Here is a 60,948-nt window from a genome sequence, read left to right as displayed (position 1 = left end):
GATTGATGTTTTATGAAATAGTTATATTATAGCTATATAGATATGGTTCAATTCGGAGTTTTGGCTTTTCAGGACCTCTTATAATTTGATTCATAAGAATGATGATTTTATGAGCAATTTGCTTTTTATTTTAACATCTCATCTCATGAATGAGATTGAAAGGATTTGAAATGAATTTCATACTATTCCTGATTTTTTTTTTGTATTAGTGTAGGAATCCTCACTCACACACTTTTTTTAAATTAATATTTATTAAATATCGATTTTTTAATTTCTCATGATACCTCAAGAGTTCGTCCATTAAGAGGCTATTAACCTCTTCTTATCTTGTGTTATCTGGCAATAGATGAAAACTTTTTTTTTCATGTTTTGACTTGATTCTTTCCATGATTTGGTTCTGGATGGTCCTGATGACTTATATATCTAAAAGTTGGAAAGTAAATTATTCCTGTTATAATAATAATGATGCTTTCGTTGACATCGAAGACCCGCTATAGAACAAAAAAGGAGAAAGAAATGGTCTGTGAAGAAACCTTGTTCTTGACGCCTAGTAATTCTTGTGGGAACAAGAAAATGAATACACAAAGCCGCTATCTTAAGAGTGCAATTTATGCTGCACCACTCGTCGCTGCCTCATCTCTCTCTCTCTTTTGCGTGTACCTTCCCAATTATGGTGGTTTGTTTTTAAAATTAGCTTCCTATTTTAGTATCTCGCATTCGCACATTTGTTTGGTTTTCGCTTCCCACTTTAACGCACACACAAAAAAAAAGAAAAGAATCCCAAATGAAATTCCTGCATTTCAACGAACTTGAGACATGAATTGTTTACTAAGTGTCTTTCTCTATCCTTAGAAGCCAATAAGAAAATCTGCAGGAAAGGCTTATGACATCATCGTACTTATATGCCAATCACAATTATATTTTATTTCCTGTATGGCGGTCAGATATTTTGAAATAAGAACAGTAGTACTGTTAGCGGATTTATATGTATATGATCTTTTAAGGATCGCTTCAAATTAATTCCTTATGAGTTAATAAATGGGTTTCTTATTTCAGAGAGATCAATATTGTTTTTATTAAAAGGTCACAGTTCAAATTAAATTAATTTTATTGAAGTAGCTGAATTGTATTAACAGTTCATCCATCAGAATTGATTATAATGGAATGCTAAATGACAAAGTGGACATATATGTGAAAATAAAAAATATAGAGCTATGAAAATTGGGAGAGAGATAATTTTAATAAAATCATTGGACACCTGTATCAGCATTTTTTTCAAAAATTTTTAGAAATGCTAGAGAAACCCAATAAAGTTTTGAAAAAAAAAAATTTTTTTTGAGTCAGCTGACGTTATGCAAAATTTATATGATCAAATCTTTAATTTAATTAATGAAATGAATGAAATGAATGAAATGAATGAAATGAATGAAATGAATGAAATGAATGAAATGAATGAAATGAATGAAATGAATGAAATGAATGAAATGAATGAAATGAATGAAATGAATGAAATGAATGAAATGAATGAAATGAACGAAATGAATGAAATGAAAGTGATTGGTTTATCTATCAAAACTGATTTTAATGGAATTTTATGACGATGGATGAGTGGCTGTTTAAAACAAAACATTTAATTTTTCATATTTGGAGTCTTCTAAGGACAAAACGCTCGTTTCTTTAATATAGAGTTTTGAATATTCGGGACAATTCTGATGTGGCTCACAATTTCTCTAATCATTAAAATTGCAATTTATATTTCCAAAACCTTGGATGCCATTACTGAATAAATCTCTGGATAAGAGCAAACCCCAAATTGCCATTACTTCTTTCCTTTTTTTTTAATTTGGAAAAAATACAAATACTTTGGACACTAAAAGAAGAACCAAAGGTCTCAATTATCGATGACAATAATATTGAATTGATACTTCTCGTATACGGCTCTGGCAAACTCAGGCTTTGGGTGCGGCCATCAATGTATTCACTTCTAATAAAAATCATAAATTAAAAAGAGACCAATAGTGCATCTGTGTATACTAACTAACTAGAGTTCTACCCAAAATTAAACGTATAGTAAGCCGAGGACTGAGGGATTACCTTCAAATTTCTAAAAGAGCCTTAAAAATATTTAAAAGATACTTCCAGGATGTCAAAGTGACTGAGAATCCTGTAATAAGTCCTTAAATTACTTTTAAATGCTTAAAATAACTTTATAACTACTTATAGGACTCTTATAGGCAGTCAAACTGACTCAAACTCCTGGAATAAACCCTTAAATCATCTTTAAGTGCCTCGAACAAGTTTATGAGAACTTAGCGGACTTTTATGGGGAGTCAAGCTGACTCAAACTCCTAAAATAAACCCTCAAATTACCTTTAAGTGCCTGAAACAAATTTATAAGTACTTAAGAGACATTTGTAGGCAATGAAGCTGATTCAAACTCATGGAATAGACCTTCAAATTATTATCAATTGCCTGAAATAAGTTTATAAGAACTTAGGAAACACTTATAGGCAGTCAAGCTGACTCAAACTCCTAAAATAAACCCTCAAATTACCTTTAAGTGCCTGGAATAATTTTATTAGTACTTAGGAGATACTTATAGGCAGTCAAGCTGACTCAAACTCCTTCAATATACCCTCAAATTACCTTTAAGTGCCTAAAAGAAGTCTATGAGTACTTAGGAGACACTTATAGGCAGTCAAGCTGACTCAAACTCCTGGAATAAACCCTCAAATTACTTTTAAGTGCCTGGAATAATTTTATGAGTACTTAGAAAACACTTATCGGCAGTCAAGCTGACTCAAACTCCTGGAATAAACCCTCAAATTACCTTTAAGTGCCAGGAACAAGTTTATGAGTACTTAGGAGACACTTATAGGCAGTCAAGCCGATTCAAACTCTTGAAATAATGCCTCAAATTACCTTCAAGTGCCTGAAAGAAGTTTATGAGTACTAAGGAGACACTTATAGGCAGTCAATCTGACTCAAACTCCTGGAATAAACACTCAAATTACCTTTAAGTGCGTCGAATAATTTTATTAGTACTTAGGAAACACTTATAGGCAGTCAAGCTGACTCCAACTCCAGCAATATACGCTCAAAAAAACCTTTAAGTGCCTGGAAGAATCTATGAGTACTTAGGAGACACTTATAGGCAGTCAAGCTGACTCAGACTGATGGAATAGACCCTCAAATTATTATCAATTGCCTGGAATAAGTTTATGAGGACTTAGGAGACTCTTACAGCCCACTTGTAATGTAAATTGTCTCGATAATATATTAATAAGTTTTGAGCGATTGAACTGTCAAATAATGCTATTCTACACGGAGTTTTTCATCTCTTTAAAGACGAATGATCCTGACCTGACCAATGTTGTATGTAGACCGATAACGCAAAGAGGAATATCACTATTTTTTTAATAAATTAAGGAGATCAGTTGAAAGTTCATGTATGCACGATCAAGTTTCAGCTGACGCCAAATTTTCTATATTTGTGGATATTTTATTGCAGGCCCCAGTGAACGTCTTTTCAGAGAAATCTAACATTAAACATAAAAGTTAAAATGGTGTTATTCACTGGTTCAATGGCGATTTGAGATCAATGAGAGAAATCTTGAAGTTTTTTAAAGAATATCGTAATCAATATCTATCGGATGACACTGGACAACAGTGCCATGTAATTCAGAAAGCCTTAATTTACCAAGGTATACCGAAACATCAAGGCAGAAATCTAAATCACCCAATATTCCACAAGATCAGCGAAAAAAACTCAACGATCTAGCGAAAAAATAGTTAATTTTTTAATTTTAAGTTTTTTGTGTTGGGCGCCAAAATGTCTATTTTTCCTTAAAAAAACGACCTAATTTATAAGTGAACTATTTTATAAGTGAATTTAGCAGGTAGTTTTTATTGTACTGTTTGTGATTAAAGTCAATAAAAATTTCCCTATTTTTCCTAATTATACAAACTAAAATGGGTTGTACCAAATATTTGCCATCATTTTCCTCACTTAAAATGTGATAAGTCATATTGACTTTAATCACAAACGGTACAATAAAAACTAACTGCTAAATTCACTTATAAAATAGTCACCCCACTTAAAAACTTCAACCCTTAGGTAAACCGCTATTCAAATACATATGCGCACTTCTAAAAAAAAGTCTTCTACTACGAATCGATAGTACCTCGTATAATGCCCGCAGGTTACCGTTAACACGAAGTAAATTCACCCATTACAGTCCTGAGGTACTATTTACGCTCAGCGAGCGTATCGGCGAGTCTTCCATCAGTGTTTCAACAAATAACTACGTTTTGTTGTGTTTATTGGTTTTATGTGTTCTAAGGCCCTTTTTAATGACTTTTCTGACATTGGTGAGTGTTTTTTCAATTTGTTTTTTTGGTGTTTTGTTTAGAGATGTTTGTTTTTTTTTTTAATTCTGGGATGTCTCGTCTAGTAAGTGAGAATTGAAACTTTTAAAAGTTAATGTTGGCATAGGTCAGACGAGTTAGGAAAATATATTTCTAAGCCCCATTGTATGACTCATCTCACCTATTTTCCAAATTGTATTTTTTTTTACTAATATTTCCTGTACAGCATTTTTAAAAACATTTTTGGGACTAATTAACAGTTATTTATAGCATTTCATAAGCGGTTGATTACTGTTTGGGCGCCACTTTTGGGAGTAGAAAATTATACTTTAGTGCTCTTTTAACTCAATATTTTAAATGCAATTGTACCTCTCGAATTTTTTGATTCTGAGGGAAAATTCGTGGTTAAAAAGAAGATATAATAAATTTGAAAACTTCCAGGAATTAAAACGAAGAAACTCACACTTTTTGAGCTTTTAAAAATTAAATTATTCATTGTAATAAGTTATTGTTTAAATGATTTATACGGGTTCACACCGCTTCATGTCTGCCAACTTTCAAATATTTTTTTTTCATTAATATTTTATTGCTCGTGCAAGTTCTATGGGTATAACCTTTGTACTCTTGTTTTAAATCATAATAATTTTTAAAATTTCAAAACTAAAAGTATATTTAGATGTTTATGACTTTTTGTTTCATTTGTGAGAGCTTTAAATTGGTTTGTTTTGACTACCACAGGCAAAGTTTATTTTTATGTAGTGCTTTCTGGGAAGGTGCGTAATTAGTTTAATGTTTTGCATAGTAGACGTGACAATAAATACAAAATATATTATGAAAAAAATTCTATCCCATGTATCAAGCGTTATATAAAACTATTTTTCAATTTTAGTTCCACATGTTGGGCGCCAACATGTTCAGTGATCCTCATTAAAAATTAAGGTTACCTAAATATTTAAATTTAATCTGGACACTCATTTTACTACTTATACACAACAAAACATTACTTTTTTTGTCCTTTACTTGGATACATTTTAATTTTAATATCTTTATTTGGAACTAATTTTCAAAATTTCAGATTCACATGTTTTGCACATGTTGGGCGCCAAGATGTCTACTTTTAAAAAAAATCAATTTTACTCAAAGCTATAAATATTTTGACACTAATTTTACCTACCTAGATAAAAAAATTTGAATATATCAATGTAAATTATTTCTTGAGACTTCAGTTTTCAAGTTTGGTAAATTTTTGCTTTTGTTTGATGTATGTCAAACATCTACTTCAGACGATCAATTAAATGTTTTGTCGACGTTTTGATCTCTATTAGATCATCCTCAGGACTCATTAAATAAAATCATTGAATTAAAATCACATTGAATAAAATTAATTATTATGAAGAATTGGTTATTACAGTGTAAATCACAACTAAAAGAAAAAAAACTCAATATAATTTCTAAATCTTCCTAATTTACCACAAGATTAGAATAGATAACATGAGGAAAATTCAATCAAAATCAAACACTGCAGATACACTGTGATATTGTAGATCTTCCTCGTTAATAATAATAACTGTAATATCATAATTAATATAAAAAATTACATGTTATTAATGTTATTATTATTTTTTAAACTTTCAGCTTCACATGAATGTCCACTACTCCTCACCAAATTTAATTACATCGAAATATATAAATATTTTGTTACATAAATTTACAGATATATTTTAAATCAAATTTTAGCTACCTAGACAATAAAACGTTGACTTTTAGAATTTTTAGGTTCACATGTTGGGCGCCAAAATGTTTTTTAATTTTTCAAAAAAAAAAATCTATCTAAAGGTGTCAATATTTTAAGACTAATTTTAACTGCTTAAAAGGTGATTTTTTTTATTTTAAATTTTACATGTAGATCGCCAAAATTTCTACTTTTAAAAAAAAAAATAATTCAACCTTTATAGAGATCTAAATAAATATTGACACTGTTATTAAATACCGAATATAAGAAAAAAAGGTAATTTTCTAAAGTTTCTGTTTTACATGTTGGGCGCCAAATTGTCTAACTTTCTAAAAAAAAATTAATTCTACCAAAAGATATGATTGTTTTGACAGTCATTTTAACTACGAAGACAAAGATAGGTGATTTTTTAATTTTTAGTTTCACATGTTGGGCGCCAAAATATTATCTATTTTTTCCCCATAATAACTTAATTCCACCTAAAAATATACATGTTCACACTAATTTTAGCTAAAAATCACCATTTTTTGTCTTTAAAATCACTGGTTCTCATATAAATCCACGAAACTGATAACTGCAGTCCCGACAACAAACGGCCCATTGTATAAAACGCACATTTCCACATTATAAATGTTTGAGCACTTAGTCATGTGTCCCTATCTGTAAAGCCTGTGATTCCGTGAATAGTACCGAGTTTGTTATAACAGTCGCATTTAATTCCCAGATATTGGGTCTTTAACGATAACGCGGCTAAATAAAAATCTGTTCGGTATTACGGTATATTTCGAAATTCCGAGAAGGGATGGAGTGCGGCACTTTGAACTGGAGAGGGTACGCTTTAATTAGATTTCGATTTTTAAAGCAGGTATAAAAACCCCTTAAAACGAGGCTAAAATTACCTGTTTGCTCTTGGAGGAGAGAATAGTATAATTAAAAAAAAATAAATTAAAATGCAAACTGTTCATCGTTCTCAATAACTGAAACGAATAAAATATAATAATCTAGTTTATAAAGTGCCCAATTTAAACTGCGGTAACGGTGTTATTAATCCGGTAATCAAGACGATAGGTAATATATTAAAACAATTACTCATACTTTAATAAAGACGAACATAACAGCAATTAAAGCAGCTCATGCATGCAGCTCAGGTTTCATTTAGAATAAAGGGCGGGACCCCAAGCGGTATTCCACTTGCGAAATTTCTAAACTAATTTATTTTACTAATGTGCTACGGATATTGTATCATATTTTACTATTTAAAATCATTTATTATCCGGTTTATTATCATTTAAAATCAATTTTTGTTTTAATTAGGTTGACTTCCAGTTTTATTTAAATTGGTCCTACCAGTCAGGGTATTCAGATTATTTCTATTTTTGTATTTTCTGTCTTGAGATCGGTTGATATGCATAATCAATGGATACATGTCAAAACATGTACCTTAATGAAGTAATTTGAACGATGTTTTTATTTGTTAGAATGTTTTGGCCTACGAATAATTTTGGTCCTTCGAGCCAAGGATTTCGATTTTTTTTCTCCTTCTCAAGGACTAAATTTATGCACAGTAAAATAAAGGTAAAAAATCAACACAAACTCATAGTACAATTAAAATAATACAAGGTGAGTTTAGTACAAGGAAATGTTGGAAATCAAATTTTGTATGTTTATTCAATAATTTTGCAACCAAGAGTTTAAATTATTTCTAGGTTTAAAGAAATGAATTGTCATAAAAAAGGAATGATTTTAGCTTTAGTATCTACAAAAAAATTTTTGGTTCTTCGAGCCATGATTTAACAATTTTTCTGCTTTAGCAACCTATTTCAAAGTATCCAAAATAAAATTAAAAATTTGAATTGCCTAGAAAAAAAAATTGAGTTGAGTCAAAATGTCTCTCTATATGTCGTCAGGCCTCAGACTTAAAGGCTAAAAGTCAGCGTCAAAATATGCGGAAAAGCAAGGGCCCAAACAATGTCCGGAATGGCAATGAGAACTTTCAAAGGTTTTTTACATATTTAATTAAAGAAGTCCGTTTTGGAAGTAAATGGAATGGTTATTAAGGAAGATGCTTTGTTCATAAAATTAAATGCTTATCTTTTTTTAAGATTTTAATGAGATCATGGGACTCAACACTTAATTCTGCTGATTAAAAATAATATTATTTTATTAGATACATATATCAGATAAAGATCACCTTTTTTTATAACCCATTTTAAAACAGAGGAATTTGCAGGGCCCAAACAATGTACGGAATGTCAATCAGTACCTACGAAGATTTAACGATTTATAGAATAATAATCATTTTGACGTTAAGATAATAGAGTTCTTATTCCAGGAGTGCCTGTAAGAAGTAAAAGACTTTGTCTGTTATTAACCAATAATTATCTTGGGAAGTAGTCAAAATTTAAAAATTATTGACTTATGGACTAGTCTGAAGACTTGCAAGAAAATAGAATTTTTTAACATTTTTAGTTTTACATGTTGGGCGCCAAAATCTATTTTTCCCCTGTATATAAAGGATCTAAAGTTAAATTTAAAATGTTCTAAAGCTTAAATAATCTAAAATAACTTAACTACTATTAAAAAAACTACCTAAATAAAGCTAAGATAATCTAAATAAGAAATAATCTAAATAAAGCTAAGATATAAATATTATAAAAATCATTTTAGTAGCCCAGAGTTTAAAAAAATTATTTTTAAATTTTCACATGTTGGGCGCCAAAATGTCTGTTAAAAAAATTAATTCTACCTAAAGAAATAAATATTTTAAAAATAATTTGAACTCTTCAGACCTAAAAGTTAGTTTTTGTAAATTGTTAGTTCTACATGTTGGGTGCCAAAACGTCTATTTTTGCTGAAAAAAAAAATTAATTCTCTTTCAAAATAAATATTTTACAACTAATTTTAAATGCCCAGACAAAAAAAAATAGTTTTTAAATTTTCAGTTTAACATGTTGGGCGCCAAAATATCTATTTTTTCTCAAACAGTTTAATTCTACTTAAAAAAATAAATATTTTCAAAATTATTTTTACTGTCTAGACAAAGGGTTAATTTTTTAATTGTACATGTTAGGTGTTAAAATGTCTTTCCATAAGTAGTCAGGCCTCAGACCTATTTTTAAATTTTCACATGTTGGGCGCCAAAATGTCTATTTTTTTTTTTAATTTAATTGTACCTAAGGAAATAAATATTTTTAAAATAATTTGAACTCTTTAGACCTAAAAGTTAGTTTTTAAAAATGTTTAGCTCTATATGTTGGGTGCCAAAACGTCTACTATTGCCCAAAAAAAATTAATTCTATTCCAAAATAAATATTTTACAACTAATTTTAACTGACGAGACAAAAAAGTTGATTTCTTAAATTTTTAATATTACATGTTGGGTGCCAAATTGTCCATTTTTCGTCAAATAAAACTAATCCTACCTAAAAATATACATATTTTAAAACTAATTTTAGCTGCCTTGTCAAAAACGTTGATTTCCTAAATGTTCAGTTTCACATGTTGGGCGCCAAAATATCTTTATTTCCTCTATACAAAGTATCCAACGTAAAATGAAAAATGGTCTAAAGCTTAAATAATCATAATAGAAAAAGGAATGCATATAATACCACTACACCTCATCCACCTTTACAAACGTGAATTTAATTTAAATACATTAAAACCAATCCTTTCTCGGTATGACTAAACGAGGCAGGTACCAAACCACACAAATATTAAAAATAAAGACGTTCAATTTTAATGGTAATTATAAGTGGCAAGGTTATGGCAGTACTTGAAGCGTCCGAGACTAAATCCATTGTGTTATTTTTTTTTCATATTCCATTTCGTCATGGTTCGGTACAACCAAATGATTTTATTTCAGATTTAAATGGCAGCATATCACAAAAATGGAAACGACTGCGGCAGTGTTGCGCGTCACTACGTGGCCACAGTTCCGAAACATCGAAAAGTGCGTTGCTCGACCCAGCAACCCCTCACATATTAGTTAGCACCCCTCACACCACTTCATCCCTCCGGTTGCCAAGCAATACCAAGAAAAGTAGCGTCCAGGATGTCCTTAGGGCCAAATTTAGCCAAATCCATGTAGGTTTAAGAAGAAGGAGAGCTCTTTCTGTTCAGGAGTTCTTTCATAATGTTGGGAGTAGCGGAAAAGAACAAATTAATCAACCAAAGACTGCTTTTTACGTTCCTCCACCTGAAAATCCACCTTCTGATAAGAAGTCTAGGAGTTTTCAGTCGGCCTCTGAGAGGAAACCCAGACCTAGGCAAAGAGGCTCATTAAATTTTAGGTGAGGGATGTTTTAGTATATATTGTCTCAGTAAACGTCAAAAATTGAGTTTACTGCAATAAATTTATATAACGAAATATTCATGCATTTGCTTGAAATATTCATGCATTGAGCGAACAAATGTGAGGGAAATTTATTATTTTGCCTCTCAATTAATACATGCGATTTTTTTATGAAACATACAGAACGGAAAATAATCCGCTTTTTCTAAGAAAGTCAAACCGAAAAATCTTATTTACTTTAACAACTTTTTAGGGATGGCACTTAAACACTGATAATCTCCGGTTTTTTTCTCGTCTTTTATGACAAAAAACAATTTCATATAAATCTGTTCGGGCTAACAAATTAAATAATCTGAAATCCGTTAATATACGCGTATACCAAATATAAATCTAATAAACGTCATGCAAGTTAGGAACGGAATCAGAAACAAAAATCAAATTCTCACGGTCACCCAGATAAGTTCTGCCCGCAATAATTTTCTTTGAAAGTTCTAAAATAAAATTGATAAAGAGATGATTAGACATCAAAAAAGGGGTATGGATCAGTTATTTCTTTATATTTATCAAAAATCCTTACTAGGAAATTATCACGTAATCCGTAATATTTATTGATGACTTTTTGTAAATCTTTCTATCTATTATCCCTGTGTACAATTTTATGGCTGTTTCAATATTTATGAAAGTTGCTTAATAATCCCATTATATGGGTCATTTGTTTCTCGAAATCCAAGACTTTCGTTATTCGAGTCTCGATATTTATAGATATTACCCAAACAGCACCGTTTGTTCAATGGACATTCAAAATTAGTGCAATATGTCCAAATATAAAAGAATTACTATTTTTTGGACATATAGACAGTGTACTACCGTTTTAGGATATTCATTTGTATTTTGACTATTATCCAATGTAAAAAAACATTCAAATAAGTTTTACAACATTTGATTTATTATAAATTATTTTCGATTAAGGCTTTTTGACACGACTATATTTTTATAAAATTCTCGGGTAGAAAATTAAATAAATTTATAAATTTGACAAATCCTCTATAACTTTTATTTAATCGCGTCACAAGTTTATGTTGTTTTCATTGTGTGTTAGAGCTGAAAATCGAGAAAACTAAAAAAGCAACGATTTCCATTGATTCAATATTATGCTTGTTCTCAGAAATGATTTTTATCCGTCCGGAACTCCTGAATTTAATTGCCTGGACGATATCAAAAATTACCCTAACTACTGAAAGACATTTAATATTCAAAAATTACATAAATAAATTGTAAAAACTATAATAAAATTAAACAAGCAGAGCGAGAAAGCTAAAACATATTTCTAAAAATATTGATAGAACTGGAAAGAAAACGAGTAAAGCGACAATTTTAACGACTGGTCTCAAAAAATATTTTTATTCGTCCAGGAACTCCTGGATTCAACTGCCTGGAAAAAATCACAAATTGCTCAAACTACTGGAAAGAATACTCGTATGTAGTATCCAAAGAATGTTAAAAATGTTCAAAACAACGGTTAATATTGGATGTCACATCCTAGATGTCAATGCTAAATATAAAAAACGCCTTTAGTTATTTCGTCATAAGTGAACCGTCTATTATTTACCAATGGTAAAATAATAGTTACTTGTCATGCCAAAGATCTATTATCAAAAAGCTAAAAAACCTATTTGTTTAGTATGTTTAAAATATTCTCCGAAGCATTTTGCCTTATTTTTCTCTCTTAAAGATACATTAAGCAATTAATATATAATTAGCTATTCATTTGAACGCATGTTTAAAATATATTGCCAATACCCCAATTTTAAAGTGTATTTATATTTTAGTGTATGCCAAAAATCAATAGTTATATTTTAGCCACATAAAATCAAGATATTCAGTTGCCAATAAGTGATGAGTTATTTTATTTCTTCTAGGCACTCCAGTGAGCAAAATGTCAATATCTTGGTCACTAGTGTATGGATTTTAGTAATTTTTTTCAAAATATGCTAAAGTAGCCATTGAAGTATCCCAGAAATTAATAATAACAACATTTTAGCCATTTGAAATTAAGATATTCAGTTGCCAATAGGAGACAAATTATTTTATTTCTTCCAGGCACTCCAGTAAGGAAAATGTCAATATCTTGATTTTTAGTGTATTGATTTTAGTTATTTTTTAACTTGTGCTAAAAGAGCCCTTGGAGTTTCCCAGAAATCAATAATTACAATATTTTAGTCACTAGAAATCAACATATTCAGTTGCCAATAAGAGACAAATTATTTTATTTCTTCCAGGCACTCCAGTAAGGAAAATGTCAATATCTTGATTTTTAGTTATTTTTTAACAAATGCTAAAAGAACCATTGGAGTCTCCCAGAAATCAATAATTACAATAATTTAGTCACTAGAAATCAAAATATTCAGTTGCCAATAATTGATAAATTATTTTATTTCTTCCAGGCACTCCATTAAGGAAAATATTAATCTTAATTTTTATGGTATGAGTTTTATTAATTTTTTCAAAAAATGCTAAAAAAACCATCAGAGTACCCTAGAAATCAATTTATTAATTCAAATATTTTTTGCTTTTAATTTTACGGACATTCTCAGGGTCTAGAATTGATACAACTAACAACGGATTCCAAATATGGACATTCAAAAATGCGTCGTTTGACTCTTCGTTGAATATTTATTGCATATCATTTGGACAATATTTGGATATCCATAGGATAGCCGGTTTACTAAAAAGGGGACAATAGCCTTAAGGGTGCTATCTGGGTAGTCAAAATATTTTTATGAGATTATCCCTTGAAAAAACGTGTGTATCTGAGATATATTTGATATTCTTTTATCCACACACTGAGTTTGAAGGTCTAACAAAATTTTTTAAATTATTTATATTTTATGCACATTTATAGATTTAAAAAAAAATCGTAACACAAAAACTTACACTCTTTTTTTCTATATGTAAAAAAAGCTCTCCTTATACCTTTCTCAACTTTATTTTAAAAGTTTAAAAGCAGATTTAATCCTTAAAACTTATCTTGGCGACTGTAAAATTTGATTCTCGTTTCTGATTCCATGACGTATCTAATATACCCCTCTGTTTCAGTCTTCCAAATACAGAATACTACTACGAACCACCCCCAGATTACGACATCGAACCAGGAAGGCACCGTAGATGGTCAGTGGCGGCCAACCCTGCCCACCATCAAGAAGTAACCGGGCAACCCCCGATCTACACTCACCCAACGAAAACTCACAACCTGAACAACCACATCGAAAACTTCAGCATCAAAATTCCAAAGACGAAATTAAGCAAAAGTCAGCATCTAGACAGGGCAAGGTCGCAATCGCCCAGCTGGAACAAAAGACAATTATCAGAGTGCACCAAGGCGGAAAAACAAACCAGGTTTAAAGTGGCCAACTCGAAGAGCCATTACGAGTTGGGAGGCGTCAGACAAAAAGCGGAAGTACGACCGGACGGTAAATACGAACGTGATCATCAGGTACGAGAATGGTTCTTTTTTTTTTTATTTCCCGTAGTACACGATTAGGTACTTTTAATTCACATGGGTATTCACCTAGAACGGTTGTCGATAATATAGGCACGGGCTTATGGGTGTTATCATTATGAAGTGTTTTTTTTTGTAAAAGTTTTTTAACCCGCATCAACGGATGTCACGAAGCGTACTACGTGGTAGGGTCATTATCAATAAAAAGGCATTATTCAAAAAAATAAATGCCCTGCATAGTGAGAGACAGGGAAAAGAAACTAATAGCTGTCAGTCAAATTAAAATATTCGTCCAGGAAGTTGAGTGCATTTGGTCAGATGACAGAGAAAGAAAAGAGAGTGGTTGTTACCAGTCAACTGTCTGACCAAATATTTTAATTATTCCAGGCAGTTGAGTGCATTAAACCATCTCAGAGAGAGAAAGGGGAATAGGAGAACCTGAAAGATTTATTTTATTTCTTCCATGGAATTGAGTACATTTTTTCACCTATCAGAGAGAGAAAAAAGAATAATAGCTGTCACTCAACTGCCTGGACGAATATTTTTATTTGCAGTTAAGTGCATTTGACAATCTCAAAAAGAGAAAAGGAAATAGGAGAACCTGGAAGACTTTTAATTTCTTCTCGAAAATTGAGTGCATTAAGTCGGAGGAATATTTTAATTATTCCAGGCAGTTGAGTTCAGTTAACCATCTAAGAGAAAAAAAGAAAATAGGAAAGCCTGGAAGATTTCTCTTATTTCTACTAAATAATTGAGTGCATTTGGCCACATGACAGAGAGAAAAAAAAAAGTAGTTGTTGCCACTCAACTGTCTGAACAAATATTTTAATTATTCCAGGCATTTGAATGCATTTAACCATCTCAGAGAGAGAAAAGGGAATGGGAGAACCTGAAAGATTTGTTTTATTTCTTGTCCAGAATTAAGTGCATTTAGTCACATTACAGAGAGAGAGAAGAGAGTGATAGCTGCCATTTAACTGCCTGGACGAAGATTTTAATTCTTGCAGGCAGTTGAATGCATTTTACCATCTCAAAGAGAGAAAGGAGAGAATAGGAGAGCCTGGAAGATTTGTTTTATTTCTTCTTGCGAATTGAGTGCATTTGGCCTCATGACAGAGAGAAAAAATAAGAGAATGATAGATGCTAGTCAACTGCCTGGACGAATCTGGTAATTTTTCTAGGCAGTTAAGTGCATTTAACCATCTCAAAGAGAGCAAAGGAAATAGGAGAGCCGGGAAGATTTGTTTTTTTTCTTCCAGAGAATCGAATCAAGTTTGACGAATCACACGAACATTAACAAAAGCAATGACTTTTATTAATCGGATAAAAAATCTGTATTTTAAACGTTATCCTGAGGTACTAGTACTTCCTGTAGTTCTCTCTTATTCCCTTAATCTTGCCCCTTAAAGGCAAGAATCAGTATCTTCTTTTTCAAATAAAATTTACTTCGCGATCTTTGCTCATCAGAATCGGAAGATATCAGGCAAAGGATCCAGATTGGCGCACCAAGGGCTCCAAGACGTTAGGCACAATTCAAACTCCTGTAACTCCTAAACGGTTGCTCCTATTAAGAAGCTTTTTGGCATTTTTGATAACTATTAATGAGTTTTGCAACTTTGGTTCTCATGGCAATTTTCCTAATACAAATGCAAAGCAAAATATCGCTAGATTTCAGTTCAAACCTGATTTATGACAGACAATTTTCTTATATATCTGGCTTGCTATTGGGTTTAGGACTTTTATACCTTTACTTATTAAAATGATAGGGCAAACGATTGTCTAGCAAATAAAAGTTAATTCATGATCCTATCATATCAGGATCAAAAAATATCGGGAAAAGAATTGGCAAACTCTTGTGCCAAATATAGTGGACCATCGTAATTAATTGACGTGTTTAGTTTATACATCAGAAGAACAATTGATTTGTCCAGTTCATTTTTCATTATTTTTAACATAGATTTGATTTTCAAATTTTCAGTTTTTTCTTATGTCTTCTAAACTGTTGACAAATTTGGAAAAAAAAAACAGTTTTATCAGTTTCCAAGGATCGGAAATTGCTCTTTAGATATTTTAGTAGTTCAAGATCCTTTCCAGCCAACAGAATGCCTGGAAGAAAAAATTTTGTTTAGTTTTCAGACAATTGAAAATATTTTTCATTTATTCCAGATCCTCTATACCGCTTGGTAAATTTATTTAGAATTTTTTGTTTGATAACAAAGATGATGGTAATTTTAAGAGACTAACAAGAATATACAAATAAAATAAAAAAACGGGCCAGGGATGTACAGGGTTAATTTTTGTATTCGCATCTGTACCTACACCGAAAATAAGATCTGGATAATCTCTGTTAAGAACAATTCAATTATTTTACATCGAACTTTTGAGCTATGTCAGGCACACCAAAAACTCAAGCAAACAACATAAATATTTACCGTTTCTAACCGTAGTAGCAAATAAAAATAACGTGCCCTAATCCCTTTCATAATATTTACCAATTACAAAGACATTAGCCACTTAATATGATTTCGGAAGCAAAAGCACTTAAGCCTCTCCTAACATCCACATATTGCTCCTTAAGTGCCTTAAGGGATGCCTTGAAAAGTACATAAAACAGATGGTTTTTCTACTTAAAGGGTTGCTTCAGTCTTCACTTTGACAACCAGATACATAAGCCAAGATTGCTTATTACTTAAGCATCTAATTTTAAGCGTTACAACATTGAATTTTTCACCTTCGAATTTTTTATCCGTGCATCTGATTAAAGCAACATACATGCATAATCAAGTCATAAAAATGACCATCTAAACTTGAAAACATCATAGATCATCCTTGTGGAATTGGTGTTGACCCACACCGTGACAACCCACATGGAAAAAAATATCAAAAGCGTCACACTAACGTTACTGTTATGGTTGTTGTAAGACATCTCACTTACACAATTTCTATGTATGAAGAAAAAGGAAAATGTGTGTAGGTGGTCAAGTTTAAATGCTTTAATCACTTTACTTAAGTGGCTTAAAACCGAGTTGTAGTTTGTCGTTGAACTTTTAACCTTAACGTACCAATTGTAACGTTTCGCTGCAAAAGTTGTAAACAGACAAAAGTAGATTACATTAATGATATAGTATGTTGTGCCATGTAATCTTTATATGGCATGGAAAGACATACGCATACAAGGCTGATCTCAATTAATAGGTTTATTTCATAATATCTTACATATATGCTAATGGGGCTATCTATTCAGGGGTTTCCTTATTTTCATACATTCTAGGTCAGTTAGATCATATATATTGCCCTAAAAACTTTTATAGTATTATTAATAAATCTATTTTGCAGGATTCTATAGAAGAACTTGAAGAAATCGAAGAAGAAGAGGAGGAAAGCAAGTTTTGCACCCTCCCTAGGGGCGGTAACACTTTTACCATCAGACAAGTGATGTTCCAAAAGGGTCCTGACTTTAAACCCTTGGGATTCAGCATTGTAGGAGGAAGAGACTCTCCTAAGGGTAGCATTGGGATTTATGTTAAAACAATATTCCCTAATGGGCAGGCTGCTGAGAATGGAACTTTGAAAGAAGGTCATTTGCATGATTTACTAGTAAATGAGGGTTTTAATTATGAAAATTAATTTTTTTAGGTGATGAAATATTGGCAGTAAATCATAAACCACTTCATGGAGCTTCACACAAAGAGGCGATAAACGTTTTTAAACAAATCAAGTCTGGTGCTGTCTTGTTACATATTGGCAGAAGAATCAACAAGAGACAAAGGGAGAAGCTCGTTACATAATAACCCCACGTTAATATTTATATATTGTTTTAGCTTTAGTCTTATATAGTATATACCAAAGATTAAACGATTTTTGTTTAATAAACATTGAATTTTCATAGTTATATATGTAGCTAAATAAGCTAATTTTTTGTGTTATGTACTTAGTTCTAATATTTAAAATGTGTATCACCCTACTTAAATCCAGCTTGCAAGAGTACAATTAATATTTTAAATTAAGTCCACAATAATCTAAAAGGAAGTAATGTTATATAAATGCTCTATTTTTCTCTAAAAATTGTATAAACAAAATACAGTATTGCTTATATTTAAAAATATATCCGCAGATGTATTTAGAATAGTAATAAGGTTGTCTTCGCCTAAACCATAATATATTTTCTGATATTTAATAATAATCTCTATAGTAACCAAATGTGATACTTTTTTATTATTTTTATTAAAGTATGGACTTCAGACTTGACGTTTTATTCATCAAAAAACCACTTCTTTAAAACAGGAACAACTATCAATTCTAATATTAAAGCTACTAATGAAATGGCTTTTGAATTTGTGATATGAAATAAAAGGCATGAGTACATTTGATAATATATTTCAAAGCCATAATTTTAAAATATAGATTCTATTATGTATAGCATAAAACATGATGAAAAAATAGTAAAATATGATATGTACTTAAAATACAATTTCACAATATAACTGAGGGAATATACAATTTTTATAAATAAGGTACCTTAAGTGTAATTAGTGCCAAATTATAAATAAAATTCAGGCATACATACAATATAACAGTAGAATATTTTCGAAGTGGTTTACGCCACTAACAATATTAGTATTATACAATACAACTTGTTATTAAAGAGGAAGATTAATACAATTTAAATTATGGAAGTTTAGAATCTTAGAGTTTCATCCCACTACAATCTCTTTGCATAATATGAACTCTGATGATCAGTTATTTTACTCAAAATACAGTTTCCTTAATAGACTAGAATAGTATAATTTATTATTGCGCGAAAGCTTTTAATTCATTAAAGCGTGGATATTTCAGATTTTCGAATATTGGCAGCAATATAATTTATATTTAAAATCTAGACCACATGCACCAAAAAAATTAGTAATGTTGATTATTTCAATATATAAAAAAGTTGAATAGTTAGAGAATAAACAATATAATTTTACTACTAAACAATAGATCAGCTACAATAAACACTATTAACAATTTGAAATGGTTAAAACATTAAACTATTTGGTGCTTTATGGTCTGGATTTTTGTAAAAATGATCCTACAACTTACTGTGTATTTTCTATAACAACATTTCTATATAAAAATTGCAAAAATAAAAATGATTTTATATTCAGCCAAGCCTTAAAGCATATAAGACTGAAAGCATATTATCATATTGTCTTTATTATTATTAATTTGATGTAACTTCTCGGGTGTAAGTACATAAAATCGGATTTTTTGACAACTATTATAATCTCACAGTAGTTAAAAATAAAGAATAGAACATAAATAATTGCTAAAATTATAAAACTATCATTAAAAAGCTTAGCATTATACAGAATAGCCCTGTATAATAAATATATACAAAAAGAACCCATAAATATACAAGAACAATTATTTGACTAAGACGCATTGATTTTAAAATTGACTAGCATAATCTGGAGATCAATCAGCTTATGAAATTTAATTATAAATTATTTGAATACCAGAAAAGCTGATAGCATCCCTTAATTATGCCTGACAAAACAAAACTTAACAAAAATACACCAATTAATTTGGCGAAGTAAAATGGAAACAATTTTGGAGGTTAGGGTCACTAACTCCCATTTTCGTCGTCTAAAAATTCCACATGCGTAAAAGGAAAATACCCGGTTTTCCCGTTAAGTTCTCCCTCCCACTGGCCGTTAATGTTGGTTTTCGTGACGATTATTATGTCGCCCACCTCTAGTTTTAGTGCGGTGTCATCATAAGCATTTGGTACCCTTACTTGCTTTACACGGGCCCTTGCTGGAAGTTTTCTCTAGAAAACGATAAATCAAGTTTAGATCTTTCGAGCAGTTCTAATCAATTTTGTTGTTAATCTGGGAAACAATTAAAGGTAGACAGTTAACGAGAGTCAAGTGAAAAAGAGTGTGTTCCTAACCTAAAAGTAAGGCATCAGTGTTTTCCTGAATTCTGTTATAACATGCATTAAGACAACAGTATGAACAGAAATAAGATCGACTGGAAATAGTATTTTTCTGGCGTAAAGTGTCTAATTATACTTGAAAATCATCACTTTATTCCTCTTCTAATTTTTAGACTGAGATATGGATGTATATATGAGAATTCAACATTTTCACCTTTTTCTATATCATCGTTTCATTTTCTTAATAGAGTTTGGATCGACTGGAAATATCGTTTTTCTGACGTAAAGTGTCTAATTATACTCGAGAAACATCACTTTATTTCCATCCTCTACTAATTTTAAACTAAGATAGGGATGTATTTTTATAAAAAGGCTCCTCTTTATCTATCATGTAACTGGTTTAATCAAAAAAATGCAAGTACCAAAACTTGCTTTCAAATCCTATCAAATATTCAAATCCAAAATATATAGCCTTATTGAATATAAATTCTATTTGATTTTTACAGAGGCAGTAGTGTAGAGAGTAAATTCACAATTAAAATAATTTTTTAATGCTATTAAAATTAGGTATATCATTTATAAAATAACAATATCTTAGTTAACTTTAGTATCATTGCTAGTAATTGAAATTTGACTATTGTATTTTGTTAAACTTGTATACATTTTTTTTTGTCTTAATGTAATTTTCCCTATTGAACAATAAATAGAATTTCATAAAAAATGCTGTATGGCTAATGTTTAAATCAAATTAGATGCAGAAAAAAATTATTCAAATAACACCCCCAGAGTGAAATAAATTGATCAGGGGATCATACTTACTCACCATAGATTTATATAGTAAATACTTCCTAAAATAAACTCACCATTTTCATTTTTTGCACTGACTCTCATTAAAATAAGGCAATTTTAAAATACATTAAAAATTAATTAATTACATGAGCCCCACTTACTGTTTTGGGTTTAGGTTTTGACTCTGGTGTACTTGTTACTGGCCCCTCCTGAGGTCTTGCAGCCTCAACTGGCGAAAAATTATCTTCAATCTAAAATAAACATGTTCATAACTGGAAAACAGATACAAAACCTTTATACCTTTTCAACATATGGTACAGGGATGCATCCCTCCCTGCCATTTTTATCCCTTGCCCTCCACCACTGTTCCTCCTCCTTAAATAAAACTGTCAGTATATCCCCTTTCTTAAAACTCAAATCATCCCTCTCGGTACTTTCAAAGTTGAATTTAGCAATAACTTTTTCAGGCTTTTTCTTTGCTGGCCGAATAAGGGGGGTGGTGTCTAGGTAGTGCAGTTTATAAAATGACACTAATTCAGGTAAGGTCCGGAATAGTTGGTCTCCAATTCTGTAGCTTGTTTGGTCATTGATTTGGGTTTTGTTTATTATGTAGTGGCTTACTTTACTATCTTCCCTAAAAAGAGATAAATATAAATATCAACACAGCAATTAAGTTTGTAATAAGTATAATGAATTTTCGGCTATTCAACAATATGTACAAATAAAAAGACCTCATCCTCTCCAAGGTGGTTTACCTTGGAATTACGCATTTTGATAATAGGCAAGAAAAAAAGCTCATAAATAATCAATGGAGTCAGATAATATTTATGATTATGAAACATTTGTTACACTTAGAAACCAAACTAAAAACTAGGATACATGCTATAATTTGCATTTAAATAATATTGAGACTAATATAAATGACCACCCTGGGACCTTTTGAACATTTAGCAATAGAAAAAGAACAATCAGGAGTTGGTAAATTTGGATATTTAAAAAAATAAATTTAATTTTTCAAGTGTATATACAGAACTTATAAAGGATTATTCTAATAAAGAGTTAATTTGAATTTGTATTTTGGTAATAAATCTTCTGTAGAAAATTGTAGAGGAGTATGCATTCAAAGTGATATTATACTATATCTTCACTTAAAAATTAACCAGTGATTGTCTTGGTATACTCAATGGGTAATTGCATGGATTTATTGAAAACAGAAGTCAACTCTGTATATTGATTCCTCCAAGGTTTTTGACGGATTCCATGGGTTAAGGGTCTTAGGGGTCAGTAGTGATTAATATATCATCAGGATTCTCTAATTTATTTTTCAGAAATCTACTTCAATTTATAAAACACAGTTCAATTTTTACCTTAGTATTGCTTTGTATAATAACCTGTCATTTAAAGGATATATGTCAAATATTATTTCTCGCCCTCTTAGGATGCTTGGTTTCCAAATTAGATTTGCTAAAGACATTTCGATTTTCATGATAAAGAAATTGTATTGTGCAGTTGTTCAGAGTATTTTTAAGTAAAATTTTCTGTTCTAATATTTGGAACCCTAGTTATATAACTCATATTGATTTAATAAAATATGTTCAGATTTACTGGATAAATAGTGATGAATTAAGATCATGACTTAATGTCAATACTTTCAAAAGGAGAAGAGTAAACCTTAAGATGACTTTTTTACATAAAATTATAAAAAGAATACTTGAGTGCCCTGATTTTATAAATCTTATATATTTAAATATTTCTAAAAGAAAAAGCCAACATACAAAAGTTTTCCATGTTTCTTAACATTCCACAAATTATATTGAAAATAATTCTATTTCAAAAATGTTAAAAAGTGCAAATACTATAGATTTTTTCAATACTTCGGAGGCTAGTTTTAAGAGGTCAATAAAGCAGTATTGTGATGTAACTTATATAAATTATTGTGATATACATTTAGATGCTCTTAGTAGTTTAAATTTTAATAGTGATTATGCAATTTTCAGTCTATTATAAAATGGCGATACTATAAATAAATAAATAAACTACACTTCACAGGTCTCAAATATATTTTACAATAAATTCATGGGAGTGCTTATATTTGTAATATCTGGTAACTAATCTCTGTCCTATTTGACAAATTTTATCTTTTATTTAATTTTTACCCTTGACTTGGATCATGTGGTGTTGTTTTTTTATATTACTATTAGCAAATAGATCTGATAATGCCTAGTAAAGGCAAAACACCTCTAATCCTTTGACCTTATGTTTATCTACAAGCTCTATAATAAAAAACCAATTACTGAGTAGTAACTTGTAAACATATAACAGATAATAATAAATCGCAGATATATTACAATGTATCTGCAACTGCCTGTATTATTTATGGAATATAGTTGATTTTCGAATAGCAGTATCATAGTAAGTGAGTCTAAGTATAAACTAAAGTATACTTACTTAACACATAAAACAAAGTCTCCTACAGAAGTTGTACTGTCTCTGACCAGAAATACTCCACCTTCTCGCTCACCCATAAGCAATTCTTGGGCTTCTTGCCTACTTATGGCCCCAAAGTACCAACTGAAATGAAAACTGTAATGTACAGTCAGGAATTTGACAGAAAATGTCTATAAGAGGTATTAATTTAAGTTTATTTACCTGCTCTCGTCTTCGTGATCAAATAAATTATTCATCTTTATGTACAATTACTGGAGCAATAGGAATATATACAAAAAAATGAGCTATGAACTGTAATAATTGAGCCAAAGGATCATAATATATTAGCCAAGTTGAGAGCAAACAAAGACACTAAAACCCAAGTGTTCTTGTTGAAATAATTATTTTTAATTAATATTTAATTTTTGACTGGCCTATTATCCAGCATAGACCTGGTCCCTAGATAAGATTTTCCTATGTTCAAGTTCAAGGTACATTTTTCCCCGCATGTTCTTCTGCTAACATTTTCCGGGTTTTCAGGGCGTGCGAGTCTGAAGGAAAAGGTGCACGGGGTGGGATAAATATCGAGAAAAAACCCAAAATACTATTCTAGAAAAACTAAAAAATATCACAACATTCACAACAATGGCGTCTCAAAAATCAACACTCGAGTAAACGTCAAATGTCATTTGAGTATCTGTCACTTGTCTCTTTATAGCATTTTCCACTTGTATGTTTATGGTTAATTGCACATTTGTTTGCGCATGCTTGTCTATATTTGTCTCTGGAAATCAGCAGAATATTTAAAAAAATAAGTTGATTTGAGTTTGGTATGCGCACAACTGAAGATATTAAGGGTTATAAGGGTGGAAACAGGAAGATACTATGTTTTTTAATAAGATTTATAGACGTTGGAAACCAGCTGGTGGGGTAAAAAGGGTTTTTATCAAAATTTACTGTTGTGTGTTAAATCAACTAACTCAGTGTATGCAGAATATCTAAAGAATATCTTATAAAAACTAGTGTTATCAAATTGAAAAATAGCTTTTAATTATTTTTTTCTAGTTTAAATATTTCGTGTTTGAACAAAATTAATATTTTAGTTATATATGTTGCCGTCGAGATGTGTGTATTTATGCTTTTCAGAGGTCTGTACAGATTAATAGTGTATACATTACACACTTTTTCAGGTGTGACTCAGTGCTTTATATTGGCTCTGCTTTCTTTAACTTGTTCCTAAGAGATTTGAGAGATGTAATTGTTTATTTAAAGCATCTTGATTTTGCTGATGATTTTGAACTGTATAATGAATGAAAATGAATGTTAAGAATTGTGTTTGTATTTCGTTAGGTGGTTCTAATAAAATTATTAATTATTAATTGTGTATTAATAATAATAAACTTAGGTCAGTTGATACAGTTAAAGATCTACGTGTTCTTTCCGATCGAAGTTATCTTTCTTATTGCACATTTTGGACATTATTGGAGTATGTGTACTCTTGGATTTATCACTGGAAATAGTATTAATTTTTCACCTTAATGTTTCAAATTATACTTTAATATTGCTCTTCGGTTCGTTCTCTACTTGAACATGCGAATAATATACTATTGGACGCATTGAGGTTATACAGAGAAGGTAATGCTATCTATATTCAGTTTCACATCCCTAATCTTGAAATCAGACAGTATTATTCTGATGCTTTTACACTTTATAAGATTTTTATATGATTATCCTACTATATTGAAAGCAATTGCCTTTAACACCTGTCAAAGAATGGTTAACTCTCCTATGGCTTTCTTTCTTTACTCACTAGGACTTACTGTACAATACATCCAAATGAATGCCGTACATGTGATCACCTTAAATAAATAAAACAAAAACCTTACGTTTTCTGAATTACGTTTATTATTATAAGAAAATTCACTTTATAATAAATTATTTTTGACCCATTCATTCAAAACCCGAATTCTAATCACGACAGAACCCAAGTCTTAACTAAACTGGCCTATACATAATAATATTTTTTTCTTTAATATCAGTACTTACAAAGTTACAAAATTGTGTGATATGTATGTATATAGGTACTTAATACAAAAACTGGTCGTCTAAAAGATGAATAAAGAGGGGCATCCAAACATAACTTTAGCGTAAATAAAAGCCCCCCTTAGGTCTGTCGTAAAAGTTTACGTCAAAAGGGTGTAAAAGGTTCAGAAAGGTCAGGTGTCATGAAGATGGTAAAGGTCGTTATCTTGACAAATGATCAGTCTTAAAAGCAGCTTAAGACACCCCCGTGAAGTAAAAGTACAGACCTAAAGGGTTCTTCTTTAATCAACCTATAATAATGTTATACAAAAGAAAATGATTAGGCACATAATAAAAATTCTGATTAAATGTGTCCAGGCCGATTGTTTTTTTTTAGGTTAATTGAAAAAATATATTTTTAGAGGGTTGCTAAAAGCTCCCTTAAGAATCTTTTAACCTATACAAATAGAATTCAAAATACATATAGATATAATACTTTTACAAAGATAAATAATGTATATTCTTTCAAGACTAATTTCACATTTAGTGCGGTACACATTAGTATGATTGTGCTCTGGTTAAAAATTTCGAGGCAAGCACACCCCATTCGCCATCGGGTGTTAATATATCAGGTCGTTATCTCGGCGAATGACGTGTCTTGACTCAATAATTAAAATATTGACATCGATCACAAAAATACAGAATCTAGCCAGACTATTATAGGAATCTTAGGCCCTAAATATTGGTGCAATACATCCATGTTATTTTTTCTTGGCATCGAATGTTTCTTTGTTCTTTATCAACGGGTCAGAGGGAAAACTAAGGGGAATTGCTGACCTGCACCGTTTTCAACAAATACTTTTTTAGTATTCACTTAACCTATTGATTTAGACGTTTTTTTCTCAGTCGTGAGTGCCTCAAATCCAGGAAGAATCTTGAAATGTTTAGTAGGTTTGCCAAGTTTTAACCATAGATATAACTAAAATCATTTCAGATATATGTTTTCTAGCCAGTGGCAACTTTTTGGCGCCCAACAAGAATCTAAAGCCAAATTAGATTAATCAGTGTAAATCATTTTTTATTACTGGTTTAAAACGTATATAGAGGTTTGGTTTTGAGTAAATATAATTAATTCCAATTAATTGATCAAAATCTATGGTTAAATTGGCTTTTTTATCTTCATAAAATGCGGCACTTTGTATATAATAAGGTCAAAAAATATTACTTGCATAAGCTTTAACGTTAATAAAAGTAATACTATACAGGTTTTTTACAAACTCTTTATGAAGCTTTTGAGAATCTTTATAAAAGTGACCTCAGAATACCCTGTATAGATCTTTGCAGCTTGTTTGACCTTATTTAAGAAAGATTTAGTCATGGACTGTTATTTAATTTATTAATATAGATTTAATTCTAAGGGTGCAATAAAGTGCTTTATTGTGCCACAGTAATTGTATTGGGAGTCAAAGATTAAATGACACATAAATAACATCTATACTTCGATTGATTACCTATAAAGAATCAATAAAATGTAGTCTTCTATTGATCTATATATGCTCGTCGAGCGTCCTGCTACAGTCTAAGTTCGATTCTAAAAAACCTTTTTGTCAAAAATATCTTCTAAGAAAAACCTATCAATAGAAGACAAAAATCCAAAAATACACGAGTAAGTAATAATATATTATATTTTATATTATGTATAAATAAGTGATATGCTTTTTAACACGTACGTATGATATGTTTATCGATACTTGCCGTAAATGTGACATTGGATATTTGCCACATTTGACGTCTGATATGTTTATACCTAAACCTAATTTATGTTATTAACAATTAAGTTACGAGGGGTGAATCCCTTCAAAAATTTCAAAAATAAAGGGACGGAAATCTTAAAACTGACACTGCTGCTGACAAGGAGTTAGGGGGAGAAAGAGAGAGAAAGGTCTGTGACCAATAATATTGTTGCTCCACCAAAGCAGATAATTATAGTGTACAGTTTTCTTTATTTCCTTACCCTGCAATTGGCTCAAAAAATGTACAACAGTCTTAGCCCAAGTTCACTCCAGCTGTCTGTTTTTGGTGCCCAACTAAACTGGTCACTGCCTGAACTGTTACAATTTGCAATAAATCACTTTCATAATCATGAAAACAATTTATTACATTTACTAACGAACCGAAAATTGCTTCTTTTAATAAGGGAGGTAGGAGTAAAAGTGTTTGCTCAAAGGCATGTGAGGTTGGGGATGGGCATAAACAACAACTTCAGCAGCAGGGTCAGGCCAACCTCAATCCAGAAATCCGGTATTAACCAACTTCTCCAGGAAAAACTTCACGTCTCCCAGTTCGGAGTCTTTAATCCCGAGGGATTTCAGCATTCCTAAATCCCCGTTTTCTACTGCCATGAATACGGAGCGCAGATGCTCCAGGTCGGATCGCATTAAGTGAAGTGCTGCTCCGAAGTCTTCAATCGTTTGAGATTCTGAAACGAGATATTAGAATAAGAACACTTGTTTGGTAAACGTGACTCTTTTTTTGACTTTTTTGGTCTTTTGATAGTTGCTGTTGATTTTAAAATTACGGATTTATTTCGTTTTGTGTGCGGTAACTTCTTGAGATAAAAATAGTTGGGTGCTAGTTGATCAAATGATCTTTTGAAAAAAGTTGTTGGCACACATTTCAGGGAGTAACGTGTGCCAGCAATTTGAATATTCTTGCAAGACACATGCCTATAGGCCACATAGATTGCAAATTCACTTATCACCAATAAATATTAGCGACTTATACAATCTTCACCCCTTTGTAAAGCCTATCAAGGGTTTTACCCAATGTTAGAGTTAATATTGATTTTTCACAGTTTGACTATTTAAGATCCTTACAAAGCACATTAGTTAAATACCCTTTATTTAGTGAGTATGTGATGAGTAATGAAAACCTGTTTAAATGAGAATTAAGAAATCACTCTGACGAATATATACAGATAATTCAAAAATTGCTAAAGGTAATGGAGCATAAATTTATATCGCTCCTCTAGATATAAACTACTTATTTGTTGGGTATTACTTCACTTAAAATAAAAATCAATTTAGAAAATACTATCTCAAATAATAAAAAAAGGAGAAAATAGGCTTATTCAAATATTTAAAAGAAATATGAATTTAAATCTTTAACCATCTTTCATTATATTTAATTTAATATAAATTCAATGAATCCTAAATACAATAATTTGCTTGAGGTATAGCAGTTTTGATTTATTGGTCTCTGAGCTCGTTTCTTCTTGTTAATATCTTACCTAATTTTATTATGATTATTGACATTGAAAAGAATGAAAACAACCTATTTAATTAAGAAAAATACCTAATTTGAACTAATGTTTCGGTATTTATATCTACTACCGTTATCAAGGTAAATAAAATAAAATTAAATTAATTTAAAAATATAAGAAGATATACTTATCTTTTCTAATCTGTCATCTGCGTTTAAGACTTGTTCTTAATTCTAAAGTAAGTTACAACAGAATTATTTGTTATCTTTCAAAACAGTTTATGAAACTATCAATCAATCGTCAATTTATAAAAATGTATTGTAACTATTTTACAATTAGGAACAAGTTTCCTTTCGAGAAATAAAATAGGGTTTTTTCACGTTTTACTCAAAAACCTTAAGGTTATATGAGAAAATTATAGATACAAAAACTATAGATTTTTTTGTCACCTATAATTTTCTTAAAAAGCATTTTTTTCTCAGGCAATTATTTTCTTCAAGAAAATCGTTTTTTGATTAACCTCACCCTTACCCCCCCACCCACCCCACACAACTTACCAGTAAGAAATTGTTTTTAAAAATCATTGTTTTACAAAATAATACGCATGAATAACAGCTGGTTTCGTCGTTAATATCTAATCTAATAACACAGTTTGTTTACTTAAATTTAATATAATTATATATATGTATATTAATAAATATTTAATACATAAACAGTGCTATAGATTGGATATTATGGACGAAAAACAGTGATTTTTCAAAAGAATTTCTTATTGGAAAAATGCTTGGGGTGGGTGGGGGGGTAAGGGTTGTGATGATGAAAAACAATATTTTTGCAGAAAAAATATATCTAATATTTCTATTCCAACACTGTTTATTTAAATTTGATATAATTTTATATACAAATATTTAGTATAAAAATAGCGTTATTAGATTGGATAATATGACGAAAAACAGCGATTTTTCAGAAGAATTTTAACAAATCTTTGAGGTGTAGTAATCAAGTTTGAAAACTATATATGCAAATCCTTTTTTCTCTCTTTAGTAAACAGAATCAGTGAACTGGTTCTGTTTCTGTTCTGTTCTGACATCTCTGCATCTTTGAATAAATAAAAACTGTAATGTACATTGAGAAACTTATACAGCGAATACAGCCTTTTGTACTTAGTTCTTTATTAAAACTAAATTGAAGTTGACCTCTAAATTCCTCCAATTCAATAAATATATAAATATTCGTCCATGATCTATCCGAAGAAATCATCTTAGAGTGTTACGCACTAATCTAATAATTCTGTATTCCTCGCATTTTTGGCAACGAATTAAAAATAGATGTCAACTGGTCCTGTATTTTGCTTTTTCAATTTCTTTTTTGATTTTCCAGTGAATTCCTTGTATTAAATATAAGTAAGAAATTATTCCTACCAGTATATGGAGCAGTCGGTAGGATAACCGGAAATATCCGATTAATGCACTGACAATGCATATAAAATGGCTTCAGTTGCCTAAAAGAAATAAAGAAAAAATTCTTCTAGGCACTCAAGTAAAATCTGGATAGAACAACAATCGCCTATAATATGTAAATACTGGCTTGAAGTGCCTGGAAGACATACAATTTTAACTCTTCCAGGTATTTAAGTAAAACCCGGAATAAAATGTAATAATGTGGAATAATGTATATAAGTTTTGTTAGAGCAGTCGGTAGGATGACCGGGAATATCAGAAGGCAATAATCGACCTGCTGTTTCAGCTGACCAGTCTATAAATTTATGTTTAGTTTGTAAAATTGCTCATATGCTAATATCTGGCAAATGAGGAAGAACAAATTTGTATTTAGACTTTAGTAGAAATGAAGAAAAAATTCAATTACTAGATACAGACATAAAAATTACCTTAAATTCCTGGATGATATGCACGATTATTTTGAACTCATGAAAGAATGGAACAGAACAAAAATGCAACAAGCTCTAAAGAAGACAAATTCCTGCATTTTGTAAAATGTAAGAATTAACGCCATTAATTGTCCGGACTAAGGTATAAAAAAAACTTTTAAAAAACTGAAAGAAAAATAATTTGAAATATATAAAAGATGTAAAAAATAACCTCAAAATGCATAAATGTGTTAATTATGCTGGCAATCATTTAAATATTCATATTATGACGCCTGTAGTCGACTTTCAAGAAAACATTAAAACTTTCTCACGAAATCCCGATTTCTCTTCGTGCTGACATACAGCCAGGAACGGAAAAGTTTCTTTAAATGATATTAGGGAAAACTTTGACAGGGCCAAACCAAACTTAATAAATAAGATGACAAAGAAAAAGGGAACTTTTTGAAATCTTTTCTATGTACTTACATACGTTAAATTTATGCTGCTTTAGTCCAAGTAAATCTCCTTAACTATTCATTTATATTAGATTAAGTTAAATAGGTTAAAAAAGAGCCTGAGCAAATTTTCTGGATTTTTACCCCATGTAAGAGCTGAACCGGTGAAGTTCAAATGATAAGCATATTAATAAGCAGCTTCGCTTTTTCATCGATTTTACATATCCCTGGTTCAATCGCAATTAGATTTTCTGGGACTAACGTTCGCTTGTTTCGCAGCCTAGCTTTAATTAATTAATACAGCTAAAGCACAAAGTTTTCATTAATTAACGTTTATCGATTACCTGATGATTATGTGAGAAAAGTATAGATACTAAAACTATAAATTTTTTATCACTTATAATGTTTTTAAAAAGCATTTTTCTCTCAGGCAATTATTTTCTGCAAAACAATAGTTTTTCATTAACTATACCCTTACCCCCCCACCCACCCCATACAACTTACCAGTAAGAAATTGTTTTCAAAAATCATTGTTATCCAAAATAATACGCATGAATAACAGCTGGTTACGTCATAAATATCTAATCTAATAACACAGTTTGTTTATTAAAATTTGATATAATTATTTATATATATATATTAATAATTATTGAATGCAAAAACAGTGCTATTAAATTGGATATTATGGACGAAAAACGGGATTTTTCAAAAGAGTTTCTTACTAGGCAAATATTTGGGGTGGGTGGGGGGGGTAAGGGTTTTTATGATAAAAAACAATGATTTTACAGAAAATATATATTTAATATTCAGTATAAAAACAGCATTATTCGATTGGATAGTATGAATGAAAAACCGTGATTTTTCAAAAGAATTTCTTCAAATATGTGAGGTCTAGTAAGTGACTTTAAATACTAGATATGTAAATCATGTAATCAATCTTTTTTCTTTCTTTTGAAAACAGAATCAGTCAAGTGGTTCTGTTTACAAAACTACCCCTAATTAAATCGCAATTAGATTTTCTGGCACTCTAAAGTTCGCTTGTTTTGCAGCCTATCTTCAATTAATTATTACAGCTAAAGCACAAAGTATTCATTAATTAATCTTTACCGATTACAATAAAAATTTCAAGCTAATATCAATAAAACTCGGCAATTTTATACCTTGTTGGAAAAATCGTAAACAACGATTTATGATCTAAATATATGGCCTTTTAATGGCTGAACTATCAAATAATAATTTGCTACGAGTCATGAAACATTTATAGACAATTATATTATTACCTGATAAAGCGATAGCAACTTTATCAACGCCACCAAGTGGCTTAAGGGCATCTCTTGCCTTACTACCAAATAATTTCTCCAAATAATTCGGTCCATGGCTGGCTAGAAGCGACTTTAGGAAACTTCCAGTTTCTTCTACTGGAGGACGTTTTGCTGCTGTACATAACCTTAAAATGTTAACTACATGTTAAATAAACTACTATTTTTTTTGACTGATTGTAATACACAAAATTAATGTGAACAGGATGCTATCAATTCTATACCCTGCTACACCACAGCAATAAATTACGATCAAATTACAAAATATTAAAATTAATTACTACGCATCAACTAGAAGTTCATCTATATAATTAATCACTTGCCTGGAATCCTCGTCGTATCCATCAAGGCAATCGGGTGCTCCATCACACAAATACTGAATTGATATGCAATTTCCATCTCCAGGACATTTAAAGGGTTCATAAGGGTGACATGCATCACCTAAAATAAAACTTAATAATTAGTTATTTTACGTAATATAATACACATAGGTTCAAAGCGTTTCAATTTTGAAAAGACGCTATTAAATCCTCAACTCAAACAAAAGCGAGCTTATAAGGTTAGGTACTGGCGTGAATAAACTTCTAATTTTCTTTCAGAAGTTTTAATTTCGCTTGCAATTTAGCGACTGAAATTACTTTTAGAATGGCTTGTTTACCTGCAGCAGCTCGTTTATTAGATGGAAGCCAAGAATTCTTCATTATTGCGTATTTTAGGATTTTAACACTTTTAACGGCGTTTTCTTTTAGAAAGTACTTGCGTTTATTTAGGACCCATTTTTATAAAATGTAATAATCAAATATAAATATTAAAAAACTTATAAGGTACTCATCTTTTACCTTTTTAAATGTTTGACTAATGCATAACTTAAATGGATATGATTTGCACCCATCTATTTGATTTCATATATCTCATTTCAAAGGTTTATTTTATTTTATATTATTTACTTTTGAATTTTTTAACTTTCCTATAATAAAATTTGAAATATAAAAAAAAATACGTTTAAATATGTTAAGGAAACCAAAAATTGACCAGTCACTAAATAGCTGTTAATGCATTATTTAATGTTAAATAATTATTTATATTTTCCATTTATTTATTAAGTAGTTTAAATATTAGACTATATAAATCCTATAAACTCACAGATGGACATACCTTAAATGCAATATATTAATTTAATATACCTCAAGATAAAAGGCTTGAAAGCTTAATATCCCTTAAATCTTAAAACATGCTATACGTTTATTCACAATTATATAATATAAACTATATTAACTTACAAAATATATAAAACAAATATATGAGAAAAAAAAGATTATATGAAGAATTTTCTTGTTTGGACATACAAGACCAATCTGTGTACATGATTTGTTATGATTTTTATTTTACTTTAGATTTTCCCCTTAAATGAAAAATATGTCAAACGTCAATGGGATTAGGTAATAATGTGTCAAAAGTAAGTTGGAACTTATAGCACTTGATTTTCCTCTTGAATTTCTCTGAGCTTATCTGGAAGTTTGTTGAAAAGATAAGTGATAAATTGTTGGAAGAAGAAGACGATATAAATGGAACTATGATATTTTCTTGAAGGGAATGATCCATTTTTAAAGTATTATTTAATATGCAGTTGACATATGGATTTCAGAGACAGTTTTCGTACATTTAAAATGCTATTTTCAGAAAACAAATTTTTAAAACAACAGCTTGATAAATATATAGTTTTCTCAGACTAGAATTATATAAAATGCTCCAAATGATAATACAGTATCTAGCTATTTTTATTCCACCAAGGATCCCTATAAATTTAGAAACAATTCAGTTTAATTCAGTCGAATTTTTTCATTTAAGTAAGTAACGTGCTTATCTCATTTTAGATGTTTACCCAGCATAATGTCGAGGTATCTAATGGTATAATTGAAAATATTTTTCACGTTTTTTACTTTTGCTAATGCATAACTTATATGGCTAGGATTTGCACCCATTTATTGGCCTTTAACTGATTCCTTCTAATGTTTAATTTTTGTTTAATATATATTACGGAAATTTTAACGCAAAATGTATATTTTTAAAATAAAAAATAAAAATTGTGTTAAAAATTGCTAACAAATCTTAGTACCGATTATTTATGGATTACTAGTTACAATTTCAGATGTTAGTAAACAGCTTTCAAGAAGTAATTTATTATTTTAGATTTTAGGTTTCTTATAAATGCATAACTTAAACGGATATGACTTTCGGCTATTTAATAAAATATTTTTTGGAAATATGTGCACATATTTTCTTAATTTAGATACCTTTTTAAGCTTCTATTATTGTTTATATTTGCCAATAAATAATTTAAATATTTCAATTCGTAATGAGTTTGATTTTTTAAATTTAAATTTTTTTCTTGAAAAATCAATTTAATAATAATAATAATAATAATAATAATAGTAAACGCTTTTTCAATTAAAAAATTACATAGAATGACTTAATCTAACGACGAGATCTAGCACAGCTACTCCATCTAAAAGTTCAACATAAAATAATATTTATAATTTAAAATAAAATGATGAAGATCTAATCTAAAAAACAGTACAAGGCGAAGATAAATATTAGAAAAAAAAAATAAAGATGTCAAGTAAATATCCAGATTCACTATTACAAACCCTTTAGAAAGTCCTTAGAAAGCACTAAAAGTTTTACCGCATTATAGCTAAACGATTTTGGAAACTTAGAAGTCTTGTTTTTACGAATGTCAATGCTATTGCAGTTTGCAAATATAATTTGGTAAAAAGATGCACTAGATACTTTTCTTTTAGATTTAATCACATGGTTAAATTTCCTACCATTGTAGCAAAATTTAAGACAAAAATTCTAAACCCATTAGAAACGCTGTACTCATTGACATGATATTCATTTTTAGCTAATTTCTTGCTAGGAATTCATAGTTTTTTTTTTATTTAGAAAAACTGTTTATTTTGAAGAACGTAACTAATTAGAAGGCATTAAAAAAAAGTCGAAAATGGTCATTTGTGACCATTTCTTTGAACCCTGATTTCACCCTAAAATAATCGAAATTTTTGGGAAAAAAAATCCTTGTTAATTACCAATAAGTTTATTATTATTTTACATTACTAACCTTTGAACTAAAACAAAAAAAAAGTGAAAACAAACATATATTTCTTGGTTCTTATATTTAGCTAATTTTTTATAACATTTAACTTTAAAATTATGAACATTTCGTCAATTCATAAACAATATAAGCTTTGATTACGCGTAGGTCAGTAGAATACATTACATTAAGAAAAAGTAGATAAAACTAAAGAATCGCATAACCTTAACTTATTATTGGTGGAATAGACATTTTTGTGTATGTATAATAATTTTAGTTTTAAATAAGCACTTCATCATGCCTTATTTTCGCCAACTTTAATTTCGAAATTATCATTAACAGTAGCTTAGATTCAGGATTATTAAAAACGAGTTTGTGAGCTTTATATATTTTAGAAATGATTAAAAGATCAAAGTTAATATATGCCGCAAAGTCGTTTACGTTAAACCTAGGAAATGAGAAATAAATTTGAATGTCAGCCGCATGTTATTGAAATGACAACTAAATAACTATAAAAGTCACATGTATATGTGGAAAATAAAAGTGAACGCAAAATTGACCTCTGAGGAACAGCTTTCTGGACAGACTAATAATTCCAAATCGTTGATTTAATATAAACTCATGATATAAATCATAATACAAATCTTTCAAGAATTTTGCATAAAGATCGAAAAATACTAACTGGTCGGTTATGACACGTTGGATTATTAAAAATAGGGCAAAAGGGAATTACGTCAGCTAATTTCTAAGGGTTAAAAAATGTGCGAAATTTTAGAGTAGTATTAATATTTAGCGTCTTATAATGAGTTAAATATAAAGTGATAAGAGATTAAAATCATAAAAATCTTAGAGTCAATACCAGGTTGACACATTTTCATTTTAGATCTGCAATATTTATATAATTTTACTGTAAATTTTCCTAAATCCTTATACTTTGATATTCCTAGATTTCTTATACTTTGTTAAATATAAGCATAACTTAAATGGATACGATTAATTTGACCCATTTTTTAGTATCTATATTGCATTATTAAAATCATTAATAAAATGCTTTATACAGGAACGTACTTAAGTTTATTTACTGTTAAATTAATAAAAAAATAAAATTCAATTACCTAGTCGCATGCACCCTATATAATCGGTATTTAATTCCGTAATGGACTAGACCCTTGCATTTAATAAAAATCATTTATTTTTATGTAACCTGTCTGCATGCAACCCGAAGCTACTGTTTTTATAGGGTTTTTAAGTAAAAAATTACATATGGGATCATAAACCAATTACAGTGAAAACAGGCGCATCTAAGTAAGAAAAATGGTTAGGGATGCAAAAGTCCATTATTCACTTAGTAATTGTTTTTATCTTGGTTATTTATTATTTGTTATCATTATCATTATTGCTAATTTCAATCCGATAAGAGCACGCCTTTAAAAAAAATAATACAAATATGGGGAAAAATAGAACGAAAGAAAATATTACGATATCGATCGAACACTGCGACACAACTGTTGATGCAGACACCCAACAAGTGTTAGGGGTGTAAATAACCGAAGAGAAAAAGAGAGCGGAAATGGAGAGGAGTAAAGAAGAGGGTAAAAGATCCACTTGTATTCTTTGTGGTTTTGCTTATTTTGTATAATAAGATCATCTAACATGGGCGTTTTAATTAGGCACGTTTACAAAAGGGATCATCATCACCCCAAGGACTTTCCAAGGGTTTCATGGAGTAAATTAAGATTAAACATTTTTCGAGGCTTAAAGGTTTAATCATCTTAGCATTCAAAAGTGCCCAATTGTTTTAATTTTCAAATCATCAGATTGGTTTCTGTAACACCTGATAATAATGCTCGTAATGGGAGTTATTCAATAAAACAAACATTATTAAAAAGGTCATTGGGTTCAAAATAATGGTTATTGATTATTACTGGGAATAAATATTTATCTTTATTGGTATTAAAACAGGTCATAAGAAAAACCTGCTATTTGCCTTAGGAAACACCATTTCAATAATATTACGATTAATTTTCCGTTATTTTGAAAAGCACTGAGGCAAAAATAATGACGTGTGCTTTATAAATTGTATTAAATAAATATAATATTGAGTTATGTTTAATATTAAAAAAATACTCAAAGCTTACAATTCTCATTTGTTTTGAAAACTTTATTTAAATTTGAATAACAATGTGGCTCAATTTGAAATTTACATTAATTTAACTGGATACGACTTATATTTATTTATCATGTGTCTGGTCTGGCATAATGATTATAATACAATATTATTTAATTTATATTTACTTCCTTCTGCAAAATCGTGTTATATTTTAAATATAGATATAAAATATGGATTTAATACTGAATATTTGAGATAAATGTTTTATTTTATCCAAGCTGGTCTTATTTCCCAAGAGAGCACTTTTTATATTCAGAATGAATGTAAAGAAGACTTAGAGGAAGCTGAGATGCTAAAATAATAAAAAGGTTTAATTTAAAAAAACGTTTGTTATTATTTAATTTAAAAATGTTAAATAGAATTCTTAAAAGGCTCTTTCTTTTAAAGCATAACTTAAATGGATCTGATTTATTGCCAAAGTGCTTTAACTTATTAAGTGGAAATTTAGTTATTTAAATTATTTTAAGGGATTAAGTTTGGGGTAGTTGAGTTTTTAGCATTGAAACAGGTCATAAAATAAACCTGCTATTAGTCTAGTAAACACAATTTTAATATGATTATAATTCAATTGTTATAATTTTTTTTATTTTGAAGAGCGTTGAAGCAAAAATAATTCTGTTTACTTTATTATTTTTATGAGTTATATTCAATAGAAAAAAACATTCTTTTCACTAAAAGCTAAATTTTTGTTTGTTTTAAAAACCTCATTAAAATTCGAATAACAATCTGGCTCAAATTGAAATTTACGTTTATTGTTCGGTTTTCATAAAATATTTGTTCCAATGCAAACTATTGCATAATTTAATTGGATACCACCTATAATTGTTTATCATGTGTCTGGTCTGGCATAATGATTATAATACATTATTATCTCATTTATATTTACTTCCGTCTCCAAATCGTGATATATTATAAATACAGGTATAAAATATGCATTTGATATTTTATTTTATATAAGCTAGTTTTGTTTCCCAAGTGAGCTTTTTTTATATTAAAGAAGAAGCTGGGATGCTTGAAATAATAAAAATGTTTAATTAAAAAATACGTTTAAAAAGATTGAAAAGAAAAGTTCCAAGTAGTTCCTGAAGTCCTTTTCTTGCTCTTAAATTAAGGCATAACTTAAGTGGATTTGATTTATTGCCAAAATACTTAGAATTATTAAGTGGATTTAGTGCTGGTTAATTAATATATTTGCTTCGTCAATTTTCGTTCGTTTAAAAAATATTCATTAAAATTCCAATATGGTTTAATTTCAAATTTATTTTTCATGAGTGCTAACTACCGCATAACTTAATCGGATACGACCTATACTTTTTTAATATGTGCCTGGTCTCGCATATTGACTATCATAAGTTGAAATTTAGATTATATTCTTTCTGTAAAATCATGATATATTTTAAATATGGATTCGATAAAGAATATTTGAAATCAATGTTTTATTTTATCCCAGCTGGTTTAAATTCCCAAGGGAGCCTTTTATAATCAGAATAAATGTGAAGAAGTCTCAGAAGTAGCTGGGATGCTTAAAATAATAAAACTGTTTAATTTCAAAATACGTCTATTATTATTTAATTTAAAAATATTGAAAAGATAATTTCCAAGATTCCTAAAAGGTTTTTTCTTGGTCTTTTTAAATTAAAGCATAACTGAAATGGATTTACTTTATTGCCAAAGGGCTTGGACTTATTAAGTGGAAATCCATTAATTTATTATAGGGGATTGAGTTCTGTGTAGTTAAAATATTTGCTTCGTAAATTTTCGTTACTTTTGATTAAAAAATTCATTAAAATTCAAATATGGTTAAATTTAAAATTTACATTTATTTTTTATGGGTGCAAATTATCGCATAGACATAAATTTCCTTTTTACTATATTGAAAGAATTCGAGGTAAGGGTTAAAAATTTTATTGAAAAATTAACTTGCTTTCTTTGGCACTTTTTCAAAAACTTGGAAAATCGTTTGTTTTTCTGACAATTATTCAGAAATTTATAAAATTCATTCGCTTTCCATAGCATTTTTATAGGAAACTTGGAAAAATCTTTTAACTTCATCCATCAATATTTTTTTTGCTTAATAAATATTACGATTGATTTTAATATTACCATCGATTGCTGTTATTCGTGAATGCAATGGAACCACGATTAACAATTTCTCTATATTATGTATTAAATTATTTTTTTTTTATGTTCAATATATCTATGTAGCTTTTTTTGCTAAATAAAAAAAATATAAAAAAAGCGAGTACCATCCTGAAAAAATATTACTTTGCTTGCTATAGGCTAACTAAAGGTGCGCGTGTACTTTTCTTATCAGTATAGCACCTTATGTTACTTTATTAAATGTTCGTTTTTATCTTAACTTTAGATCAAATCTTATTTTACAAAGTTATCTAGTGCATTGTGGTCCTTTGAGCGAAATCTACTTAAAATATATAAATTTTGATTTTTGGATATCAAATTTCATTTGCTTCATTAAAAAATTGTAATTATCACTTTCATTCTTTTTTGCCATAGTCATTACTGGTCAAATTTGCACTAAATTTAACATTTTATATTAAATTTAGTGCTGAATCAAAAACTTCTTTTTTTGAAAAGATGCCAACCATTCGACGTTTATTTACGTCTTTTTCAAGGCTCTTTACTGTGAAGAAGCTTTTTTGTCGTTTGCATAAATACTAAGGCAATGGAACAATATATGTAGATGGGCACATATGTGAATATACTTTGAACAAACATAACATAAATCACACATGATAGACAATAACTTTTTTTTATACTTTACATCACTATAACTTCTACGATATACATATATATTTACAAATAAACGAACGCGGTCAAGAACCACACATGAACTGAGTTAGTTTATCTTAGTTAATCTGTGGTAAGTATAAAAGTATAAAAAAAAATTATTGTCTATTATGTGTGATTTATGTTATGTTTGTTAAAAGTATAATCACATATATGCCCATCTACATATATTGTTCTTTTGCCATTAGTATATATGCAAATGACAAAAAAGCTTCTTCACGGTAAAGAGCCTTGAAAAAGACGTAATAAACGTCGGCACCTTTTCAAAAAAGGAAGTTTTTGATTTCTTGGTCCTAAACCTGCAAACTCCATCTACGCTACTTACTAATGACGCTACTTTTAGTCGATATTTTTTATTATGTTTGACTTTAAACAAATATATAAAAAACGTAATATAATTATAACAATAATATTATATTAATGTACTTCTGTAAAATCCTACTGAATATTTCAGCTGAATATTTTATTTTATCCAAGCTGTTTCTATTTCCCAAAAGAGTTTTTTATAATCAGCGAAGAGTACTTAAAACAGCCTAATTTAAAAATCCATCTTATATCTGTTAAAGAAAAAAAACCTGGGTATTTTTAAATTAAGGCATAACTTAAGTGGATATGATTTAGTGACAATGTGCTTGGCTTAATAAAGTGGTAACCCCGTAATTATTCCATTCATTTCATGTGTTGCTTAATTAAATTGGCCAACTAAAACTAAATTAATTAGTTAGGTGTACTGCTTATTCTAATTTAACGACAATTTACTAAGATTAACAGAGCTATAAATCCGGAGAGCATGACTGTGTGGGAAACGGAAGCAACGGAAACAGTATATATACGAGGATCCTAAGCAAACTCTTTTGCTATTGATCGGACGGCAAAAGCAATTATTTAGTTTAAGCAAACAAACTGCTGGGATCATATTAAATGCACTATATGGGGGTTTAGTAGGCATCACAAAAGAAAATATAGTTTGATCAAATATATTATCAATGGGCATGATATAGAGATTTTAAAATATTCATTAAGGAAAACAAATTTTAAGATCAAGTCACGAATGCCTTGTAAGGAAACATAAGCACATTAATATTCCAGGCAGACCATTGCAATGACAACAGAATTCAACAGGTTCTCCTACGTCGGCAATATTTCACCCTTATAGATTTAACTACAAAAACCATATAGAGTGCGTGATCAAAAAATGCGCTTAACATAAAAAGTGAGATTTTATAAAATAAAAAAAAAAGTTTTAACAGAAACTTACCACGTTTAGAGCTAATGTGACCATAGAGTCGGCTTAGATCGATGGCCATAACGGCGTTAGGGAAGGCTGCGACCACCGTTAAAAAAACGAGGACTAAGAGGAGAGGATGAGGCGACGCAAGCATCGGCCGTGCCATCCTGCTTACCCTCTTGCCTGCTGCTTACCTTTTCCTGCTCAACAGATCGCAACCGACTACCGACTGACTACTTTACTGCTGCCACTGCGGCTCCGTGCAGTTTCACCTACTTGCTTTATACGCGCGAGCGTTCTTCGGTCTTTTGGGTGCGAATGGGTTGGGGGCGCACAGTGGGATCAAAACGCAAACAAAATTGGCCATAAAAAAGTTTCTTTATTTTTATAAAATCCTTTGGGATCCTTAAATAATTAGAATATTGATTTTTTTAAATGTTATTGCATAACTTAATTGGATACGACATATATTTAAAATCTAAAAGTTTCTTTATTTTCTTACGATGCTTTGCGATACGTAAATGATAATTATAATTTTAATTTTGGTAGGTACAGTAACAACAATTTTTCAAAAATTAGGAAAATCGTTTGTTTTTCTGGGAATTGTTCAGAAATTTATAAAATTCATTCGCTTTCCATAGCAATTTTTTAGGAAACTTGGAAAAATCTTTCAATTTCCTAAATATTTTTAAAAAATTAAAAAAATGTTTTTTTCCTATACATCTTTCAATCAACCAATAACTTTTTTGCTAAATAAATATTATGATTGATTTTAATAATACCACCGATTGCTGTTATTCGTAAATGCAATGGAACCACTATTAACAATTTCTCTATATTACGTATTAAATTTTTTTTTATGTTTAATATATCTATGTAGTTTTTTTTTGCTAAACAAAAAATATAAAAAAAGCGAGTACTATCCTGGAATTCATTCAGAAATGTTGGAAAAATATTACTTTGCTTACTATAGGCTAACTAATTTCTTTATTTTTATACAATCCTTTGGGATCCTTAAATAATGAGAATATTGACTTTTTTAAAAGTAATTGCATAACTTTATAATTATATAACTGTAACATAATAATTATAATTATAATTTTGGTAGGTATAGTAACCCTGTATCTACCGCATTTATTATCTAAGTATCTAATATACACTTAAAGAAAAAAAAATTAAAGCTTAACTAAACTAATATATCCAAAGTGTTTATTCCAATCAAAACATTTACTATACAACATTTAATACTTAGACAAATTCACAATATTCAAAGTTAATAACAGCGACTCACCTAGAAGACTTAACACCTATATGTGTAGTACTGTTATCCTATAAAAATTAATAAAATAAAATTATAAGAATTATCAAATTTAAACTCACATCTAAAAGAGTTTTTCAAAACTTTTTATGTTTTCAAAAATATATGATCGACATTTTTTCCTAAAAACATCAATTTTTTGGCAATTTTTTATTTCAAGGGGAATAAGATTATTTATTTTGGGTCCAAAATTATTAACAAATATCAAATTTGCATTAGTATTACTTTTAGGTAATTCAATAAAATTATTGGTTTTATTTTATACCTATGATTTACATAATTTTTCAATTCACAATTTTTATATACAAAAACACTTATCTCCAAGATGTATAAAGACCGTACATCAAAAATAGGCTTAGAATATAACAACCTCGTAGGGTAAAGCCTATTTTTTCTATAAATTACTTTAAGTAAATAATTTTGTACAAAATTCAATGAACTCAATGTGCTCTTATACATACCACCCCATACAAGAATACTTAATAAGGATTCTACAAGAGATTTATATACAGAAAACAAAAGGTTTTTATTTAAAATGTTTCTTAAGACATAAAATTTATAATTTATTTTTCTAATATATGATGTTAGTTTTTCTACCTGATTTTCCCATTTCAGATGTCTATCCATGATGATGCCCAAGTATTTTATTTTTAAAACCTCTTTAATTTCTTGGTTTGAGTTTTCCACTTTTATGTTGTTAAAATCCGGACGGTTTGCCAATGTTATGGAAAATTTTGTTCGATAGTGTTTATTTCAAAGTTTCTTTATTTTGTTACGATCCTTTAAGATACAGATAGGCAGAATATTATTTTTTCTTAAAATAAATGCATAACTTAAATGGATATGACAGGGGATTTTAAATAATTTTTTATATATTTTAGACATTTGACAGAATTTTCAGTTTTATTCCAGGTATTTGATAAAGTATTTTATTTTTCACACTTTTGAAGGCGTCGAAGAATTTTCCATTTCCATTTTCCGGGATTCTGATATAAAAATAATTTTTTTTAATGGTATATTTAAGTATAATTTTTGCTTCAATTTTTTCAAGATATCCTTTATTTCTATTCAAACTTTTAGCAGTAATTTTTTATGACTTTAATTGCATTCTTCTATCCTTTAAACCTACTTTATTTTTTATATTTAAGAGTCTTTTTTATATTTTCAGGCACAGTTTTTATTTGAAGTTTTAGAAAACGACCACTTCGAATTTCAGAATATATTTCACCAATATTATATTCTCTGAAAACAATCCAAAAATATTAAAGTTTGATCATTATTTATGGAATATCCAAGATCAATTCTTGATATTTTATAATGTTTTTTTTTAAATTCAAGCTTTCCTTCCATAAGAGTTTCCTAATCGGAAATTTAATTTTCTTCTGTTATATTTGGTCCACTGTAGGGCGGTGCTGCGCCCCCACACTTTTAGGCTATTCGTGAGCATTTGACGGTAAAAAATAACCAACCAATTGGTTATTTTTGTTATAAAAAAACTGCTGAGTGAGTGACAAATTGCACACTATTTGATATGCTCGACATTCGACAAATGTTATTTAACCTTAATTAATTATAAAATCTGAATTAATTTATAACTAGATTGAGGCGAGCTTTAGTAAAACTAAATGACACTTCAAAAGTTTTTTTAAAATAATGATATTTTAAAAACTTAAATTATTCCAATCTTCTAGAAAACCTAATTTGTGCGGATGTTTGCACAAAAAGTAAAACCACCCCAAGTTTTAATTAGATTATAATATAAGGACCTAAATGTAAAGTTTTCCGGGGAGAATCCTTTATTTAATCAATATTAAAACTTAGTTTGACCTCCTTTAAAATCCAATTTATTTTTGATTGTTTTAGAGTATGAAAACGTGGATCGCGTCCAATTAAATTATGCCGCTCATTTTAAATAATCCCCCTGTTCAAATATTACTAAATGCCTTAAGCATTCCGGTGTAACATTTTAGGGTTTGCTCCGAACTATGAACCTTTATTACATTTTCACATATGTTATTTAATTAGTCTCTTATCCCGGGAAAACTCCGTTTGTGGAAAAGCAAGAACAGTAAAGTTTTAATTTAATTGTTGTCTTAAGGCCAAACGGTAAAAGTGTAACGTTTTCCCTTAGTTAGTTATTTTCACTGTTGTGAAAACTGTGTTGTGACTTCGAAGAATTTTTACTGAAAAAGATTCTTATCAGTTTTCCAGGAGCAACATTATTATATTAAACCTAGTCTTAAGGTTTGTATAACGTACTGTGGGCGCCCTCTGTTAGCAACCTCGATATAGAATTAAAGTTTCCCTTTGGATCTGAGTTCAAGGAAACTCCTAAATCGAATTTCGATTTTAGATACAAAACACCCGAGAGATGTCGCTTTAGTTGGAGAGGGCTTTTCTGCTCATTGATTTTGAGGCTCTTATCGCCATCTACTATTTATGATTTTTATAAGGGGATAAAATAAATATAAATAATGCCGATGATTCAGTTTTTTTTAAGCATAGATGGCGCTACAGTATGTCAGAAATAAGCATGAGGGCTACATATGGATATCATATATTGGCTTGAGTATAAAAATATAAGAAACTTTATTAATACAGCTGTGTGTCAAAAAAAAATCATACCTTAACTCTATATTAAAATCAGATTTTGGAAAAAACTAAATTATTTAAATATTAGTTCAGTCAGAGCCACCTGAGTCTATTTCGTCTAAATGCCATTAAGAATTTAATAATTACTTTATTAGGTCTATCTCGGTCAGTATGAATCGAAATACGCTAAGCTACATTGTTGATACTAGGTATGCTAATCAACTTAATGTTAATATTCCTTTATTAAGTTCACCTTCTCAAAAGTTGCATTTGCTTATATTTTGAAAAATTTCTATAGTATTAAATCGAGTACTACTGGTTCAGATAATATAAATTTAAAAACGCCGTCTCTAATTTTTTCTATGCAAACTTCAATTTTCCTTTGAAAATTCACTCTCCAGACAATTAAAATAATAGTTGCTTAAATATAGGGAAGCAGAAATATTTTTTTTCGCTAAATATCTGAAAAAATTATAAAAATTGACTTAAATTGTCAAGAAAAGCAGCTACTTGGAAGAAAACAAGACTTTCTGGAAACATTAATTTTCTAAAATTCTCTCTTTAAAAATGTTTACTCTATTTATTAGATACAATGAAAATACAATGTCATACTACCCAATAGTATAATTTTTTAAATACTATATTAGCAACCGGTTTTATTATGAGAGAGTTGCTATAATGGAACACGTGGCTAAATGTGCCAAGCACAAACCCAAAAAACGAAAAAAAAATTCTAGAAGTTTCTTTTTTGTTTTTTTTTTAAGTTTCTAGATTATTGTAGAGTAAAAATACAAATTTTTTTTAATTAAAAATCTTCTGGAAATTAAATTAAAGGTTGACATTGTTTTTTTGCTTTAATTGTCTAAATATTAATAAAAAATAGTTCAAATACCTGGAAATGTTTCTCAAGATAATGAGTTTTGCCTAAAATTGCCTAAAGAATAAATGACTTTACCTGAAGTACCTCAATTGCCAGACAAAAAAACAGAAAGTACGATAACTGCCTAAAAACCTCATTTTTCCTTAAATTTTTTCTCTAAGAATTAAAATTAAAGTAGCTTAAGTAAAAGGGACTAAAAGTTTTTTTTTTATTTAATTGCCTAAAAATTAACAAAAAAAAAAGTTCAGTTGCCTCAAATTTTTTTTTCCAAATAATTTCTTTTATTGCCTAAAAAATAAATGACTATAATTGCCTAGAAAAGTGATTTGAATTGTACACACAATTGTTTAAAAAGTACACAACTGCCTGGAAGTAAACAAATATTATTTAAAGTACCTAGAAAACTTCCCTACAATTTACCCTCTAAAAATCCAATAAAAAACAATTATTACTTATTGCTTAAAACAGGGGGTATAAAGTTCATTAGTTTAATTACATGAAAAAAAATGACTAAAATTGCCTGGAAAAGTACCACAACTGCTTAGAAAAAAACAAAAACTACTATAACTGCCTGGAAACGTTAATTGCCGTCATATTTTTTCTCTAATAATGCAAGTAAAAGTTGCTTAAGTACGAGGACTAAAAGATTTGTTTGCTTTAATTGTCCAAACATTTTAAAAAAAAGTTCAATTGCCTGTGTTTTTTTAGATAATTATTTTTGTTGCTTAAAAAAAGTAATTAGTACAATTGCCTAGAATAGTGATTTTATTTTATTGTATTTACGTAAACTATTATGGTAAGTGGCGATAATAATTTGATGTTTATTTATTAGCATATCTTATTGCGCACAAATTAGAAAAAAAAAAGCTTTGTTAAGGGCCTGGTTTTTCAGGTAAAGCATAATAACTAAAAAAATGCACAAATTTTTCATCTATTTTTTCGTTTATTATTTTGAGTAATTTCTTAGTAAAATTGCTAATTTTAAAAGCTGGTATATTTATTTACATTTAAAATAAGACCATTTTTATGCACGTGGAGGGCATGAACGTGATAGAAAAATGAGTTTCAGTGAACTAGTAAAAATTCGAGAAATAACATTTTGATATGGTTCCCATTCAGAGGGGTGAAGAGTGCGACCTCCATTTAGACGCTTTTTTGTCGATGAAATTGGATTTACAACACGTGGGTGAAGTATCCAAAAGCCAATTTCTAACACACTGTATATAACGATGTTCATATCAGCAAAGCTCGCTCTAGATTAACTTATCAAACACTTAAATACAAAATCAGTCTATTCCAAAGATCGTTTTTTTTTAATTCGATGAAACCTTTTATTAATGACATTCTTTTGTCAATTCGTTGTTTCTCTAATGCTGCATCCTTTACAGAACTGATCAAATGCTGGAAAGTTAAGGTTTTTTAAAATATATTTCTCATTAATCTTAATTTTTATCAAATACTTTATATTTGCTATTTTTTTAACTTATTCATATATGCTGGTACATATAGGGGAAGGTTACATTAAAAAGCGATTTAATCCAACTGCGCGAATTAAATTAAATCTTTAGAATTAGATTGGGTAGTTAATTGTTAATTTGTAATAGTGTATGCATATTTAGGCTTTTTAAGAAAATTTTTATAAGAACGTATATACAGTGACCGCCTAAAGTTTCGCATAAATTCGATAAAAATTAGAGACATGATTTTTTGAGAAAACGCTCGGACCCGTCGATTTTTGGTTGTAGATGTGTTATGTAAATGCTATTTTTTTGACATATTTCGATAGAAAATAATACTCATTACGCCATTAAAATTTCTTAATAAAAACAATTTATCATATTAATTTTTTTTCATGTTATGTGTCAAAAAATATAAATTGGGGTATAAAAATATGTAATAACAAACCGTCTATCCCATTTAAAGTTAAGAAATTAAGGCAATTTAATCATACACATGTACTAAATTTAATGTGTTTTATTTACATAAAAAGTCAAATAATTATAGAGTGTTCTCTTTGTCCTAGGCCACCCGGTATATGTGTGTAAAAGCTGCAATAATTAAAAGGTAAATGTGCACATAAATTAAGTAGAAAAAAGCGGGAAAAAGCTTAAAAAGGTCAAAGGGGAGTGAAAAGTAACCGGGCACTAAGGTTTACTCGTTTTAAATGCGTTTCGTGTGTAAGTCGCAAAATTAAGTCGAATAAAAATTTATAGAGCAATCCCGTCAACCAACAGCAACGGCGGCCGCTTTAAAAATAATGAAAAATATTCAGTTTTTTCATTTTGCTGCTCTTTGAAACCAAAATAAAGCGCCATGAGACGGATGCGGCACTTGAAGTGCTCTTGAATACATCAAAATCGTCGAAAGCCCTACTTTTCGCGGGCTCTGTTTGCTCTTAGAGACTTTTAACGCCAAGATGCGATATTTCGCTTTTAAAATGCGAAATTTACGCCCTTTTGATGACGCACTCAACTACATGAACGTAAAGAAAAAATGAGTTTTGAGTGCATTTGCGCGTATAATCGTAAATATACCTTTTATGTTTCTTAACCCAGGCTGTATCCTCGATTTATACCGGGAAACACATTTTATGCCATCTAAAAAAATAAACCCTTTGTTCAATTAATTTTTTACCGGTAAAAAATTTTAAAATCGTAACTTGAAAAATTAATTAAAATTCGTAAATTAAATAACTTTAGACTGCCTTGCCGTTTAATTTCATCGGCTCTACACAGCTGTTAATTTGTTAATTAACTACTGACTCTAGGGCTCTAGGAGGCAATTTGCATTCATTATTCTTAACCTATCAATTCCTTAGAATAAAGTTAAATTTATTAGATATACAATATAAAAGTGACTTTATTAGATCATCGTAAATTTTAGTCCGCTACAGGGAATCACTTTAAAGAAATGAAAAAAAAAACAAATTTAAAATTTATTTAGGCAATTAACAGCTCTTGAAAAAATATGAAAACAAACTTTTTGGCATGATTTTTTTAAAAAAATTATCAAAAAAATTAAGAAATACTAAAAAAAATATTTTTTTTAGGAAGTAATGATAGATAATGATAGGAAGTAGATGTTACTCAGAAAAATTAATTTTCTATTCTATTTTATGGTTTACGAAACATTAATGAGCTCTTATCCATGAAAATTAAGGTTAATAAAAAGTACTCTCAGCTTTTTTGGAGATTATTTTATATACCATAATTAAATAATTTAAATTTAGGTATTAAATCTCTATTGTATTACATACAGCCCAAGAAAGCTAAGAACGTTTTTATTAATTCTTTGTGATTTATTGTATGTTTAAAAAAAATCGTGTAAATAGCTAAACAATTTTTACAAAATACAAAAGAGGCATGTGAGGATGATATTTTGAAAAATTATTTAGCAAAAATTTAGGTAGTACTGCAAGTTATCATTTTTAAATGATGTACTATAAAGAAGTGATTTTTTATATTATGTGGTTATGGTGCTACATTAATCTATATAGAAAATTTATTTCCTTAAAATTTTTGTCTTAAGCCTACAAATAAGTAATCTATGTGTTAAAAATGAATTTGATTTTTTAATAAAAAAGAAAAGTAATTTTTTATGTGTATACATAAGCCACCAAAGGCTAGTGCATTTTATAATTTAAATACCATTGTGTTACAATGTTAACCTTTGGGCATGTAAACTTAACAATACATAACACAATCTACTAGTAATTTTTTTAAAAACCCCTAGTTTGTTTCATGATTAACTATTTAAATTGAACTGAAATTTCAATTAAACCGCTACTTGCTTCCGTCATACATTATTACATTGTTTATTCACACATTTTCATATTTTAATAATAAAATCATTCTAGTTACATCTGCAGAAATTGCTAGGATGTTTCACGATACATTTTTATATTCAAAGTATGATGACCCACTGGTAACTTATATAAACCCTTAGTTTGTTTATTTATACACTTTCACATTTAAAGTACTAAATTACTCTAATTATATCTGCCGAAAATATCACTTCGTTTATCGATATATTTTTATATTTAAAGTATTATGACCCACTGATAAGTTTTACAAACACTTTGGATGCATTTATGTGTATTCCAATAAAAAAATCTTATTTCTTTTCAAAATCTTCATACAAACCACTTTTGTTTGCAATTTATTTTTGTGCTAGGAATGGGTCTATGAGGACAATGTTTTCTAATTATGTGCTCAATATAGAAAAATACAAATATTTAAAAAATATTTCTTTAAAAAGACCAGTTGAAATAAATCTTCCAGGCAGTTGAACTACTTGCAAATCAATATTAATAGGACCATCATTAAATGTCTGTTAAAAAAATTAAATGGCTTTAACTACCTAGAATAGCCATAAATACCACCTGAACATTAATTCACTTATTTTTTTTTTCAAAAAAAAATCATATAGACATTTTTTTAATTTAATATTTACATTTTCAATATGTAAAATTAAATATGTGTTTTTAATGCTCGTTTTCTGAAATGCGGGAGTCGCCGATAACTAGCGGTATTAAGGTTAGGGTAAAAAATTTAGGATTTTTGCATTCTATTTCGATTTTTTTAAAATTATTAATATTAAAGCTATTACAAAAAATATGATAAAATTTGTAAACAATTAATAAAAAAAGCTAAACAGCTATTTTAGAAAACTAGAATTACAAATGCAAAGAATGAAGTAAGTAAAGTTTATAGTAAATTATGATTCTATAATATTTTTACAAAATTCTTAACTAGCAGAAACATTTGAATTATTTCATACTGAGGTGATCGACTTTAAGGAAATTACCATAAAAAGTAACTCCCATGCTATCAATCATTGATTTGATTTGGGAGTTATTCTTGATAATTGGAAGACTGCAATAGTGACCTCATTGCACAAAACAGGATCTTACACAGAACCTTTAAACTTTAGACCTACATCTTTGCTACATACTTAATTAAAAATAATTTAAAAAAATAATAAAAAAAGGTTGGATCTTGTTTTAGGAAGAAATAGAATTTTAAGTACTTGTTAATACGGGTTTCAAAAATTAAAAGGTACCAATGGTGCCGTTCTAGAGAATCTTTAGTAAAATAAATAAATAAATAAATAAATGTGACTCCAAAACGTTAAGTAAATAAGAATGGGTCATTCTGGGTCACCATAGGGAGAGTTCTTTTTAATGTATTTTGAAGGCTTGCTAAAATTTCATATTAATGGTAAATTTACAACTTTTGCTGATGATAATACTGCAGTCACCAAAATAAGAGCATTTTAAAGCAAAACAATTTTCAAAAAAAAAACAACAAAATCTGGTAACAAGTAGATTTATTAGAATTTAGCTTTGTCCATTGAATATTTCATTTTTGTGACCATACTCTCACGAGATGTGTTTCAAAAATTAAATCTAAAATAATTTTTTTATTGTGAAAAAAAAAGAAATTTTTGCATTTAAAAATCGTAAAAACGAGATTTTTATTTAAAAATTTATAAAATGCTTAAAAACTGGTCAAGGCGCATATTGAAAAATTCGTAAAATAAGTAATTTTAAGTGTCTAAATGTGCTCGATACAAAGCCAAAAAAAAACAATTATAATTTTTTGAATAAATGATTTAATTTCTGTTTTGTTTGATGAATGCTCAAAAATTATATTTATTATATTAATTTTATTATTATTGTATAGATATTCTCAAGAACCCATTTAAAAAAATTACAGGTTGCTGAGAAAAAAAGCGATTTTGGTACAGATATAAAATTAATTCGACGTTTAATTCTTAGATTATTTTTCCTTTTAAAAAAATCACTAGAATTAACAAGTTTTTTAAATTAATTTCTACAAGACGGTGAAAAAAGTGAGTTATTTAGTAAATAATTTTTAAATTAAATCATAGGTCAAAACCATGAAGAAAAACAGCATTTCATTTAAATTTCTTGAAAAAAATAAAAGTACATTTTCTTTCTTATAAAATTAATTGGACATTTAATTCTTAGATTATTTTTCCTTTTAAAAAAATCACTAGAACTAACAAATTCTTTAAATAAACTCTACAAGACGGTGAAAAAAGTGAGTTATTTAGTAATTAATTTTTAAAAATAAATCATAGGTCAAAACCATAATGAAAAACAGCCTTTATTGCAGTAAAAAAAATAATTTCTTAAAAAAAAATATATAAAATACATTTTCTTTCTTATAAAATTAATTGGACATTTAATTCTTAGATTATTTTTTCTTTTAAGAAAATTACAATTTTTTAAATAAATTCTACAAGACGGTAAAAAAAAAAATGAGTTATTTAGCAAATAATTTTTTTAAAATAAATCATAGGTGTAAAACCATGATGAAAAACAGCCTTTTTCACAGTAAAAAAAATATAAGTGATCTAACTCAAAAATAATCCAAAAAAAAGAGGTTAGTCGAACTGGTAACTGAACAAATAACAAATAATAAACCCTTCAGTTCGGGTTGGCAGGCCCTATTCAACTCTCCGTTTTTCAGGCTCACAATAACACCACTGAATTATCAATTAAAAAAGTAAAATCCCATTAATTTTAGAGCAATATAGCCCGCAAGCAGAACTTCAACAAAAGCTCGGTAGTTAACAAAATTAATTGGAATTTTACCTCGTGAAGGCATTGATATGCATGTATGTATGTACGCGCTTCTTTGATGCCACTCTGAAGAATTATTATTTTGACACTTGTTATGCTTATGCTCTTCATATTCAATGGTTGCTTTTCATTGTTAATAATTTCTTTATGTGAATCTGATGTAAAAAAGTTTTTTTAGCTGAATGAAATCCAAATTTCCCAACAAAATACGTAAAAACTCTTCATAAAATCAAACCGCAGAGATTTCAATAGATTATTATAGATTTTGAATGCAGCTGGTGTCAATATTTTATCATTATTTTGCACTGGTTTAATTAAAAATAAATTAATACTAGAGAGCATTTGACTAAATAACATTATACTCCAAATTTCATTTTGGCAAAAACAATTTATTATTTGCACAGGCGATTGAAAAATCAATTAAAATTTTATAGACTTTCTATAAAATAAATCGCGTAAATTAATACGCATTGAAATGGCGATGGGAGGTCTGTTCAAGACATTTAACTGACGGTATCCTCAAATGAATAATAAAACAAATTTATTAAATTATTTTTGAATATTTAAAAAAAAAGGGAAGGCTTTAAACCTTCATCTGCATGTTTATTTATTCATAAAAAAAATTATTATGATGCATATGCATAAAAAATTAAATTTGCAATATAACAATTTATTTACCGTAAAATTACTCTATATATATATATATACCAATTTAATAATTTAAATAAATACACTAATATTAAAAATGTAAAAGTGCCACATATGTGCAATATCATACAATAGTATTATATTTGCAATATATTATTCAGATGTGAATTAATTAGTTACATCTTAAAACCCACATGTGGAATACGAACCGAGTTATTTAATGTTATAAATCAAAGTCTAAGAAAACTAATTGTCGCACTAGCATAACATTACTTACGTGTAGGTATTTTCAGTGACTAAGAGAGGGTTGTTTACTAAACTAACGGTATATAACAATGCCAATCACCAGATATTTGATCTTAACTTACATTAAGCTGAAAACGGCAATTACCGCCTCTTACTCTCCTACTGCTTTCAGCTCTCATCCTTTATTGGGGTAACTTAATATTAAGTGGGATATGGAATATCATTTTAACAGGAATTATAGCGACGTATGGTATTTAATAGCTATAAAGGCAAAATGCTATGAACTTTGCTTTTCTTCTAACTCGAAGCATTAATGTTTATATTGCCCATTATATTTAATATTTGCATACTAAAATGATAAACTTCCAGGCGCTTATTCGATCTATGAGCTCTTATCATTATCTTATTTTGCTGTTAAATTACGTCGCATCGTTGCATGCAGTATTTTGGATGTAGTAAGATGTTTTAACTGTTTTAATCAAAATATGATGATATCCTTTACAGTAACAGTATGTATAGGTTTGGAGAAACAAACATTTTAAGACAGGTGATTTAAAACTCAAGTTTGAAGTTATAGACCAATAAGTACTTTAAATTCCTTAGCCAAAATTTCTGAATCAATAATTAATGGGATAAATGGGATCAAATGCTTTTTATAAGATAAATCGACAATCACCAATCTACTCTTGCCTTTACAATCTCTGTGTTTCTATATTTTTGCTCCCAATACTTTTGAACTAAATTTTTCACTTTGCTATAGTGCCAAAAGAATATTTTTAAAAAATCGAAAGTTTTTTTACTGTTGCTCAGTACTGTAAGTTTTAAGCTCTCAGTGCTGATTTTGAAAGAAAATCACCCTTTTTCCAAAAAAAGTAATTTTTTCCAAGAATTCTTACATTAATTAAAAAAACGCTAAAACAGGTATCTAATGAAATTAATTGGGGAATTTTTATGCATATTTACAAAATTGGATCTTTTTTGGTTTTTCAGTTATGAGCTCTTAGTTCTGATTTTGAAAAAAAATCACCTTTTTCTCAAAAAATCAGATTTTTCTCGAAAATTCCCAAATTAATTATTAACGCTGATAAGTATCTACGGAATTTCTGTGCCAGTTTTCAAATTTGTATCTTTTTTGATTTTTGTGTTATGAGCTCTTGGTGCTGATTTTGAAAAAATCGCCCTTTTCCCAAAAAATAGAATTTGAAAAAAAAATTCCTAAATTAAATAAAAAACGCTGAAATAGGCAACTTATGAAATTAATTAGGGAATTTCTTTGCCAATTTTTAAGTTTGTTTCTTTTTTGATTTTTGGATTATGAGCTTTTTTCCCAAAAAATCATTTTTTTTTAACAATTTTCAAATTAATTAAAAAAATGCTGAAATAGATATCTAATAAAATTAATTAGGGAATTTCCGTGCCAATTTTTAAATTTGTATTTTTTTTAGTTTTTCAGTTATGAGCTCTTACTACTGATTTTGCAATAAATCACCTTTTTTCCCAAAAAATCTGAGTTGTCTCAAAAATTCTCAAATTAATCATAAAATGCAAAGAATAGGTATTAAATGAATTTAATTAGAAAATTTCTGTGCCAATTTTCAAATTTGTAACTTTTTTGAGCTATGAGCTCTTGAGGCTGATTTTGAAAAAATCACCTTTTTCCCAATAAATATATTTTTTTTTTTCAAAAAATTCTTAAATTTAATAAAAAACGCTGAAATAGGCGCCGAATGAAATTAATTAGAGAATTTCAATGCGAAATTCTAAGTTTGTTTCTTTCTTGGTTACGAACCTTTTGCCCAAAAAATCAAATTTTTTCAAGTTAATTAAAAAATGCTAAAATAGATATCTAATAAAATTAATTACGGAATTTCTGTGACAATTTTCAAATTTGGATATTTGTTGGTTTTTGAGTTATGAGATTTTGAGTCTGATTTAAAAAAAAATCACCTTTTTCCCAATAAATCTATTTTTTTTTAAGTTTTCAAGTTAATTAAAAAACGCTAAAATAGGTGTCAAATGAAATTAATTAAGGATGTTCTGTGCCAACTTTCAAATTTGTATCTTTTTTGATTTTTGAGCTTTGAGAAATGAAAATATTTTTTATTAAAAATTTTATAAATTTTTTTTAATATATTTATTAAAAAGAAAAAATATATTTTTTTAAATTTGAAAATTAATTTAAAAACTCTAAAATAAGCGAGTAATGAAATTAGTCAGGGAATTTCTATGCCAATTTTTGTTTCTTTTTCGATTTTTGGGTTATGAGCCTTTTTCCCAAAAAATCAAATTTTTTGAATAATGTTCAAATTAATTAAAAAGCCCTAAAATAGATCTCTAATAAAATTAGTTAGTATCTTTTTTGGTTTTTGAGTTATGAGCTATTGGTGCTAATTTAAAAAAAAAAACACTTTTTTATTAAAAATCAAATTTTTCTCAATTATTCCCAAATTAATTAAAAAGCGCTGAAATAGGTATCTAATGAAATTAATTGGAGAATTTTAATTTAAAAAGAAAAAAATGTATACAATTTAATCGCACCTGGAATTATAAATTCATTTTCCGACTTTAACATATGGACAGTTATTGCATTAACATCGTTTTGAAATTACGGTGACCTTGACTTGAACTTCGGGTTTATTTTCATGGTGAAGAAAGTCAAGGTCATTTTATAAAATAAAACCACCCGGTTATATTAACAAATTCTAACAAAATAAAATAAATAACATAATTTGCTTTATTGTATAAAAAAAATTTTAGAAAGTTGCAGACAAAGCTTGTAAAATAAAAAAACAAACAAAAAACACCTAAAATATAAATATTACAAATTGGTATTTAAAAATCCGTTATAAATAAATTTTTTTCCAAAAAATCTAATTTTACCAAAAGTATCGAAAATATCAAAAAGTGTACAGGTTCAACAACAAAATACTAAAGTAGTCCTAATACCTACGATAATGCGACTACTGCTTAAAATTTGTACAATAAAATACCCTTTCAGCAAAAAAAATACCCATTTAATTTAAAACAAAATTCTACCAAAAATAAGTCAAATTTATATAATAAAGCACCTCGTAATATACATGCCATTATGTTAATTGAATTCGTTTAGATGGATTACCTTATTATTGCTTGATAGGGATTATAAATAATAAGGTGATATAAGCCTGCAAAATCGTTACATCCCCACTGTAACACACGTAGTGCATTTCTGTTGACGTGTTTTGATTACGATTTGGCGTAATTGGAAATCTGATAGTGTACCATGGTTGTGGGAGCCAGTTCATAGCGACAACACCTGGATGTACATTTAATCGTATTAACACTCCCAAAGCACTTGTTTCCCTTGCGACTTACATCTAAACGGGATTGCCTAAACCTTATTATTATTATCTTAAGGGGTAAAAATGGCTAACGTACATGCTAGAAATGTAATATTTTTAGCCAGAGCCCCGTGACAATAGATATTAGACACCGCATCGTAGTGAAAAAAGGGAGACTCTAATAAATGCAGCTATGCTGCGATCTCTCTTTGTTATACCAAGACGTCACTCTGCCTTGTTCTATTGTTTACATGTCGCTGAATATTCGTAGCTAGCGCGAGCAAATTGTATTACACTCTTCAACGTTAAAGCATGTATATAGTAGCTACATCCATAATAGGTACGGTCTCGACCCTTTGACTTGACGCATAAAGAATACATATTTTCATACAGTAATTATTATTGTTTAGTCCTTTTGCTTAATTACATTTCATGGGTAAAATAAATTTATTATTCTGTTGCACCGTTGTAAACTGAGGGGTAACCAACTAAATGAGGTTTTTCGACGCCCTGTAGTAAGCAATATATATCGATGAGGTTGCTAAATTTGCCCCAATTCGGATATTCAAATTAGAGTGTATTTTAATGCCGCGGTATACATCCATCGCAGAAATACCAACGGAAACTTAATTACATTGGATAGACAATAGCAGCTGTTACTGATAGTCAGGTGTCTATTATGATAGTAAGGGAGCAACAAAAACAAATTTAGTAACGCCCAATTTGATACGTATTGAGAAAGTGCTTGTTGAACATTCAATGATATTGTTCCTATTAACCTTTGTATAATCAATCAAAATTTATTTATTAATACATATTTAGAAACTTTTAGAGCACTACTGGTTGAGAGGTTGTAAAGAAGTAGCTGTTAAAATTGAATAAAATCGATTACAATATTATACGTATGTCTCTTTCGTTATTTATGCGATTTAACCAGCAGATATTTTCTGGCATATCTAGATCTTACACCACTTGACTTTTACTTTTGGGGTAATTTGAAGCAAATTGTATACAAGACATCGGTAGACAGTAAACAGGAACTACGTCATCGACTTATCAATTGCATTGGTCAACAAGATCGTTCTGAAATACAAGCAGCGACAACCCAAGATGCTGCACAACGCATGATTTTGAAGTGCTTAGAAGTCAATGGCAATCGTTTTGAAAATTTATTGTAAATTACTTATAATCTTAGGACAACTAGTTAAACTATTCTTAAGTTATGAAACAAATTGTATAAAGTTATTTTGTATTGGCATAAATTTTCTCTTATAAATTTTTTGTAAATTGGGGTACATTTCGTTGAACTTTCGGCACGTTCTTGCTACAATTTTGTCACATTGTTCATAAATAATAAATAGATTCATCAAAACTTCATTTGAATAACTATTTCCAGAAATCTCCAGAAATTTGAAAGAAAAAAATGGTTTCCACAATTTTACAGCTTTTGTAAATTTATTTCAGGCATTTGAATTTTTTTTTTATCTTTTAGAAATATAAAAAAATGTATTTTTTTACAGTTTTTTCATCTGTGCCACGTATTTACAATATTTTCTATGTCCGAAATTTGAAAAAAAAAATGTGTTTTCCAGGATTTTGTAGGCATTTTTTACTATATTATTTTAGATAGAGAACATCCCCTTTAGATCTTCTAGGAATTAAAAAAAAAAATCCATTTTTTCCAGGCATTTATAGTTTTTTTTACCCCGGAAATTTGGAAAATGTTTGCATGCTTTCCAGGCTTATATAGTAATTTTTAAATCTATTTCAGGCATTTTAGTATTCGGGAATTTAAAAAAAAAGATAATTTTTTCTGACCATTTTTTGGAAATATTTTTTAATTTGTGCCAAGCATTTATGGCAGATTGTATATAAAAAATTTGAAAAAATTATCCTAATTATCAGGATCTTGTAGCAATTTTTGATTTAATTTTAAGGGTGTCTAGGGGACACCCCTTTCATGTTCTCAAGAAATGCGAAAAAAAAAAATTCTAGGCATTTATGACATTTTTTACGCCGGAAATTTAAAAAATATTTAGATGTTTATCAGGATTTTACAGTAATTTTTAAATTTATTTCAGGCATTTGTAATATTATTTTTTTTTAAATTTAAAAAAAAAATCATATTCGTTTTTTTTTTTTAAATTTTACAAAATGCCCCTTATTTCAAAATCGATAATAATAAAAACTTCAAAATTTGTATTCCCTCCGGAAATTTAGTTAAACACCTTTTTTAGCAATATTTAAAATGTCCATGTAAATTAAGTTAAAAAAATTGATATTTGGAAAATGAAGTCTTTTTTCTAAAAAATCCATAAATCAAAAATAATAAATTATACAAATTCGAAATTTTTTTATTCCTTCAAATATAAAATTTAGAAATAAATAAGCATAGAAACTGTTTTTTGAAATTTGTTTCTGGTTTTTTTAGATAAAAAAATGGTAATTCATTAATAAAAAGGATCTTTGTATAAAGCCTTTATATATTTCTTAGTATTTTTATTGTATAAAGCATGTATTTATATTTTTATGTGTATTATATAATTTTGTGTACACAATTTCTGTTACTTATTTTAATTTAAAAATAATTATTAATATAATAGGGTATTTATAGGGAAAAACCTGTTCAAAAGCTAGTATCCTCGATATCAATTTGAAATTTAATTTTTCTAATGCAGTTTATTCAATTACGTATCAAAACACTCATTTTATAATGATTCTCTGCTTATTTTTAAAGTGCGTCCAGGATATAAGTCTTGTAATAGGTCTATAATCAAATTATAATTTTTAATTTTTTTTTTGGTATTTAAAAATCAACCAAAAATACCAAACCTAACAAGCTAAAAAAAGATATTTAGAATGTTTGTATAAGAAGATAAAATATTGCATGAATTTTTCAAGAATATAGCCTTATTTCCCCAAATCATATACACCAAAATTGTTATTTTTTTATCTATTTTTTAACACACTTCACCAAAATTTTTGTCTGATAAACTGATTTTATTTTGTGGTTTTTATTTCATTATTCGACAATCGGTCATTAAATCCAAGTCTATTATTAACTTAATGAAGATCAAATACCGTTAAAAGGCTGATAAATTCTTATTAGGCGAAGCTAAAACAAAAAGTTAATTATATAAATTTAAGAAGTTTGCGTTAATTAACGTAAATTTAATGCTGATCTGCGAAAAATTGATATTTTGCCTTAGAAGCGTTTTTAACAAATTATTTGGTTTCCAGAAGACTTCTCTTATTAATATACGCATAACTTAAATGGGGATTTGACATTTATTTTAAATAAGTAACTGAATCAAAATGTAGTAGATGCAGTTGCTTAACGTAATCGTCCTTTATATGCACAGAGATATACGGCTAGAGTGACGTACACAGCAACATCTGTCTAATAAATAATAAATGGAAACTCTGGGTTTATTCCTAAAAGTTTCGGATACTTATTGTGTTTCATGCTCTCGGAACATTTTTGTTTCTATTTTTCGTAAGCTCGTAAGTTTTCGAACAACATGACGACACCCTAATATTTCTTGAAATTTATAAATGATTCCTCCTAATGCTGCGAAGACAAAAGTTTTCCTCTTGTTTTTATTTTCTTGAAAATGAAAAGCGAAACATCACATATTTTGTACCGGAGCTTTATTGTTTAGTTAACAATAAATCTTATTGTTGTTTTTATCCTGTAAAATAGATATTGGGACTAGGTATGTTTTAGGGGTAGTGATTTATAAAAATAAATTTGATAAAAAGTTAAGGCCTTTGATAAAATTATTGGGTGAGCTGCTCATAAAAAATTTACGAAGCATTAAGATTTAATCCAATTTCTTAAGATATCCGGCGGCAGTGTCAGAAGTTACAGCCGGTCTTAAATTGGAATAATTGAACTTTAAACCCTTAGGTTCAAAAACTTCTTTAGTAAAGATAATAAATAATGCATAGGATCGATCACTTAAACCCTTGATTTATTTTCTTTTTCAGTCTACTTTTAAAAGTTGAATTACGAACTTTTTTCATATCGCTTTCCAAGAGATTACTTAAATAAACTAATTGAGCAAACTTTAATTTCTTTTT

The 60,948-nt window shown here is 28.8% G+C and overlaps 3 protein-coding genes across 3 annotated transcripts; 1 reads left to right on the top strand and 2 right to left on the bottom strand.

The window, feature by feature from the left end:
* Positions 1–4,228: 4,228 nt before the first annotated feature.
* Positions 4,229–18,131, top strand: LOC126748914 (uncharacterized). Its single transcript, XM_050458455.1, has 5 exons — positions 4,229–4,371; positions 9,963–10,389; positions 13,488–13,884; positions 17,227–17,467; positions 17,527–18,131. The coding sequence occupies exons 1-5, from the start codon at positions 4,332–4,334 to the stop codon at positions 17,676–17,678; spliced, it is 1,257 nt and encodes a 418-aa protein (XP_050314412.1). The 5' UTR covers positions 4,229–4,331; the 3' UTR covers positions 17,679–18,131.
* A 120-nt stretch (positions 18,132–18,251) lies between these two features.
* On the bottom strand, positions 18,252–23,692 carry LOC126748985 (adapter molecule Crk). The gene is made up of 5 exons (XM_050458553.1): positions 23,249–23,692; positions 23,048–23,170; positions 20,900–21,233; positions 20,761–20,850; positions 18,252–19,702 (listed from the first exon to the last, which is right to left on the bottom strand). Exons 1-5 carry the CDS (start codon positions 23,281–23,283, stop codon positions 19,499–19,501), a joined length of 786 nt encoding a protein of 261 aa, XP_050314510.1. The 5' UTR covers positions 23,284–23,692; the 3' UTR covers positions 18,252–19,498.
* Positions 23,693–24,908: 1,216 nt separating this feature from the next.
* Positions 24,909–41,515, bottom strand: LOC126748973 (IDLSRF-like peptide). Its single transcript, XM_050458539.1, has 4 exons — positions 41,282–41,515; positions 32,275–32,392; positions 31,913–32,079; positions 24,909–27,527 (listed from the first exon to the last, which is right to left on the bottom strand). Exons 1-4 carry the CDS (start codon positions 41,415–41,417, stop codon positions 27,334–27,336), a joined length of 615 nt encoding a protein of 204 aa, XP_050314496.1. The 5' UTR covers positions 41,418–41,515; the 3' UTR covers positions 24,909–27,333.
* Positions 41,516–60,948: the final 19,433 nt, after the last annotated feature.

This window comes from Anthonomus grandis, chromosome 22 (assembly GCF_022605725.1).
Source record: "Anthonomus grandis grandis chromosome 22, icAntGran1.3, whole genome shotgun sequence".
Lineage (NCBI taxonomy): Eukaryota > Metazoa > Arthropoda > Insecta > Coleoptera > Curculionidae > Anthonomus > Anthonomus grandis.
Note: the sequence above shows the minus strand (reverse complement) of the source record. Positions and strands in the feature narration are given on the sequence as shown.

Excerpts from the sequence above, each read along its gene's own strand:
- LOC126748914 (XM_050458455.1), top strand. The coding sequence starts at position 4,332 with ATGTGTTCTAAGGCCCTTTTTAATGACTTTTCTGACATTG. Across the intron at positions 13,885-17,226 it reads AATACGAACGTGATCATCAG|GATTCTATAGAAGAACTTGA; the intron begins GTACGAGAATGG and ends TCTATTTTGCAG. Across the intron at positions 17,468-17,526 it reads GAATGGAACTTTGAAAGAAG|GTGATGAAATATTGGCAGTA; the intron begins GTCATTTGCATG and ends TAATTTTTTTAG.
- LOC126748985 (XM_050458553.1), bottom strand. The coding sequence starts at position 23,283 with ATGAATAATTTATTTGATCACGAAGACGAGAGCAG. Across the intron at positions 23,171-23,248 it reads GATCACGAAGACGAGAGCAG|TTGGTACTTTGGGGCCATAA; the intron begins GTAAATAAACTT and ends TTTTCATTTCAG. Across the intron at positions 21,234-23,047 it reads GACTTTGTTTTATGTGTTAA|GGAAGATAGTAAAGTAAGCC; the intron begins GTAAGTATACTT and ends ATCTCTTTTTAG.
- LOC126748973 (XM_050458539.1), bottom strand. The coding sequence starts at position 41,417 with ATGGCACGGCCGATGCTTGCGTCGCCTCATCCTCTCCTCTTAGTCCTC. Across the intron at positions 32,080-32,274 it reads GGATACGACGAGGATTCCAG|GTTATGTACAGCAGCAAAAC; the intron begins GCAAGTGATTAA and ends TAACATTTTAAG. Across the intron at positions 27,528-31,912 it reads AGTTGCTATCGCTTTATCAG|AATCTCAAACGATTGAAGAC; the intron begins GTAATAATATAA and ends ATCTCGTTTCAG.